Raw genomic sequence first — 72,089 nt, forward strand, 5'->3', positions numbered from 1 at the left:
TAAACCTGAGCTCCTCCTTGCCTGGACTTGTCCCAAGTGCCAGCTGCAACATCCAGCCAGCCAAAGGTGGTTCTGAGGTGAAACACCACAGTTGCCGCCCTTGGTCAAGCAGCAAGGCCCAGATGAGACCAGGCACATTCCATCCGGCAATAGTGGTATTTAACTCCAATAGTAGTCTCCTTGTTGTTCATTATGACCTTATTCTCTTAATACTAAATAAACCTATTTAGCATTTTAACTCCTCCAAGCATCATTTCTTTAACATTACTGTTTGGACTTCCAAGTACCATATCTCATTCTATCTCATGCTTTAAAAAAAAATTAAAAGTTGGAAAGTTAGACTACATTACAGTGTACATTTTACTTTTTCCTATTGATTCTCCTCCTGCTTAACTCCATTTACCTTTATGTCTTAAAAGATTTTCTTACCTACTTCCAGTGCCATTTCAGCTGCAAATGCATTTTTATTGACCTTCTTTGATCAGAGTAAGTCCTCTGGCCTATTCAAGGAGATGTCAACTGAACACTGATTTGATGTCAACTCAATGCTGGTGACTCACTGTGCTAATCAGGTGATTGTCCCATCTATGCTGTAATTCCATTGTTGAAAACTGTGGTTAACCCCTTTAAACCTTCTCCAGAAGGCATCTATCCTATCTATTTGCTATTAGTAAAACTGCTGGCATTGACAGAGCAGTATCAAACTACACTCACAAAAAATTAAAATCAAAACAATGTTTGGGGAAAGAAACCAAAAGGAAACAAAATCTGTTTCAGTGTACAATCCTAGTAGATGTGGCAGTAACAAGATAGCTCAATAACATGTCTTACAGCCATGAGTTCTTAAATGGAAAGTTCTTTTAATTCTTTCTGGTTTTCTTCGTGGAGGTCAGGGAAGAGACAAAGAGATAGTGATAGAATATTAAAGCATAACTGTTCCCAGTGTGTTGGGATACCAGTGAAAGATTTCTTTCCTTGGGTAATGCTCAGGAGAACAGGGGATCCTCAATGCCTAGTGACACGCACCATGCAGTTCAACAGGACAGGTGAAGCCAAGAGCTTCCTGTAGCGTGAACTTGATATGAGACCAAAACATCTTCCTGGGCTGTGCACTGTCTTTATACTCTGTGGGCAGCTGTAACTGCTTGCAAGTACTCTGGGCCAGGACAGATAACAGCACACCAGATGGAAAAGTTAAAGTGGCTGTAGTAAAGCTGAGGTTTGTGACACAGAGGTTTGTGAATTATAAATATACCCACAAGGATTAATATCAGTATAAAGGTAGTAAAATAGTAAAACTAACAACAACATGCAAGTATTTTCTAATACAGCAATGGCACAGTGAAACACAGGTTTGCAAGATTGTATGAGCAATGTGATTACTGAAGGGGGAAATATTAATTCAGTTGCCCAGAAGAGACATCCAGGAAAAAAGTCACCAGAGGAAGGACAAGCTAAACAGAGGGTACTATGTACAGGCATGGCATTCGTCTACAAAGACAATGATTACTAGCAAGACAAAAGAAAACAAGATTAGCACAGAGCCTCTTTCAAGGAAGGGATAATAACCTAAGACCATAAGGCTTCAGCAAGAAAAGCTAGAGAAAGAAAGACAACAAACCCATGTTGGCTCTGGCTTCTCCTGTCCACCAGCTGATCAAGCCAATCATTGTCACTTCCATGAGAGGAGCCACCATATTTTCTAGCCAACAGCCCTAAATATATGCCATTAGTCCCTTCACAGTGCTGCCTCATAACTTGGTCAGGCTATTAGTGTGAAGACTTATTTCTTTGTATGTGCAGTTATGATGATTAATACTGTGTAAGAACTGATCATTATTAAGTGTCAGATTGCTAATGAATTAATTTAGCAAAGATTTTTTTAGATTATAAAACTGAGCTGATTCATCAGTCTTTAACATTCCACCACACTAATCTTTGTAACTGCCTGATTGATATGTATACATAGAGAAATATAAATTCAGTTGCAGTATTATCATGCAATTTACTGAAAACAGAAGAAATCTGTATGTTTAATATTTTGACAAACATCTTCATTCATTAAGGCTGTAATGACACTTTGGTTTCTACTTCTGAAAACAGAATTACAAAGGCAGCTGCTTTTAAAACATATGTGAAATGGTTGAAGACCTATTTGCCTTGTGAGTCCATGCAGTTCCACTAATATTAGCAGAGCAGTAAGATTTAGATCAGTTGGTTTCTGGCATCTGTGTCACTTCCTTATAAATAAGATGTTGGCAAAACATGTATCTTGCAAGACTACCTCTCCGCCTTGAACAGCCATAGGAATATATGGAAGTAAAAGTTAATGCCTCACAGGCCTCTGCAAGACTCACAGTGAAGACTTGCAGCAAAAGGTCATGCCAGTCAGCAGCATTTAATTAAAAAGTAATGGATTATCTGTAAAAGAATGCAGTGTCTTGAGCCTCCTTTTATGAAGAACTTCAATTGCTGTCATTATTTACTATCTCCTGCTTAGTTAAGATTGTGATGAAGAACAGATTGTGCACCCTAAGGGTATATAAACCCATCACTGTCCATTTGGGCAGAGCCCACATCAGCAGAGGCTGTTGTGCTGATGGTATGTGGTCTCTCCTAGAGCAGTAAACTGTTCCTGCTCAGAACTCATCTAAATCAAAATGTCATACTTTTGGGGTGGAAGATCGTGCCATGGCTTGACTCCTACATCCTGCTTGGCTGGAGGCTGGTCCCTGCTGAAAGCCTCTGCTACTCCTGAGAGAGGTGCAATCTCCCAGAAACCTCTGAGATGGGGAGCTGCAGGTCAGACTGGAACTCAGCTGGCAGCCTCCAGTGGGAGCCTCTTGGCATGCCACTGCTCTTGGCCTGGCTGGCACAGTGGGCTGGGCCCAGACATTGTGATGGGGAGCACATTCCCGAGGTTCCTGTCTCCCTGTCTTTAAAGCCCTGGTATGAGTTGGGTTGGAGACACATGTCAGCAAAAGAGAGGAGAGCTGATGCCCAGGCAGAATGAGTCCCCTAATTGAAATGTGTGCAAACAGGAGCCAGATAACTAGGAGAAATTCCAGTATCCCAAAAGGGATTCCAGAATGTTGGATGTGTTCATACCACTCTCTGTCCTGGGTTGACTATATGATGCTTCTATCCCCAATCGTCTCATTCTGTTTATGTTGAATAATAAGTTTTGTACCTTTAAGAGTGTTCCAGAAAGTGAAGGGGGGGAGAGAAGAAGCGAAGTGAGAAGTTTGTTTTCAGACACTGTACTCCACTCCTCCACATTCCTGCTCCTGGATTGTGTTGTCTGTGGATGAACAGACAGTGGGACAGAGCTCTTCTTTTGCTTTTTAGTTAGTGTTAGCTAGCTGAGGCAAAGAAGTTCCCTGGACTGTTTTTTGTCTTTTTCTTTGGACCTCTTGAAACTGCTTTGGACTGAACACCCAGGGGAGCACCGGCAGCTGCAGCTGTGGCCCACCGGGCCGGGCCTGGCCTGCGACAATTCCAGCACCCAAGGGACTGATCAGAGACTGAGTGAGCTGAGCTTCAACCCGGGGTTTTCTCAGTTTGTCATCTTTTTTAGAGTGGTAAGGGGTCTCATTGTTTCATATTGTTTTGGTTTTATTGTTTAATAAACAGGTTTTTTCCACCTTTCTCCAAGGAGGTATTTTTTTTCCCCTCCCGGACCAGTTGGGGGGAGGGGCCAATTGGATCTGGTTTTGCCACTGGAGCTCCTTTGGGGGATTCTTCCCCAAATTTGTTCTAAAACTGGACAAATACATGGATTAAACAATAAAACTAAAACAATATCAAACAATGAGACCCCTTGCCACTCTAAAAAAGATGACAAACTGAGAAAACCCCGGGTTGAAGCTCAGCTCACTCAGTCTCTGATCAGTCCCTTGGGTGCTGGAATTGTCGCAGGCCAGGCCCGGCCCGGTGGGCCACAGCTGCAGCTGCTGGTGCTCCCCTGGGTGTCCAGTCAAGAGCAGTTTCAAGAGGTCCAAAGAAAAAGGAAAAAAAACAGTCCAGGGAACTTCTTTGCCTCAGCTAGCTAAAAACTAACTAAAAAGCAAAAGAAGAGCTCTCTGTCCCACTATCTGTTCATCCACAGACAACACAGTCCAGGAGCAGGAATGTGGAGGAGGAGTGCAGTGTCTGAAAACAAACTGCGCGCTTCTTCTCTCCCCCCCTTCACTCTCTGGAACACTCTTAAAGGTACAAAATTTATTATTCAACATAAACAGAATGAGACAATTGGGGATAGAAGCATCATATAGTCAACCTAGGACACTCTCCTAAACCTTCAGGTACGTAAGGTTCCTATAAAAGGTACAACAGCTTAGGTAAAATAAAGCACTTATGGAGTGCCTTGGCATCCAAACCATGTGAGGTACACCAGTTTCAGTGGGATGTATTTATTCTTTAGTGGATGCCTCCAAAAAGAAAACAAGATCCCAAACCAGAAGTTAGAAATCATCTCAGGGTAAAAAAATAAAAAAGAGCACAGGGGAGTAGGCAGCTGTGTTTACCTTAGATCAAGTCCAGTATGTAGGTGTTGTTGAAGGCAGCACAGCAATCTCTGACCAGCACTCTTGAATGTTCTCACAGGGCTGCTCTTCATCTCTTCATCCCTCAGCCTGTGTTGATACCGGGGGTTGCTCTGACTCAGGCACAGCACCTTGCACTTGATCTTATTCAACTGCATGAGATTCACATGGATCCACCTGTTGAGCTTGTCCATGTCTCTCTGGATGACATTCCAGCCTTCAGGAGTGTCAACAGCACCACCTCATCTTGGATCATCTGCAAATTTGCTGATGATCCCTTCATCTGTGCCAATAATGAAAGCATAAAAAACACTTAGAGACTGTTGTTCTGCTGCCCTGTGATCTCTCCTGTAGCTATAGGAATAAAGTGTTCCTGCTCTCACCTCTTCTAAGTTGTTTCCCTATTATTTCCATGAAAAATACATAAATTGGAAGCAAACAATACTACTAGGGTCAGATTCCTTACTAGTTTCAAATCTCTGAACTTTTATGATAAATTGAATATATAAATCTTTCATACATGTTCTTTTTCATTTTTTATCTTTTTTTCCTCTCTTATTATCTATTTTTCTCTGCCTTTGGAAACAATTTAAAAGCAATCCAACCTAAGGCATTGATGAATAACATGAACTGGTCCTGAGCCATGCATATAGAAAAGAATGAGCTCACTGAAAAAGTTATGTGCAGTATTAAGTATGAATGAAATATAAAGGGAGATCTTCAATCGCATTTTAATGAAAAAATATCCCCACATTGGTTCCACCACTTGGCTTTCTGCATGCCCAAGAATCATTATATTTAAGGATATTCTAAATACAATATGGACAAACTTGAGCATTTTTTGTTCTGCTAAATTGCAAGCTACAGATCCCCATAATCTCCAACACAGTGCTTGTCTCATGTGCAAGTTCCTTGTGCCTAAGGGCTGCAGTAATGTGGTTAAGTGCCAATAACTTTTTCAGGAAGTATATATTTTGACAGAGAAATGAAGGCATGCACTGGTGTGCAGAAAGAAACAAGCTGACCTTACCTTCCAACACCAGTAAGTGAAACTCAAACCATTGAAAATTATATCCCATCTATTCAAATGCTATTTGTAGACAGTGCAGATGTTATAAAGACACACTCAATTTTAAGATCTTTATGAATGGGGTTTTCAGTAGGAAAAGCTGCATAAATTCTCTACTTTCCCACAGGCATTCTAAGTAGTGATGAATCATAAAAAGCAGGATATTATATGTGCAAAATGTTGCTGTAGCAGTCCATGGAACAGTAAATGAGAATTCATACCATTAATCTCCATTGTATTTATTATATTTACTGGTATTCTCAGCTGGATAAAGCATAGTGGTTTTTCCCTACCTGAAGAGGAAACCTCTTTTATTTAAGAAGCAAAAGGAATGAAAGAAGTTCATTGTGTGCTTGCCCTATCTTTAGCTATCTTTACTGAGTGCTTTAACTTTAAAAATAATCTATCAGTAGTATTATGAATTAAATTACTAATAAATGCTTTATTTTTAATATATAATTAAACAAAAAAAATTGTTTTGCTGTAGTAACAGTGTAAATAATGGTTGCTAACTGCAAATTGTACCATTGGCTTTTCTTTCCTTTTATCATGACAGTCTAACTACTGGTTACTGGCAGTAATTAGCCATGTTCAGGGACATTGTTGGTTCCAAAAATTCAGTGTGCTACCAAAATAAGACTCATTTTCCAGTCAGGATTTTTATGTTTCTACATATTGAGATTTTAGCCATAAATAGGATGACAGTATTGAAAACTAAGATTTCTAAGATTAAGTGTCTGCTAGACTTTAATTTTTCCACATGAAAAAATGTGCATTGAAATAAATTGGGTTATTGACTAAGTTTTCAAAAATCAACTCATTATCATTACATTTGTCATTCTGAGCAACCTGCATTCAAGATCACAACCAAATATTGGTACAGCCCTAATTGTGGAGACAGCTCAGTTGCATACAAGCCATTGCTTACAGAGATATCTGTCTTTTTTAGGTGCTATTTTTTATACAACTGTTTTATTGCAAGACATTTTTATAATTAAATAATAAAGCTAAAGACAGCACAAAGGCTTCTACAGAGACTCACTATATTTTGAATGGGCTAGTATATTTTCACACTTAAGCCCTGTCAGTGTTTACAGACTACAGAGTACACCTCAATAGTGATGACAGACTCTGCTTAGCTGCTCTGGCATACAACTAGACATGTGGCTATGACCAAAAATAAAGTAACCAGTGAGCTGCTTCTCATAAATCAGAAAAAAAAAATTTAAATAGTTTTGGTTTTAGCTGTACATTAAAGCTTAATCTGTATTTTGTTCTCTGGCTTTTTAGCCATACATTTCCCACTGACTTTTCCCATCTGTCTTCAAAAGACATGATTTCAACTAGTAAAATCATTGATTTTCAAAAGAAAGTAAGAGACTTATCCTGTTGGCTGTGAGGGTGAAAGGCATTTAGACACTTTGGAAGGTCACACTGATTTTTTCATTGATTTTTTTCACCTCAATAAATACAGTCTGACAAATGCTCACACAGCACTTAGGATTTCAGTTTGAAACAAAAGTGAATGTTAAATAGAGTGTGGGTGTTGTTAAGCCCTGTGCACAACTGAAAACTTTAGCCTTTGACAGCAGTTAAACATAATGCAGTCACACTACACAATTACACAATAAACTAGAGCAATTAATATGCTTATTATTTGTCTTGCTGATATATTTTTATGAGTACTACAATCACTGTGGTTTTTTTTAAAGCAAGATCTTTCATAACCTGAGATAATAATTCTTCCTCCTCAAAATAAGTAACACTTCTTTCAACACTTCCATCTCCAACCTCAAATACATTCCCTTGATCTCTCTTATGTCTGCTATCAATGTCTTTAATGACTGTGGATAGACTTCTTAAAACCCTTGTGTTTTTCCTATGTTCAGCATTTCAAAAAATCAGCTCATAATATGGACATTGTACATGATGTCCCTCCTTCATCTTTGCAGAGACACATGCACCCACCTAAGACATGTCTGTGGATTGGAACATAAACCACTTTTATTTTTATTCCAATCCTTGCTCTACATATATCATGAAGTTTCTTGATTAGCCCCTTAATTGAGAATATGTTACGTTTTTAAAGAAACTCTTGCCATTAATTTAAAATGAAAACAACAGAAAGTGTTAGACCCTAAATATTTTGAAAATGTTCCAATCTTTGTTAATACTGAACTGGAATATGCCTGAGGCACTTAACATCATTAACTTTACTTTCACTGCCTAATTTTACACAGAATGAGAAAAATGCTAAATAACAGTCTGCTTATGGACAATGAGTCACCCAACTGCATGTCTAGGGTGAATGAAAATGACCTTTCACAAAAATTATATTCATCAAACTGGACAAAACACTCATTTAATGAGAAGCAAGGAACATTTAGTAGAGCTCTTCCTGAAACTGACAATTAGAAGGTTTTCTGTTAACTATCATGAATCACTATTGGCTTTTTTCCCCAACTGCTTTAGTTTAAAGCACATACTTAAAGCAAAGCTAAGTTATCAGGTTTCAGCATGTGGGGACACATCTCTACAGAAAGCAAGATCAGACCGTCACCACTGAGTATTGTGTTTGAAGAGAGACTTCACAATCTACTATTTCTCTCTTGGAAGGTACACTCTGGTGTTTGATCCCCTACTAAAACCAGAATGACTGTTTGGAGTTTTGTTTAAAGACATTCTGAAGAAGGCAGAGATGTTTAAATCGCATACAATGTAACCAAATGATCATGAAAGTATGCCTTCAGCCTTCCTCTACAGTCCTCACTGCCTGGATTTAATTATGTAAAGTCTATTTCTACACTCATATTTTTGTTTGTTTCATTAGAGGACTGTTCACTTGAGATGTCAATCTTAACTTGAATAGTCATTGGGTACTTTCTCAGTACAAAATTGCAGATAACTTAATGTAAGTGTAATAAAAAAGATTTTGTTTCTCTCATGACACCATAAAGTTATCACAAACACCTAATAGAGAAGAAAAAAAAGACCATAGTATTTCAATACTGTAAATATATTTTACTAAATTAGTGAAGCCCACGGGCATCAAATCACTGCTTTCACTGGGTTTGTTTCATGTGAAGAGTATTCCCTAAAACCTACAGACTGCTTTAATTATTAAGAGTATATTAAAACCAGCTTTTTCTGGTCTGCAGGTCCATCATCACTACTGCTGATGATCACATCGGGCTCCTGCAATGATTTTCAGATGAAGAAGATACAACTGTAAAACAAACCACAATTTTCTCCATGTTAGCTCCGAGGCATAGACCATTCTTTCTCTCCAAACACAAAGCCTCTTGGTAAGTCAGATAAGCTTCTGAGACTTAAAAAAGTCCTTTTCAGGTATTTTCCACATTTCCCAGAAGACTGAGGTATTTTTCAGTAGATTTCTCTTTCAAAGCCCTCAAAACCAGCTAGAATGTAAAACATTGCTCCAGGAAAAAGCCAGTTAGAAGAAGACTTTTTAAAAACAAATTAAAATTAATACACAACTCAGTTAAAAGACAGCCTTTGCATTCCTAAGAAACTAATTGAGAGAAGATGCATGATAGCTGATAGATCCTACAATCAAGAGTATTTTGAGAATTTTCTAACAATAACATATCTGAACTTCATGGGAACAGAGCTATATTAAGTAAAACTGCACCTACTATGCAGCAAAAACAAGCAGAGCAACAGTCTTTCCCATGCAGATTTATATATATGTAGAGGAGTTTCATCTCTATGTTTATGTGACGAAAGTAAAACATAGGTTGTTAAACAAAGCCAGATTTTGATTTAAACAGTACTTGTGAGATTTACCCAGAGCATAAGAGAACATTGCTTTTAGATCTGTGACATAGGGCCCTGCTGTAAACTGTCAGCGCATGGGAAATCTTATGAAGCAAAACAAAATCAAACATTTTCATTCTAATTCAGAGCAATATTTTTAAAGAAAAAGAAATAAAATAATTCTGACGGGGGATTTTTTATCACATTTCTGAGATATTAAAATGTTTTGTTTCAGTTTAAAAATATAATATTAAATGCATTAACACACCCTGAAATGAAATATTGTCCCTTGCTCCCCCACCAATCTAACATGTCTCTGTAGTTTTGAAGTAACCGTGTTTATTCTTAGAAAAGGAATCTGAGTAATCATGTCTTCTTTGTACATATAGGCTATGGTAAAAGCTCATAAATCCACCCTTAATCAGAAATGCAAATTTGCTCCTTAGCTTTATCCTGTGCAGGAGAGACACCTAAGACATTAAAGCAATTATCCTTTTACTTGATTGAGAAGATCAGTAGCTGAAATATGAGGTTTTGGAGGAAGCAAATAATCTCCCAGATGGGTTCTGAAATCAAGAAGAGATTCCTTTAATTGTACATTTAGTGCAAAGAATTTTAAGGGAGGGGCATTTTTCATAATTACTTAAATTGAGTTACGCAACTGTGCCTAAGCTACAGGCCTCTAAATCATGAAAATACGAGGGAAGGGTTGGAGGAAAGCTTTTACTCTTTCCTGAGCACAAATTTAAAAAAAAATAGATTTTGGCTGCAAGCAGTAGAACTGGGAGTACTATTCCATTGTTTAAAGTTGAACTAATGAATCACAGAAGTGTCTAGTAAATATTTTCAAGCTGAATCTTCTGGTTATTATGCATGCAATTAGAACTTCAGGAAAAAAATCTCTAACATTAGCTGTCATGACATAATCTCCCCTTTTTTGCCTTCCCAATTACTGAGATGCAGTAGATTTGTATAGTTTAAATTAGGTAGATCAGCTATTCTTGATGTTTGCTCTACAGTCAAATTTATACATACATACACACACATTCATATCCTAAAATACAGAAATATGTAGGTGTATATATAGGCAGATTATTCTGGTACTGAATATATATGACTATACACCTTTAGAGTTGCATATTTTCACCCAATGAATTGGACTAATCAACAGTTCCAACTGAACCGATTTCTGATCTGCTGGGCTTAGATATTCCCAATGATATTTCTCCTTGTCAACCGTGCCTAGTTAAAAGATTTCTTTCCCTTTACCTGTCCCTGATCTATTCTTCTGACCTCAGTACTGCAGCTCACTTCCAGTGAAGCTATTTGAAAGTTTGCTTTTGAAAGCTGGACTACTGAAATTGCCCTAGATTAAAAAAAAGGAAGAATAGCCTGTCCCAAAGTGAGTAAAATCAGAAAAAAATACAGGAGGATATAGGCACACACTCAAAAAAGGGATCATTTTCACAAGGGCTTTGTAGGAAACCCAGCTAGAAACAATGTCCCTTTGCCACCCCCCATTTCTACCAATTTCTTTTTATACTATGAGCAAGGAAAAAAAAAAGTAAAAGAGCTTTCTTTCATTATAATCTTCTGGTTTTTTGATTTACCTTTGAAATTTTGGGACATCTCAAGTACTTCTTTGAAAGTAATGATCTGGCAAAAATATATGCTGAACTGTGGAAGATAAACACTGTGATGGTACTCAAAAGATTTCCTGTGAAATAGCTCTGCAATCTACTTCACCTCAACATCAATGAAAATGGTAATTTTCCATCACTACAAACATCTTCTTTCAATTGATGTATGCTGTTCATTTAGAAATCCCAGCTTGATCATGTCAGTGGTTTTTTTGTATCTGAAGGTAAAAAATATAGGAATGCTCATTATTTAACACACACAAAAAAAAATTGCCACCTTTATGTATCAAAATAGCCTCTTTTAAAAATATTGCATCATGGATGCTGTCAAATGCTTTCCTTTCCATCTTAAAAAAAGGCAGAACAGATTCAGACACTAAGACCTCTACCAGGTTTTCAGCAGAGTATTCATTCCCATGTAACTCCACCTTTGATGGTCTCAAGCTCATAAGCGCATATAAATTTATAAAAATTAAACTTATTAACATGTACCAGAATTTATTAGTCTACATTTTCCAAATACTAACATACTGACACAACTACTGACACAATTCCTCCACAAACAGAGCCAGTGAACAGATGTCCATGGCAGCCTGGCTGATATCAGGGTGGCAAAGCAGAGAGGAGCGTCTTTGCTGATTGCCTGACATTTACCAGACTCATTTGGTGCTCAGAGAACCAATGACAGCTCCTCCTGCCCACTTATGTGAGGAAATGCCATGGAAATGCCCACCATATCAGAGCTGGCTCACAAATGGACGTGCCCCAGGAAAAACCTTCATTGCAAAATTCCTCACCATTTGCTATTTCTCAGCAACAATGTACCACCACCCTTATTAGCTTGTTCCTGCCATGAGCAATCATTGGAACATCCAAATATCCACTGCTCAAAAGGAAATGGGCTAACACAGTGCTGGCTGAATGCCCAGAATTGCAGCTAGCCCTTGGCACCCGCTCTGCTCCATACCAACTCCTGCTGGATATGTGCACAATGCCTGTGACAACACGGCACACTCAGTGCCTCCCTCACCCAGAAGCAAAGCGTGCCTCCTGTGACCTGCAGGCTGGTCCCTGGCTGGTGATCCCCCAGGAGGGAGGGTCTGAGATCAGAGAAGGAGATGTGGGTGTTACGGCAGAGCCACCCTCAGCCTGCTGAGGCAAGCAAGCAGTCACTTCTACATTTTATTAGGTTTAGTCTTCAGTCCTCTTCTTTCACACAGCTACCCTTACTCAGGGTTTATAATGACGAGATTTCTATCACTGTAAAACAAGATTTCATGTATAAACAACAGTTCAGCAAATATTTAGTCATTTATTACCACAGCTGTCATATTCACAGTAACTATCTAGATTAGCTACTTTGTCACCAATGACAACTGAATTTCTTGGGAATAATCTTTGGTTCCATACTGATTGGACTGTTCTGCTCCTGACACCAGAAATTTTTCAGATTAATAAGTCAGACTGCATTATCCTTACACAATACAGAGTCTCATGCCACAATTATCTCTGCTGACTTCCGTAGGAGTATTCCTGGTAGAAGTTACTTATTAAGATTATTTGTGTACATATTCAGATTTCAGCATAGTTGTCTCCAGCTTGAATCGCAAAGAGCCCTTGCAGAACCACTAACATGGTAATGCCACACTGTCTCAATCAAATGGGTCATTTCACACACTTTTTTCTCTATAATGTTACAACATTTCATTTACTTAATAGGAAAAATACATATATCTTGCAGCTTTCCCCACTAACTTTTTTTCAAGATGTTACCTTGCCTCACAATTTTTCACTCCTTATAAAATTTTACATTTTAATACTGCTCACATTTTTTAAATTTAAATACTCCTTTGTGCTCATTCTCCCTTCTCATCTGCTTTCCTGAAATCCTCCTCAAGACCCAGTGTGTAATTTCATTAGTTCCTTTTCAGTTTGTCCTATAAATGGTTCAACAAGTTCTTGATGTTTCCTCTGTGTCTTCATTTTTCTCCTGCACTGTTCATTCTTCTATCTCTTCAATATAACTTTCCTCATACTTGGCAATCAATTCAAAACTCTCAGAAGCAATGACAGCTAGAAGTTGATCAAGTATCATGGAAGAATGAACACACTGAATTTGACGATCTCATAATTTTTCCCAAACCCATTGGTGACTAAGTGCTACATAGTGCTAATTCAGATTGACTTTATTGTCATGCTCTTGCAAGGTAGACCTAAGTTCAGTGAAACAATATAATGAGAAAAACACTACGATTGCTTCTAATACAGAGTTTTCACTAGTAAGACATACCATGAAAATGTGTTTAATTACAAATCAAATGTAATTTCCATGATGCTAAAATGCAAGCAGTATTTGAATAGTGATTAGGTGCTGTAATTTTACTAAACAAAATAAAAATGTATTTTCTGTAGAACTGAACAAGTGAGATCTTCAGGCAAACTATTTCCAAATCAGTTAAGATAGAGCTATTTGTTAGAAGCATGAAGAAAAATAAGAAAACTCATCTTTATGGAAACCACAAAAGACATGGGATGCCTAACTGACAAAATGCAGAACTGTTACCTTGCTTTTCATTTGCTTTAGTTAAAACTGCACCAGTTTTTCACAGAAATACCAACAGAACCTACCACCAAGCCTATGGATATGGATATGGATTGTCTCTTATATTCTTGACTGTTAAGCATCAGCATTTCAACTAAATTATGATTCCACCATGAGTGCCCTTCTTCTCTTAACCAGTAATGCTCATCACTATTTTAGTCAAACACATTTAGAAAGAACTCCTACATTGGTTGGCTAAATTTATTAATTTGCTGAAGGGAAAGGCAGAGACTGGGAGAATGTAGAATGACCCCCTCTAGGAGAGGAGCAAGTTCAAGTCTATCTGAGGAACCTGAAGGTTCACATGTCCTTGGAACCAGATGAAAAACATCACTTAGCAAGAAGAAAAACTACAGCTTAATATTAAGGATGTGAAGGTTTTAACTTCCAGAGTAAGACCGGACTACCACAGGTATGAAAGCAATACCGTGTTCCCATGATGGCAAAAAATCTTCACATAGGAATATAAAAGGACTATTTTTCATTAAGGACTGAAATCAGCAACAGAATGAGGAAAACCTATCTGGACTGGATGGGCAGCCATGCACATCAATTTTGTAGCTGAATGCAGATTAAAAGCAAAGGAAAATTAAATACATCAATCTGTATAATTTTAAAAAATATTTTGCATATTTTATTTATTAATTTTTAAAGGTTAATTGTTGCAGTGTGTTATTCATATTCCAATAGTTAATTGAAACTTGACGCCTAGCACAAAAAGAATTACAGGTAACCTGTTATCTGGAAACCCTGATCTCCACTTTTCTGCTGTGACATAGAAAGACTTACCCAGACACTAAGCAATGGCATTCTTTATAGTTCCCAGATTTATGAGGCGTTTAAGGCAAGTGCAGCTCATGTAACTTTGTCACCTAAAATCCACAGGTCTAGATCAATAGTCAGCAACAGGTGCATAGAAAGAAGGGAAAAAATGAGAACAAAAGCAAAAAAATTCCAGGCTGGAGTAGAGTATACCTACAGACATAAAGCCTGAAACACGACTTAATCCCTAGAAAATTAAATCCCACTAAAATGACAATGTGCCCTCTCCAGCATCCTTGGGGGCAAAGGAAACAATTCAGTGGCTCTCCAGGTGGATACATAGAATAAAGAGATACTCATCTATGAAATCTTTTGTCTTGACTCCACCATTGTCTCTGGATGTCCCTCCATCTTTGCTTCAAGTACTAGGGATAACCAGGGGGGATGAGAGGAAGGACAGGCCCACAAAACCCATTTTTCACCATAACCTTCATAAAAATCTGAACAAATAAACATGCACTCCTGCTCCTGGATCCTGAAAAGCTGTAGCATACTGAAAGAGAAGTGGAATCAGAGAGCATAGAGAGTGGGGACAGAATATTTTGATTCTGTACCTTTGTGTGTATTTAGGGTGTGCTCAGAAAAATTGCTGTATAAAAAACTCTATAAAGACTGGAGTCTGTATGTGTATGCATTCACATACACAAACACATGTACTCCCTCCACCATTGTAAAGATATGAAACTGCGGAGCTCTTACGCGCCCTCTAATACCCTCCACTATTTTTCCTCAGATTATTAATATGTACTAATATCAATATGTACCAGTAGGTACTCCCACTCAGCTATGTGACAAAAGTTGCCAAGTTGAGAACATGCAGGTGAAAAGCTGTCTCCTACAGATCTTTAAAAAATGGCATGGTCTCCAAATCTGCAGTGGTACACAGATTCTCTCCATGGCATTTAACCTTTTCTTCAATTTATGAAGGACTACTCAGAAGAAATAATGAGGCAGCTAAGAAGAAATGTTCATTGCTCTGCAACATCTTAGTTAACTGTGTTTAACAAATCTACTGAACCTACCTCACTCTTGCTTTTAATTGCCATGACTCAGCTCAACACAATCGATGTTACACTGAACCACACTATTTCATGTTCCATACTGTTACAACATTCCGTAGATTATTATAAATGCACATCTGACAAATTTTCTAGTGAGCAAGCATCACTGAAGTTTGCAGTTGTCGTAAGTTTGCAACCATACAACCCTCACACATTCAGTTAAATGAGATTCCTAATAAGCTGCATCATGACCCAAATTTCATTTTGCAAAATTTATGCTAGTAGCTATAAAGAAATTTCTTAGTTGGACAGCTGCTATCTAAATTATTAAAATTCCTGCTTTGAAAAACAATGTATTAGTGAAAAAAGTATGAGACTGCATAAATGTACTGTACAATTATGCCATTGAAAACACATAGAATGAAAAGAACAAAGTTTTCATACCTCTCACTAAAAGGGAAAAAATTAGGTAAGTTCATAAAGTGATTGTAGAGACTCAAGATTATGTGTTTGTGATCAAACTTTATCATATGTTAAAGCTACATAGTTTTACATTAGCCCACACGGTTTTACACAGAAAAACTGGCAGCTTTCCTGGTCTCTGTTTTATTTCATTTTATTACAAAGAGAGCATAATGATGGTATTTTGGCTAGGTGTTCCCTTACAGACAGAATTGCACATTTTCACATTCCACATCAGAAGCTCATAAAAACATCTCCTTCCTGAGGCATCAGTACTGATAGTAAGGACTCTATTTATGAATAATGTTAAGAAAACCAGTGCATGGGCTTTGTCAGTCAAAACGCTCAGGGTAACATCTCTCCTACCCTAGAAATCACCTTTTTTTTTCAGTATACCCAGAGTATGTGGAAATCTTTTAAAGTTAAGAGTTGATTCCCTAAATCAACTGAACCTATCTGTGTTGTGAACCTCTTTTCTTAGAAGTTCTAAAGAGCAAAGCAAATTAAAAATTCCCCACAATACAAAATGATGAATGAAAATCATCATACTTTAAAACAGGATTGTTAAAAGGGAATTAATGATAGGAACTATGAAGGGGGAAAAAAAGAAAATATATAAATGAATATAATCAATTAACAGGTAACACCATTAAAAATCACTGTGCAGTAGGTTCTCTGTAGGAAAGTCTGAGAGCCCAGCACTCTCATTCCCACTGAACTGAGGTTTCTGTTATACAGGCAGATCAGCAAATTGCTTCCTTTCTGTCTCAGAGACATTGCATTCAATTTTTCTGTGGTGTAGAAGAGTCTCAGTAAAACACAGCTCCCCACTGTCAAAGCCAAGCACGCTCTTAGAAGGTGAGATAATGAGATGGAATTTCTTTATGCCAAGGACCAAAGCCACATCTTGAATAAGCTCTCTAAGCTTTAAGTTGCTGTGTGAGACTCTTCAGCTGTGCTGTCTTAATAAAACAGGAGCTTGCCTATATTTTACATTGTGTCTAAGGCCTGAGAACTGCTTTGTAAATTGGTACTGAACAAGCTGCTCAAAATAGCTTAACACGTGGGGAAACATAAAGACATCCAATCCTATTTGGCAGTAAGCATGGGTTAATACAATGATATACTCAGTTTCTCTGAGATTACAGCGCTGCTCGGCATACAGAAAGGGAAAAATTTTGGCTTCTGATAAAATTTAATGTATAAAGTAGAGAAATAAAAATCATGTGACTGTAGTTTTAGAGTTGAGTGCATCCACTGCTTCCCTGCATCTGAAAACAGACATCAATTTAGCTTCAAATGTAGTCCTGAATGTAGCTGAAAATAGTCTTTGTGCCAATCCACTCAAAAACAGAGCATTCCATGGCATATCAGAATCTGCTCTAGAGATCTCAAATAGCGTTGTAGTGTGTTGTTAAGTTTCTTGTATCACTCCCCCATTTTATGTATTGTTTCCCCCTGTTCCATGTATATGGTTCTGCCCTCCCCAGTTTTCCCGCCATAGCCCTACTGTCAGTTATGTTGCTATGGTTACCCCTGCCCTTGGTTTTGTCAGTTATCTAAGTTATGTAATTTCTCCTCCCTCATATCTCCATATAAGTAAACTTTTCCCCCCCATGGGCCCAGTCAATCACACCCCACTCCTCCTAGCTTTCGAGAACGTTCTTCTCTCTGGGGGTTGTGGTTGGCTGTGGTCGCGGGGCCCCACCTTTACTTTGTATTTATTGGGTTTCTCTGTATGTCAGTTATGTTAAGTTCCTCCCTTCACCTTTCCCCATTGGCTCACTGTGGATCCCTCCCTTGTACACCCCTTTTCTTTAAAACCTTGCTTTTCCCGCCCCTCGGGGCCATTTGCTGGTTGGTGCCATCCTCTGGTTGGTGCTCCAGTGCCATCAATAAGCCGACCTTCACCCCCAGCAAGTGTGCGACTCCTTCGTCTCGTCCTTTCTGCAGCGAGTCCAGTCCGCAAGCCAGCCCAGCCCGAGGCCTCTAGGTGGCAAGGGGGGCTGGCAGTTTATGCAGCTGGGTGTCGGCCACAGACCCTCTGCTAGCCGGACATCGCCCTAGTGGCCGCATACACTCCGCCACAAAATAGAAAAGTCAAGATGGCACTGTGTGGTAGAGAGAGATAAGGCTCTGGGTGATGAACAAATAAAAAAAAAATTGTAAAAGAAAAGTAAGAATGGCACCTGTGCTACTGCATCAGAGACTCCACCACACACAATTGTGTGCACTTTCTCAGAATGCTTAGGCCAGAAAACAAAACCTTGATAATTTACTGGAGTGGAACAGAAACACTGCTTACAGCCAGCTCCTAAAAGGCACGCAAAAAACTATAAAAAGTTGGTAAATGCTAACCAACCTAAAACCACTAGAGAAACCGCCAGCTGGAGCAGGATTGTCCCTTTCGATGTCCCAGCCAGCAATACAGCACTGCTCGCAGTATTGGGGCACTGTCCTGATTTCAGTAATCCAGGACAGTGCCTAAGGCAACTGCAGCGATAGCCTTGTCGAATGACAAGGCCTGCAGCTACAATCAGCAAAAGAAGAGAGCAGAGTACAGCTGTGGTGAATCCAGGTTCATTGAAGCCCATGGGATCCAACAGCCAAAGACAGATTCAGGGAAGTTGCAACAGCTTATAAGAAGGGAAGGAGACAGGGGAGGAGTCGGTCCTCGGGCAAATAGAATTTCAGAGGGAAGTGAGATACCTAAGTTTGCCTTAGGGAGAGCACCAATGGAGACAACTTGAGGGTGGGGCCCTAGCACCTGAACCAATCACTTGACGCTCTAGCTGGAAGTTTCTAGAGAGAAGTTTTCAGCTGAGTGACGGACAGGGCACAGGGGAGGGATTTGAAATAGGATACCTTAGTTTCCATGACAACTGGGGAGGAATTGGGATAACCGGCAGCACAAGGGAGGGAGGAGAGAACCAGGGCAGAATCATTGCATGAAAGGGGGGACAGAACAGTCCAACTTATACCGACACAACACACAGAAATAGACTTTTAAGATGGTATTTTGTGCCCTACGTCTCACCCAAGGATTCATGTAAGGACTGAGTGGAGACAGAAAACATGTATGGTTTTTTTGGGCTAGACTGCCAGATGCATGTATCTCAGTCCTTATGAGTTTTTTGTTAGGAAAGGAAGAGCTTGCATGCGACTTTGCTGCAACACTGCAATGGTTTTTCCTCTACCATTTTTGTAGAGTCTAGCATTTTTCTTAGCATCGTTTACATGGAAATCTCTAGTGCAACAAGGGCTTCTTGCCCATATGGTCAGCAATGCTCCCATCTGTTCTTTAACCAGATATATTCAGTCTTTTTCTAGCCACTCTTATAGTCTCTTAAGTGGCCAGAGACAGATATTGCAAGATTCTTCATTTTGCCCTGAGCAGCAGCTACTGAGGAAATGGAGAATCATCTACTGAGGGCACAAAAGCTTCTTCAGCTAAAAGCTGAAATAAAACTCTGTCAGGCAGAATTCAAACAAAAGCTTCTCTGGTGCAAAGACAAGGCCAGGAACAACACCGACTGATACCTGAGGCCTCTTTCTTTGTCCCCTATCTACATGTTCTCCAAGCCAAAGACTATTAAAATTTAGCCAAGCACACCTATGCATATCCAGGAGATGAGCAGCTTTTCATGCATGCTCTCCAATTGCTGGTGCCCTATTCAGCGGTGGAATGCAAGACTAATGGTCATAGGGTCAAATTTGACTGTTACACTGGTTTTACAACTGCTTCTTTCACAATAATCAGAGACTTAAAAAGTAAAACAGGCAAAATCTTTTTTGATGAAGGCTCCAAACAGGGAGCCTTCTGGGTGTGCTTGAGATAATAAAAAAACTTACATTTAAATTTCTGAGCATCAGTGGTGGTTTTTAGTGCCTTATTTTAGATTTTATGTGCCTGAGCCCTCCAGTAGATACAGTTGCTCATGTTTATCATTCAGAATAATGCAATATTCAACTCTTGCTAAAATGGTAGTTCTTACATGACTAAAAAAATTAAACCCAAAGAAAACCAAAATCTATAAGATTTCCTTGAAAACTTCTGCTTTTTTGGATGTTATAAACTTTCAAAGTCTTTGGGAAAACATTTCAAGTACACTGCTCTGACTTCAAATTATTTTACAGTATCCACTCTGAAACATTTCTTCCTCACCAGTGCAGTGCAGCAAAACTCCTTCAAAGTGTAAAAGCAAGATTTTTGATAATTTAAAAAAAAAGAAATCCTTCACTTCTAAAGGAAAAGCAAAAATAAAATTCTAAATTATTGGCCATAAAAGCCTCAGCTGGGACTGAGGCTTTCTATAGCTAAGCAGAATGGTTTCACTATCTTCAACACGAAGAAATAATAAATGCCCACAGAGACATAATTTGACCATGGCATAGGAAAACTATTGCAAACTTAATAAGGAAGAAAAAAGCCAGACACAGCTAAGTATTTACTATTAATGAACAAACACAGTTATTTCAGTAGCCCATATAATTTCTGTAGGCAGTCATCATTTTGCAACAACCTCACCTCTGGTTATGCCCTGAGCACTTACATACTAATCAGTATTAGGCTAGGTCAGGCACTTAGAAGTGAGTTTGTCAAAGCACAGCACCTGGATGCTGCTGGCTGACTGTAGCTCATTCCTCTATTAATAAACAATACTGCGCAGGGTGGTTAAAGAGTTGTACTAATCTAGGTGATAAATTGCAAACAACTATGGGAAGCACCTGAGGTCATTGAAAATTCTGCAGCACTTACACAATGGAGATGCTCAGGCTTCTGGCCCTCACAAATTTCCACATGAAATAAATTAACCTTAATGAGCACCACAGCTAATAATCTCAGCAGGGGCTAAGGATTGTTTGTAGAACAGCTCTCCAAAGCTTGCCCTCACTTCAAAGGCATGCCAGTGCATGACACAGTAAAATTTTTCTTCAGTGCAAATCTTTTATCTAAATTTCAATATTTTTATTCATTAAATATTTGTAAGTATATATGGATATAATTCCATTAGCTGTTTTTTGATGGTCCCGTCTTTCCACAGTAATTCTCTCTCTGAAAACATTCTCTTTCTCTGGATTATCCAACCAATTTGCCGTCTTCCCAGATTTATAACACAGTCATTCTCCTATATAGCTATATCGAAATCAGCCCCAGCTTCTAAATGCAATGCCTTTTATCTTCTTTTCTGCTACAACTATTTTCTGACTGCACAAAGACTCTTGGCAGCACAAAGAGCAAACAACTGACCTTGAGAATCATGAAATAATACTGGTTCCAAGTCTTTTTTAAAAAGAGCTTTTTAATCAGATGCTGCTGTTATTCTCTGAATGATACAGGGTTTTATTTTGGAAGTGATGTGGCAGTGAATGCAATTTGGATATTTTACAGAACAATGTTTCAAGGGCACCTACACTTAAACTTCCCACTATTACAAAGCAGATACCAGTTATCACTTTAAAATATACAGGAAAGATCTTTTTGATTTGTGAACATTAAAAATCCAGCTTTAAACCACTTCTTTATGCAACTTTGGAACAGAGGGTTTCTAGATATCATGCAAATACCTTTACTAAGCTGAACACAAAAGGGGATACTGAACATAGTGAGATAGATGGAAAGGGAAGAGTAACAGATTACTGCCTTGGTGAGAAAGTGGCCAAATTAAACTATTCTGAATGGTGTTAGTTTATCATACAAAGACATTTAATTTATTTCATTATTCTCTGTGGGCAGCTATAGCACTGCAAAACCCAGGCACATTCAAGGAGATGAGCACAGTGGACAAAGGACTCCTTCAGAGTGCAATATTTAATGAAACTTAAATTAGGTCTCAAAGGACCAATAGAATGTATATAAAATATAGCACTGACACTGAGTCATTCTGTTCACATGCATGTTTTAAAGTAATTGTCATCAAATTCACAGATGGCCCCAGAAGATTTAAATGCATTTTTAATACAGCACCCATACATATAACTTCTTTAAAAATTCATATTTCATTCTAATTTCTTTACATGATGCGCAGGACAGAAGGGTAAGGAAAACTCTACAGCTAAGACTAAACACTTCCTTAAGGAATAAAAGAAAATAGCTTTGTTTTCACTTCATTGTTAGCAATGAAGTGAAAGGCTACAACATTTTTGCTTCTGTTTGCCTCTGTGAATTTATATATGTCAAAAAAAGTTAAGAGAGTATGCATTAATATTCTAAACACTGCAAAATAATGGGAGGATATTATTACCTAATAATATATTTTATATATTGGTATATTTCTATGTATTTATGTGGTGAAAGAAACAAGCAATACTGAACAAAACACCCAAAGACCAAATATAAACCTGAATTCAACCCATTCTCTAATAAAAAAATTTACCTGTATAAAAATCACTCCCATAACAAACACTAATTCAGTGCAAAACAAAATATTATGCAGAAGTTAATTATAAGTAAAACATTTTAAACAGGAAGAACCCACCTGTATTCACAAATTCGCTGCTATAATAAAATAAAAAAATAAAGAAATATAAAAATTTTTGTTTCCCTTTTTTCAACTAACTGCAACCATGCAAAGAGATAGATACCTAAAACCTAGAATCAAAAACATGAAAAAAACATGATTTTGAAATTCAGAATTTTGAAAACGATCAGTACACAACCAAAATTATTTTGAAGCAAAGAACTGAAATTATAAAACAAAAGGGCAACAAGATGGTATAGTTCTGGGTTATGTTTTTTTTGTGTATTGTATACTAATTTTGTTCTGTAATGCACTCTCTTCCAAATACAGTGAAGCCACATTCACTCAGGCCAAAGGAAGAAAGACTCCACATTGCAAGACACGAAAACCTAGAGACACTACCACAACAACTAAACAACTAAACAAAACAAAACAAAACAAAACAAAAACAAAAAAAAAAAAAAAAGAAAGGACAAACACCTATTCCAGTCCAGATGGTGATAAAGAGAATTAAAGACAAAATTTAGGAGTAAGAAGTGAGGTCTGGACCTTCAAGGTTTGACTTTATTGGACACAAAGCAGAACAGACCTTAACCAAAAGTAGAGTAAGGTCAAAGCTCTTCACTCAACTGCAGTGCCACCTCTCAGACATATAGGTGCTGTAGTGCATCAGGCAATTCCAAACTCCGTGTTTTCCACCGACCATCAACATTAAGGGTTTTGGCTGAATGTGCATGTGATATCAAGCTACTAACTGTCAGAACTCGTTGCACAGACAAACACAGATAGAATGCTTGAACAGTTATAGCCCAAAGGATATCTACTCCTCCTCTAAGTCTCAGTCTATGCAACTTCCTGTGGACAAGGATCACACAAGTGTGTAATGAAGGAATGCTCACAAGCCATAATGTGGGGACACTGTAGTGAAGTGTACTTTTTGTACCATCTCATTAAAGGCCTCTCCTAAATTTGGATTTTATTCTCAAAACCAACTCAAAATAACCAGATGAGGTCAATGGTTAAATTGAATTTTTGCAGCTTGACTGAGTCAAAGGATTATTTATTGCAGTCTATGAGGAAATATTCCAAATCTTTTCTCTGGCTTTTGACATTAATTTGAATTCTACTGAGATACTTTTCTCCCTCTGTAGTCTGCAGGTTTGTTTTATAATTTATCTGTCAAGATACAGATATAAATGTAAAAAATCCTTTATGCAGACTTACAGAGAACTTAGTACCCTTGTCTAAAAAGTCTATTTAACGCAAGTTGTCACAGTAGTTTAGTTAAAAAGAATTGCATATCCTATGAGGGCGGTCCAGGATCTCTCCTCTTTTGCACACACCAACACGGGCAACTTTTGAAAAAGATGCCTGACGTAGTCACACATTTCTAGCATTTTATCTTGAGTTCTGTCTTCTCCTATTTTGACGGATTCTTTTCATCTTTTGGGTATTCACACTTTACTGGAAACTGCAATTAGAGCAAGACGATCCTGATGATATTGTAGATACAGTAGTTCTTGTGCATTTAGCTGGTATTTTTGAGAATTCTTAAGTTTATAAAACAAACACCATAACCAGACATCACCACCCACACTTTTTCATCAAGGAGATATTGACTGCACCGTGCCAAATTGTTTTTTCATTTTGAGAACACACTTGAAACTGCAGATCCACATACTTAACAAGTAGTAGTGGCATTTATGATTAGAGGGTTATGCTGACATTATATGAAGTAATGGCTCTTTTCCGTAGTTACATACTCAAAGATACTTACAAAAAATTATGGAATTTCACCTTCTTACATTAGTTTCAACTTGAACTGAAACAGACCTTGGCTTTTAAAGTTTTAAGAAACCAATCTGAAACCCGAAGGCATAATCCAGCCTTTAAATGACATGAAAAATAAGGGAACACTACAAAACCAAGCTCTGCCTCAGTTCCATTAAAAGGTTTCTTTCAACCGGCAAATTTTCTAGCAAAATTAATTTTCTAGCAAAATTAATTTTCTAGCAAATTTTTTTAGGTCTGAACAACTAATTTCCTTCTAAACAGCAGAAAATTAAGAAGGTACAGTAATAAAAAAATCCAATTCTTTGGACTTTGGGAAGGCATAGTGCAATGACCTGAAGGCGCTTTACCTACAGCTTCAGAAAGTCCCTGTTAAAAATGCACACTTCAAACAATCATTTGGTGTATCGTAAGTTTATTTAGTAGCTGCAGTTTTGTGTGAAAATGTGAAATTCAAATCAGTATTCATGTGAGGGTGAATGAAGGCCATCATTACAAATACAAAGAGTGTTGTGCAGTAAGTGTCCAAGGCAATTCGTAGTTCAAATGATCACCAACTTTTACTGGAGCACTGACAAAAGCTTTCAAGCTTGCTCCACTCCTCTTCCTAACACACACTAACTACTAAGAACTAGTCAGTCTCCACGGCTCTTGAAGCCTACATGATGGTCGCTAACTCAAGAGAAAAAAGGTGATCCACAGCTCCAGAGGAGGCACAGTTCAATGCTGTGGGATGACACGAGATCAAGTGCGCTGTCCATCGCGGTTTTCTCATCAACAGCCGCTTTGAGAGATTCCTCTCGTGTTCCAAGCCTCAGCTTCCCACATGAACCCGGGTATACATCTAGGGAAAAGATTAACAAACCAGAACGCCTCCTCCACCCTTTCAGTGGGAAGGGCCCGGTTCGATGGAGGGAGCCGAGGGCAGCCCCGGCGCCGCACGGGGGTCACAGCTAAGAGCAGCGGCCGGGATCCGCCCCTACCCCGCGGCGGCGGGGAGGGCCCGCGGCACCAGCCGGCGCCGCCCCCTCCACCGGGGCCGCCTACACGGCGGGCACCAGGCTCTTCTTATCCAGCGGCTGCTCGTCCTCCTCGAGCAGCAGCTCTTCCAGCTCCCCTTCCTCGGCTCCCGAAGCCTCGAGCCCGCCGGCGGCCCGGCAGCGTCGCAGATGCCGCAAGGCCCGGCGGTGCTTCTCCTGCAGCCGCCCCAGCTCGGCGCGCAGGGCCTCCGCCTCCTCGCCCGGGTCGGCGGGGGGCTTGTCGGGGCCGGGCCCCCGCAGGGCCTGTCGGAAGAGCCAGCGGTTCTCGCGGCGCAGGCGGCGATTCTCCAGCCGCAGCCGCGCGTTCTCCTGGCGCAGCCGCGCGTTGTGCCACTCGCGCTCCTCCCGCTGCCGCAGCGCCTCGCTGTGGCTGGCCGCCAAGTCCGCGTACCGCTCCGCCAGCTGCTGCGGCGAGCCCCGCGACTCGCCCCGCCAGCCCTGCTGCCCGCCGCCCGCCCCGGCCTCCTCCGCGGCCCCGCCGCTCCCGGCGGCGGCACCGAGCACCGCCCGCCCCCCCCGCGCCGCGCCGCTGCCCCAGCGCCCGCCCACCGCGCGCATGCGCCTCATCCGTGCCGCGCCCGCCGCCGCCCGCCCGCAGCCGCCGCGAGCCGAGGGAGGGCTCCCGGTGCATGCAAATCGGGGCGGGGCCTGAGCCCGCGGGGCGGGGCCTGAGCCCGCGGGGCCGGGCGGGGCGGGGCGGCCCCACGGTGCGCCCCTGCAGTGAGCGCGGGCGGCCGGCAGGGGGCGCGGGGGCGCCCGGGCCCGGAAGCGCCGTCGGGCCGGCCCGGAGCGGCCCTCAGGCCCCGTCCGCCGCCGGGCCGCTGCTATCGGCACGCCGGGCCCGACAGAGCCGCGTCCAGCCTGGCCTTGAACCCCGCCAGGGCTGGAGCAGCCACAGCTTCTCCAAGCAACATGTGCCAGTGCCTGTCAGTAAAGGTCTAAATGATGACCATTTATTTAAAACACTTAGAAAAGAAATAGCAAGGCACTGCAGAACATAAACAATCTTAGTTTTACTGTACTTTTGTTGTGACTGCTAATCAACAGAAATGAACAATTATTTCCTGTACTAAGCCATTTTCCAAGAAGAGATTGACTAGGGCGTTTCAGAAGTTCTGCATGATATGTGACTGAACCAGTTTTGCATTGAAGGAAACATGTTAATACCTGTTTATGACTCAGTACTTAATGTTGTTGCTTTGTAAATTTATGAATTTACCCACTCATAAAACTTCAGTTTGAGCTATAAGCTGAACCCAAAGTAGCACTGAAACTCTCCCATGTGTGTGGAAGGCTTTGCACTCCAGTAAAAGAGTGGAGAGGGTAACAAAGAACTTGAGCTTTTGATGACCAGTAAATTAAATTACAGTCATCATTAATAGCACCTTCGCTTTGATCCAAATTCCTCAAGTCTTTCAGAGAATGTTGTATCATGGGTCTTAATTTGTTTATTCATCTTTGTTAGTTTTTTCATGTGCCTTTATTTTATGCTGGAAAATACATGCATATATACTTGCATAAGGATTGATAGTCTATATTCTTAGAAAAATTAGGTAGCATATCAGAAGACTATTTACTGAGTTTTAGATTCCTTTGACAACGTTTAAACACTAATTTGATGTTTTTAGGTTAAAGACTGACAGAAAGTCATTTGGATTGGGGAAAGATGATAAATGAACATAGAAAAACTTTCATCGTGAGATAGGCTCACACTAGAAAGCTTGAAGGGGGAAAGTGCAAATGGAGAAGTAACCAGAAAAGTTGTACAGTTTTCAGTGATTTTTTTTTTCTCACTGAATGCCTGTGAAGAACAAAATATTTTAAACAGCAATACAGTAATGGTATTATTTCACTCCTTTTGATTAAAGCTCTGTGTTTACTTAATGGTGTTAGGTCTCTGTAGATAAGAGAAAGTGACAGTACTCGTGGACTGTCAGCTGGCATTAATTTTGAATGCTGTCCAACCTGCACAGGAAAATTACTCAAGAAAAACACCTCAAAAGGAAAATAAAAACTCTTTGTGCCTGTCACTCCCTTACCGCTGAATCCATACTTTTGAAGTGAATTCAGTCAGCGCTGCTGCTTGTGTAAATATTGAGGATAACATTCTCTTTTGGCTTTAGTGGAAGATATACCAATAGGCCCAAACTGAGTTTAAATTTTTTTGGTGCATTTTTTTTCCTCTCAAGTTACGAATGGTTTGGGTTGGGAAGGATCTTTAGAGGTCATCTAGTCTAAATCCTTGCAATATGAAGGGGCGAGTTCTTCCATTTTAGCCCTGCCTAACCTAACCTTGAATGATCCCAGGTGTGAGGTGCGGCAGGGCGTATGTGGCCAAAGTCCGGCTAGCTGAAGAATAACGGTCGACGCCTCAGCTGCATCGAAGGCCAGCCCCCCTTGGCGTCTTGGCCTTGGGCTGGGCTGGATCGCGGACAGGGCTCGCAGCGCTGAAGAGACGAGACAAAGGAGCGACCACTTGCTGGCGGTGACGGTCAGTTTATTGATGGTCTGGGAGCACCAACCGAGGGAAGGCACCAACCAGCAAATGGCAAAAAACAGAGGGAGGAACAAGGTTTTAAAGGTAGGGGGTGGATAAGGGAGGGACGCCCAGCCAACCAATAGGGAAAGGAACAGGGAAGTGCATAACATAATCGACATACAGCAGTATCCAATAAATACAAAGTGAAGGAGGAGCCCCGGGACCACAGCCAACCACAACCCCTACAGAGAAGAAGGTTCTCAAAGACTAGGAGGAGCGGGGGGTGATTGACTGGGCCCAGGGAAGAGGAAAAGTTTACTTATAAGGAAAATTATGGGAGGGGAAATTATATAACTTACTTAACTGACAAAGCCAGGGGGAAGGGGTAACCATGGAAACGTAACTGACAAGAGGGCAGTGGTGGGAAAACTGGGGAGGGCAGAACCATTTTACATAGAACAAGGGGGAACAATACTTAAAATGGGGGAACAAAATGAGAAACCTAAGAATACACTACAACAGTGAGGCATCTACCAGCTCTCCAGGTAACCTGTTTCAGTGTGTCACTACTATTGCTGTAAAAAATTTCTTTCCTGTACATAGTCTGAATCTACCCTCTTAAAATCAATTACCCTTTTGTCCTGTTACTATAGACCCTACTAAGAAGTTTGTCCCCATCTTTCTTTAAGCCCTCATGAAGTACTGGAAGTCCAAAATAAAGTCTCTCTGGAGTCTTCTTTTCCAGGCTGAACAACTTCACTTCTCTCAGCCTTTCCTTGCTGGAGATGTGATTCAGCTCTCTGATCATTGTTGTGGCCCTCCTCTGGGTCTGCACCAAAAGAACCATATTTGTCTTGCGCTGAGGACCCCAGAGCTGGATGCAGTACTTGAGGTGGGGTCTCACCAGAGTAGAGTAGAGGGGCAGAATCACCTACCTTGGCCTACTGGCCACATTTCTTTTGAAACAGCCCAGGGTATGTTTGGCTTTCTGGGCTGCAGGAACACACTGCTGGCTGATGTCCAGTTTTCCACTCACCACTTGCGCGAGGGCGTACGTGGCCCTAAGTCCAGCTAGCTTGAAGGCGGAGAGACGGCCGACGCCCCTACGCATCTGAAGCCAGCCCCCCTTGGCGTCGTGGCCTCGGGCTGGGCTGGATCACGGACTTGGATTACTTGCACTTGATGAGACGAAATAAGGGAGCGACCACTCACTGGGGGTTAATGTCGGTTTATTGAAGGACGCTGTTACCAGCAATGGCAACCAACAGGTGGAAAAGACCCCAGCAAATGGCCAGGAACAAGGGGAGAGGCAAGGTTTTAAAGGGAACGGGTGGAGAAGGGAGGGAAGCTCAGCTAGCCAATGGGAAAACATATAGGGAGGAGTATAACATAACTGACATACAAATATATCCAATAAACACAAAGTAAAGGAGGGGCCCCGGGACCACAGCCAACCACAACCCCCAGAGAGAAGAAGGTTCTCGAAAGCTGGGAGGAGTGGGGGTGATTGACTGGGCCCAGGGAGGAGGAAAAACTTACTTATAAGGTGGGATAGGGGAGGGGAAGTTACATAACCTAAGAGATTGACAACCGAGGGGGAAGGGGTTACCATAGCAACCCAACTGTAAAAAGCTCTGTGGCGGGAAAACTGGAGGGGGAAGAACCATTTTACAAAGAACAGGGGGGAACAATACATAAAATGGGGGAGCAAAACAAGAAATTTAAAAACACACTGCAACATCTCCTCGTTTCTTAACAAATAAAATTAAAGGAACAGGAAGTCCATAGAACTTAAAATTCAGGGTCTCGCGGCTGGTCCGGCCAGGCCTCGCCTTTCTTGAGCTGGGATCCGTCCGCCCATGGATGGTCGAAAGGCGGTGTGGATGCCCCCTCCTCATCCGCAGCTTCTTCGGCCTCCGAGGAGGGGTCCTCCAGCTCGATGGACCCATCAGACGGGACTGCAGAATGGTTGACGTTTGGCGAGGCTGCCCTGGCTATCAGTCTCTGAACCAAACCGTGAACTAACATAATGAAAACTAAAAGTATTATTAAACTCAAAACAACTTTAAAAACAGATTCTATAATGGAACTGGCCCACCCACTAAGGCCCCAACCCTTAAAAATGTCCCCCAGCCAGTCAGAGGTCTCTTCCTTGACCTGATGGATGAGGTCTTGTAGTCTTTTAATGGAATGTCTGGCGTCCTCGGCTCGAGAGGACAGGTTCAGGCAGCAGAGGCCCTCAAACTCCTCACAGTGGTGGTGGTGAAGCAGCAATAGAAAATCTATTGCTGCTCTGTTTTGGAGCGTCGCCTTCCTTGTAATTTCCTCATCTGTGAGGAGGTTGTATGGCGCGGCTGAAGTAAGATTGGCTTGTTTAGCCACCCAACACTCTAGGCAGCCCAATTCACCTAGAGACTTCGCCACTGATACCCAAGGCAATAGAATGGTAAAGGCGACAGATTTTGAATGTGACCAATGAGTAATTTCATCATCACAATCCTCTGTGAGATCTTTGAGATCTCTTTTAGCTCTGCCCAATTCAGATGTGATGTTGGTTTTCTTCAAATTGATAATTTGGGTCATGTTGGGGGTAAACAGCGTCAGCCGGCCGAAGGTGCACGGCCCTCCGACCAGACCAGAGGGGATGCCTGCCCACGCTCGGTCGCCACAAATCAAAAACGTTCCCCTAGGAAGGGCGTAAGGGGTCCGTCCAGTAGTGGTGGGGCCACCGATCTTTAACACAGCCTGACACCACTGGCTGGCTTGGTATTCTAGTTTTGATTGTTGGACCACCTCACTGCCCCTCTCAATGAGGATTATAGTATAGTCAAACTGAAAACAAATAGATGAGTTGGCGGAACCAAGGAGATGTAATTCTGTGGGCTCGGAGGATGCAGGATCCAGCCTGACCACTCCGTCTCTCCAGGCATTGGAGGAGACAAAACTCAGGAGGATAGTGAGGCTCCTGGCCAAAATAGGGGAAAGGGCAGACTGGAAGGCAGAGGGGAACTCGCCTGGAGAGAAAGGGATCCCCACAAGGCAAGACGACATCGGGTCCTCTGCTGCGCCGGTGTCAAGGCATATACTGTCCTGTCCTAGTGATTGAGCCAAGGCACGCCAGACGTTGACCTTCGGCTGGGGGATGACCCACGGCTCCGATGGTGGCAGGAGGAGTCTGCAGGTCGTCATTATCAATAGCAGCAGCCAAGGGTTGGGAGCCAGTGATGTCAAAGCGGGGGCCATAGGGGAGATGAAACTGAAACAAAAGAAAACCGTAAAAGTATAAAGAATTCATAAAAATGGCTCTTCCCCAAACAGCCACTTCAAAAGAAAAGTACGAGGAGAAGGAGCTGGATCTGGAGAGGAATGGGATGAAATGTGACCCAGTAGGTCTAGGGGTGGAGGAGAAGAGGGAGGAGAGGGCTCTTCAACCACGGAAAGGAGACCTGGAGAAAAAGGTGGTGCCCAATAGAAAGGCCTTCTCCGCCGCCACCAACACGCCTGCCGGACCTGTGGTATAGCCTCCTGCTTTGTCCTCTGCTTCGGGACGAAGGGCCTGACCCACTTAGATGGAACCCCCCGGGGGCCTGAGGGAGTGGACACACAAGCGTATCCCCTCCCCCAGGTCACCAGGTCAAAAGGGCCCTCCGTCCACCAGGTCTCCGGATCCTTTACAAGAACCGGGGGCCTGACTTTAGGCTGCAGCTGCTGGTGGCTGCCGAAGTGCCAGACCACTGGAGGATTTTGACTATCAAAGGAACAATTTAGAAAGTTAAGCGTGTACAAAGCCCTTGACAGCCGGACGTGGGGGGTCTCCACCTTCATCGCCGGCTGTTGGCAGGACAGGATCTTCTTGAGGCTCTGGTGGGCCCTTTCCACCATGGCCTGACTTGTCGGGGAATAGGGGATGCCGGTCTTATGAACTATTCCCCATTGCTGCAGGAAGCTCTGCAGCTCCTTGGAAGTATACACAGGGCCGTTGTCTGTTTTTAGGGCCCTAGGGATGCCCAAGACAGCGAATGCCTGAAGCAGGTACCTCTGGACATCCACTGCTTTTTCTCCTGTGTGGGCAGAAGCATAGATAGCCCCGGAGAAGGTATCTACTGAGACATGGAGGTAACACAATCGACCAAAAGATGGGATATGTGTCACGTCCATTTGCCACACCTCGCAGCTCGCCAGACCTCGGGGATTAGCCCCCGAGGCCACGGTGGGAATCTGCTCTTGTTGGCACTGGGGACATGTGGCCACTATCGCCTTGGCCTGATCCTGCGTAAGATTGAACTGCCGAACCAGGACAGGCGTATTCTGGTGAAAAAGTTGGTGGCTGATCTTAGCCCGGCCGAACACATCTGGGAGAGGGCCCTGCGTCACGGCAGCCGCGGCCAGAGAATCGGCACGACGGTTGCCTTCCGCAATAAACCCGGGCAGATCAGTATGTGATCTCACATGCATAACATAAAAAGGGTGCTCGCGGTGGGAGACCAATTCGACGAGCCTATTAAGTAGATCAAACAATCTTTTGTTGGAAACCTCCTGAAGAACTGCTGATTCAGCTCGAGCCACTACACCTGCGACATACGCAGAATCTGTAACCAAATTAAAAGGTCCCGGGAATCTCTGGAATGCCCTGACGACTGCGTCCAACTCAGCAACTTGTGGAGAACCCTCCACAACAGCAACGTCGGTCTCCCACTGCTGAGTCTGAGGATCCTTCCAAGTCATTACTGACTTGTGGGATGCTTCAGATGCATCTGTGAAAACTGTCATGGCATCCAGTGGCTCCCTACTTTGAACCCTTTTCAGAGACAATTTGAACTCCGAATTAAATAATTTGTGGGCCGGCCGATCTACTGCGATGCGCCCAGTGTAGCTATCTAGTGCAAACTGAAGATATTCATTCGTTTGCAGCAGTTCCTCAAAGGTCCTTAATTTCAGTTGGCCCGATTCCAATTTAATCAGAATATGTATACATGTGAAATCACACCCTGCCAGCTCCCTGATCCTCAATCTTGCTTTGAGGATCCATTCGGCTACCAACTCCTGTGACTGTGTTATCCTTTTGGACCGATGATGGCTGAGGAACACCCACTCTATAATTAAGAGGGGGTCACCCAGGCCTTGGTCCTTTAAACTATCGTCCCATTGGTGTATTATGCCATGGAGGTGTGGCAACTTTCCCAGTACAATAAATTTGAAGGGCAGGCCCGGATGACAGCGGTGGGCCTGCCTGGCCGAAATAGCTTTTTGTATCTTCTCCAAGGCTACCTGTGCCTCTGGGGTGAGAGCCCTAGGGGAACTCAGCCCCTCTCCCCCTCTCAACAAATTGAAAAGGGGGGCCAGGTCCTTGGTTGAAATGCCCAGCCAGGGTCTCACCCAATTTAAAGACCCACACAGTTGATGGACATCCGCTAGGGTCTGGACTTTCGTCCTAATAGCCAATTTTTGCGGAACAATGGTCGGCTTTGTGATTTCGAGGCCCAGGTATTTCCAAGGTGGCATCTGCTGAATCTTGTCCTGCTGGAGCTTGAACCTTGCAGCAACCAACGCATTGGTTGTCAGGTCAAGCGCATGGGCAAGCAGACTGTGGTCGGGTGCACGCACGAGGATGTCGTCCATGTAATGGTTGATAATGACGGCATCCCCGAGGGCTGTACGTATGGGTGACAGCAGCGAAGCCACGTGCCATTGGCAGATCACAGGGCTGTTCTTCATGCCCTGAGGAAGGACCCGCCAATGATAGCGCTTGGCTGGGGACTCACGGTTAATGGATGGAACCGTGAACGCAAAGCGCGGGGCATCGTCCGGGTGAAGGGGAATTTGGAAAAAACAGTCTTTTATATCTATTACGGCCAGATTCCAGTTTTGGGGGAGTATTGCTGGGGAGGGCATCCCTGGCTGAAGAGGACCCATGTCAATTATTAACTCATTAATTTGTCTGAGGTCGGTCAGGAGCCGCCACTTATCCTTATTAGGCTTCTTGATAACAAACACTGGGGAGTTCCAAGGTGACATGGTCTCCACCAGGTTGCCTTGTAGTAGCTGCTCCTGAACGAGCCCGTTGAGCGCCTTCAATTTTTGCTTATTAAGTGGCCACTGCAGGACCTGTACTGGTTTGTCTGACAGCCAATTCAGCTTCCAGGTCTGGCGCTCCTCAGTGGCCACCGCACGAAAAACCTGGGGAGCCTTTGGTAGGTCAATTCTGGCTCCCCACTGGGCTAAAAGGTCTCTTCCCCAGAGAGGCTCAGTGTAATCTAACACGAACGGGCATATAGAAGCCAATTGCCCGTCGGGCCCCTTAATTTGTACAACGCTCCTCAATTGGTTCGCCAATTGAAGGCCCCCAACACCCGAGATCGTGCCTGCAGCGCTTTGCAAGCCCCAATGTGACGGCCACTCCCGAGAGGGAATGATCGTCACATCTGCCCCCATGTCCAGTAGACCCCTTACAATCTTTTTGTCCCCGCCCAACGAAAGTTGGCACGTCAGGCGGGGTTTCTCCCTCCCTACCAACTGCGCCCAGGCCACCGTTGGAGGCGATGACTTCTCCTCGGGTCCTTTCCAGTGATCTTCACCAGGAACTGGGATGGTCTGGGCAATGACCTGTCCCTTAGGGAGGAAGAGTGGGGGTCAGACACAGTACAGCCCTACCGCGAAATGGTCCCGGTTGGTAGTTACCAAACCCGGGACGATGTAGATGTCTCGCGGCGTGTGCTTAGTGTCCCCGACGACAGTCCACCTGCAACGTCCTAGTTTCCTCCAGCGACCCGGATGTTGCAGGTCGACAGACACCAGCTGAATATCACTATTTGGGAGATGAATGTCCCTAGTGAGCTGCAGCCCGTAGGGGGAAGCAGAGGACCTGGTGTTAAGTGCAGGTGTGGGCTGAATACCACAGGTAAAAGATGTCACATCTGATAAATAGGTCAAGTCCGGTGAGGCGTGCGACGGCTCTCCCTTTTCTCCTCCCTCCCCGCCGGATGTTGAAAGGCCCGCCGCACTTCTGTCAGCGCGCAGGGAGGGGCTGCGCTCAGGGCCTAGTTTTTTGAGCCCTGACTTTCTTCCTTCTCCCGTTTCCTCCTATACTCGAGGTAATCGAGTCGCATAGGGCATTGGGGCATCCAGTGCCCTATTTTGCCACATAGGTGGCAGGGGTGGGTGACCGCTGATCTTCTGCCGGACCCTGGTGTTGACGGTCCGGCGACGGGGGCAGCTTCAGCTTCATAAAAATCAGGCTCCGGGTATTCGGCAAAGGCTACTGATGCTCTTCTTGGGCGCGATGGTAAAGGAACCCTACTAACAACGGCCTCTATCATCGCCTCCACCGTGGGCCGGGGACTCCGAGGGAGAGTTTTGATGGCCTTCCTACACTCAGAGTTGGCGTTGTTGTACGCCATCCTTCTGAGCATGCTCTCCCTCTCACTGTCCCCGGACACCTGTGCCTCCACGTAGCGGTAGAGGCGTTTGATAAAGGCCATGTAGGGCTCCTGCGCCCCTTGCCAAATTTCATCATCTTCCCACTGAGATGTCGCAACAGCCAGCTTATAGAAGGCCCGCTCAGCCGCCCTGTCGGCCTCTACTAGCTGTTGTGGGAAGAGTGCCTTTGCCTGAGCTGCCCCATTTGCCCACTGCCTCTCGCCCGCCAGATGGTCTTCGGAAATCACCAGACCATCCGTGTCATGAGATGTTGAAGGACTCCCCCAAAGAACTGGGAGAACCTCCAAGATCTCCCTCCTCCATTCTGCCACCCAGACCCTAAACTCCATGGGTCCAGTGAGGCTGGAGAAGAGGACCCTCAGGTCCGCGGGCACCAGATCTCCCTGTGCAAGGGCATTACGGAGGAGCCCCCGGAAGTACTCAGACTCCCGGGAGTACTCCTTCTGCGCCTTGCACAGTTCCTTGATCCGGGCCTGTGCAAACGGCACCCATTGGGCCTGGGAGCTCCCCTCTCCATTCAGGTGGTAAGTAACCGGAGCGGCTTCCAATATAGGCGCCTGCCCCGGCTTCCGGTCATTCACCCCCCCCGCCGGAACACAAAGCGTGGGAACCGGAATAGGAGGAGGTTGAGGCGGGGTCTGGCAAAGAGGCAGGACGAGGGCGTGGGCGCGGCACACCACCCCACTCCGCTTCCTGGGTGGAGTTCGGAGGCAGAGCAACATATGAGGGAGGAGCAGGGGAGGAGTCAATAGGGGGTGGAACCACAGGTGGGGCAAAAGGAGGAGTCTTGGGAGGAGCCGAGGGCGGAGAAATGGGTGGGAAAGAGGGAGGAACCAAGAGTGGGGCAGCTGGAACCGCAGGAGGGGCAACAGGAGGAGGGGTTGGGTCAGGGGGAAAGAAGGGGTTGTCACTGGACCGGAAAGGGTTGGGGGAAGGAGAAGGAGCCCTGGCGGGTACGACCGCGTGGTTGCCGCCATTTTGGGCTCCCTGGGAGCCATTTTGAGAACCATCAATAAACCGTACAACCTTAGGAGGCGTAACTGGGGACATGGGGACTGGGACAGAGAGTGAGGAAAGAGAAGGAGCCTGGCCAGGGCTCCTCGAAGGGGGAGGCCAAGCAGGTCAAGGGGAAGCAGGGGCAGGATGGACCCCCTGCCTCTTGTCAGCCTTTAAAATCCCCCTCGAGGGCTCCTGCCTGCGGGAAGAGGGTAAGGGTTGAGGGGTAGGGGCAATCAAACTGGGAGAACGCGGGGACAAACAAGAACTAGAAGGGGCCTTTTTTCAGCTCCCCTGACGGACGGAGTGTGGCATGCACTCTGCCCGCCCAATAAGCCACGGTGGCCAACTTAGTTTCCCCGGAGTTAACGGCCTCGTCTAATTTGGCCACAACGGCTGCCCAAAACCGTGGCTGCTTTGCAAGTTCCGGGGAAACTTCGGGGAACTTAGAAAAGACCCACTTAACCAAAAACTTCAGCTCCTGCTTGGGGGCCTGATAACCACCCTGGAGCAGAGAGCCCTTAACAACATAATAGACTCCCTTTTGGGATTTTCCCATGCCTGCACCCATGGCGCCTTCTGTGGCAGGAACTGCTGCGAACAGAAGGGGGAAAATCCACCGATGGAAACAACCACCCAGCCAGAAATAACGCAAACTAAAACACCGAGCCGTACACCGCCAGCCCCTGCTCCCTCCCCTGTCCCCAAGTCTGGGGGTTCAGGCGGAAGGAAAGAGGGAAGTTGGGAGGTGAGTCTGGGCCCCAAGTCTGGGGAAACCGGCCCTCACAGGGAAGGAAAAACAAAAAATGCAAGGGAGTGAGGACTGCACCCAAGTCGGGTGAGCAGCCCTTAAGGGAAAAGGGTAAGGAGTAGGTCCCCAGAGCGGGGCATATACTCTAAGGAAAAATTTAAAAAGGCAGGGGGGAAGCCCGGAGAGTCCCCAGGTCGGGACCTGGACTTACCAATCCGACGATGGCAGCAACGCAAACTGGAAGGTGGCCTTCGTCCCTGGAGTCTTCCTCCTGGGGTGCTGAGGCTGTGACTCCAATCCCCGGGGAGCGCTACCCCTATAACGGGGCCTGCTACTACCCAAGGTAGTGTAGCGTCCAAAGGAAAATTGTAAATCCAATTCCGCGGGGTCCGGTCAGCGGTCAGTTGTCCACTTTTCAGGCCCCATGTTGGGCGCCACACTGCACGAGGGCGTACGTGGCCCTAAGTCCAGCTAGCTTGAAGGCGGAGAGACGGCCGACGCCCCTACGCATCTGAAGCCAGCCCCCCTTGGCGTCGTGGCCTCGGGCTGGGCTGGATCGCGGACTTGGATTACTTGCGCTCAATGAGACGAAATAAGGGAGCGACCACTCACTGGGGGTTAACGTTGGTTTATTGAAGGACGCTGTTACCAGCAATGGCAACCAACAGGTGGAAAAGACCCCAGCAAATGGCCAGGAACAAGGGGAGAGGCAAGGTTTTAAAGGGAAGGGGTGGAGAAGGGAGGGAAGCCCAGCTAGCCAATGGGAAAACATATAGGGAGGAGTATAACATAACTGACATACAAATATATCCAATAAACACAAAGTTAAGGAGGGGCCCCGGGACCACAGCCAACCACAACCCCCAGAGAGAAGAAGGTTCTCGAAAGCTGGGAGGAGTGGGGGTGATTGACTGGGCCCAGGGAGGAGGAAAAACTTACTTATAAGGTGGGATAGGGGAGGGGAAGTTACATAACCTAAGAGATTGACAACCGAGGGGGAAGGGGTTACCATAGCAACCCAACTGTAAAAAGCTCTGTGGCGGGAAAACTGGAGGGGGAAGAACCATTTTACAAAGAACAGGGGGGAACAATACATAAAATGGGGGAGCAAAACAAGAAATTTAAAAACACACTACAACAACCAGTATCACCAAGTGCTTCTTGACAGGACTGCTCTTAATCCCTTCATTCCCTGGCCTGTACTGAGAGTTGTTCTGACCCAGGGGCAGGACCTTTCACTTGGCCTTGTTGAACCTAATGACACGTTTAACATGAGGAGTGAACCTATGACTCCTTTAGCTTATGCAGCTCCCCCTGGATGGCATCCGAATACCATCCCTTGTGTGTGTCAAACACACTCCTCAGCTCTTGGTGTCATCTCTAAATTTGAGCGTATACTCAATCCCACTGTCCATGTCAGTAATGAAGACATCAGACAATACTGACACCAATACAGACCCCTGAGGGACACCACTCATCATCATGGGTTTCCATCCAGACACTGAGCTGTTGAACACTACTCTGAATTCAGCCATCCAGGCAATTCTTTACTCACCAGATAGTCCACTTAAAATCCTCCCTCCAGCTTAGAGAAACAGATGATGTAGGGGAATGTGTCAAAGGCTTTACAGAAGTCCAAATAAATGACGTCTGTGGCCCTTCCCTTGTCCCCTGATGGAATCACTTCATCACAGAAAGGCCACTGGTCAAGCAGGACTTGCCCTTGGTGCAACCATGCTGGCTTCCTGTTACATTTTAATAGCTGAGTAGTTCCCAGGTTCATCTTTTTTATGAACGGCAGCTCCCTGAAATGCCATCCCAGCCTCTGAAAAATAGGACAAAAAGTAAGGAAATATCCAACCGAACCTCTCTCCCACTTCATACATTACCCTGAAGTGTGTGTAAATATACTTCATACAGGTTTTCCTGAAATGAGGTAGATAATTTTGCTCTGATACAACTAGTTCAATATGGCTTTCAGGCTTGAACTTGATTCAAAGTTGAAACACTGAAAAGCCCTCAGGATTATGACGTAGATGTTTTGTGTAGTCCTGAAGATAAAGGAATTGCTGTGTACGTGTGAAGCAGTGTCATTCAAGGGAGAACAACCAACAAATTGAAAAATGCAATATAAGAAGCATTAGCTTTTAAACTGAGTTTGTAAGTGCCTTCAAAATGGCCCAGTTCAGTGATGTCACCTTTTCAGTTGCAAGGCCCAATTGAGTTCATTTAATGTGTTTATTTAGTTGTCAATATTTGTCAGAATCGAAGTTTCTAGCTGACAGCTCTAAACCTTCCAAGCGGAAGTAAGGATTAACTAGTAAATACTAGTGGCTCTGCCTGAGGGACAGTCTGGAAGACCATTACTGGGAAAGAATATCAAGTTTCATTAGGTTGTATCTTGAGTCAAGATTTCTCTGATTGCATGTAAAAGGTTAGCATGACTTGCATCACTGATTACATTTCAGTGGACACAACAGAGCAAATTATTCAAAAAGAGATACAATCAGGGAAAAGAACAGTGCAGATAAGAGAATAATATAACAGGAGAATCATCAGTTGAGGTTTATCTTGAGACTTTATGTTGGTTGTCCACTGTGTGGCTGTGTGGCCAGCTCTTGGTCCATCCCCTCCAGGACAAGCCCCCACAGAGAAAGAGTGAAAGAGACAATGTAATAGTTAATACACAATAAACACTAAACATACAATACCAAGTGCTTATTTTGACATAGGAGGGAGTTTCAATGTGGGGTGAGAAACTTAGGCATCTTTGCTTACTCTCTAGCCCATGGATCATCTATAAAAATAAAGCATGGGCTTCTATCAGGAATAAGATTTGCCATCGCTAGAGAAAAAATGAAACATGGAGTGTATTAGTAGTGTGCTGACAGTCATGGGAAAACGCAGGACCATCTGGGGGTCCTTTTAGGTTGAGGGAAGAAATATTGGAGAAAGGATCTGTGGTCTCATGTATCAAGATAAAAGGAGCATTTCCTTTTCAAGTATGGGAAATTTGGAAAACTGTCCTCTTCCAGGTTATTTTACCTCCCAAGTTGAGTTTGCAGTGGAAGTCAAGTAAACTTCAATTTAAAGAAAAAAAATTCTTTTTAGAGACAATAAGACAGCTCAGACAGTGCTGTTGTACTGAGGGAGAATATATAACAACATAGTAGATGTAGTTCTCATAGCTTTGTTGCTGCTTTTCATTCATAAATTATTTAGGCAATTGAAAAAAAAAATTAGTTAGCACTGCTAAAATAATTCTGTTGATAGATCTTATAATGTCATCTGTGACACCTTTTAAATTTTTTCCTGAGTAGAAGACACAGCGTATTTATTCTCAGCAGTCTTCACATTGAATTCAAGAACAAAGAGAGGGTCTTTATTCTTATCCCTGTTCACCAATGCTATAGGAATGCTACAGGAGTGCTACAAAAGGCAAAAGCAGTAGGATTGTACTTAAAGTACTGTCAGCCTAGAGTAAATGGGATCGCAAGTACTCTCTGTAACTAGGGATTGTGTTCAGAAGAGTATTGGGAAGAGGAGGAGGGTCTGGAAGCTAATTTACTTGCATTTTTGCCAGTCTGCTTTATGCATTGTATTTAAGGTGTCATATTTCCTCCACTATTGTTAGTGTTGAGAACAGGATGTATTAGAAGTTGCCTTTTCATTCTTGAAAGGAGTGATGTTTTTGGGAATTTTGCAAGCTTTCTGAGAATGGGAGCTCCTTGGGAAGGAGTTTATTACTTAACTATGTTACTGGATTGCTGATCTTTGCCTAGTAAATACCTGTGGTCTGGTGTGCTTCTTTCTTGCACTTTTCTTTAATCCTTATTAGTTTCATATTTTGTAAAAGACATTCTGAGTTTCTGTTGCTTTTACTGTTAACAGGATTTTCAGAACCATGCTTGAAAATAGTTTACTATCACAAAGTATATTTGGCACCAGCAGTTCTTGTTGATGCTTGCCAGCAAAAATATGATTTTATTGAAATAATTACTAAGGAAATAATAGGTAATATTGATGGTAATGGAACAGATCATCTTGAGTGCCATCACACAACAACTAGAGGATGGCCAGGGTATTGGACTCAGCTAGCATGGGTTCAGGAGGGGTGGGTTGTGCTGGACCAACCTGATCTCCTTTTATGACCAGCTGGTCCACTTGGTGGATACAGGAAAGACTGTGGATGTTGTTTACCTGGCCTTCAGCAAAGCCTTTGACACTGTCTCCCACAGCACACTCCTGGAAAAGCTGGCAGCCCGTGGCTTGGACAAGCACATCTTCACTGGGTTAAGAACTGTCTAGATAGCCAGGCCTAGAAAGTGGTGGTGAACAGTGCTGCATCCAGCTGATGGCTGCTCACCAGTGGTGTTTCCCACGGATCTGTGTTGGGCCCGGTCATGATCTGGATGATGGGATCGAGTCCACCATCAGTAAATTTGCAGATGACACCAAGATGGGAGCATGTGTCAATCTCTTGTAGGGTAGGAGGGCACTGCAAAGGGACCTGGAACAGTTGGATAGACGGGCAGAGTCCAATAAGATGAAGTTTCATAAGTCCAAATGCCAAGTCTTGCATTTTGGCCACAATAACCCTCTGCAGCGCTACAGGCTGGGGACGGTGTGGCTGGACAGTGCCCAGGCAGAAAGGGACCTGGGGGTTCTGCTCGACAGCCGGCTGGACATGAGCCAGCAGTGTGCCCTGGGGGCCAAGAAGGCCAAGGGCCTCCTGGCCTGTATCAGGAACAGTGTGGCCAGCAGGAAAAGGGAGGTCATTTTTCCCCTGTACTCAGCACTGGTGAAGCCACACCCTGAGTGCTGTGTCCAGGTTGGGGCCCCTCAGTTTGGGAAGGACGTTGAGTCACTTGAGCGTGTCCAGAGGAGAGCAACAAGGCTGGTGAGGGGCTTGGAACAGAAACCCTACAAGGAAAGGCTAAGAGAGCTGGCCTTGTTTACCCTGGAAAAAAGGAGTCTCAGGGGTGACCTTATCACTCTCTATAACTTCCTGAAAGGTGGTTGTAGCCAGGTCGGGGTCAGTCTCTTTTCCCAGGCAGCAACTTACAGAACAAGAGGCCACAGTCTTTGGCTGCATCAAAGGAGTTTAGGTTAGATGTTAGAAGAAAATTCTACACTTCAAGAATGATAGGACAGTGGAACCATCTGGCCAGAGAGATGGTGGAGTCACTGTCCCTGGACATGTTTTAAAAAAGGACTGGACATGGCAGTCATTGCCATGGTTTAGTTGGTGAGGAGGTCTTAGGTCATAGGTTGGACTTGATTGTTGTGGCCTTTTCTGGGGTTCAGGCTGTCGCCAGCAGGTTGCACAGGTCCTACATAGTGCATTCCTGTTCAGGACAGACTGTCCGACCTCCCAAGCAGTTCTGAGCCGCAGGCAGCCTTAGCAAGCTTAAGTGATATCAGCTCTTCAGTGATTATCAGCTCATTGTGATTTCAGCTCTTCAGCTTGCTAGGTGCTTAGGCAGGCAGATGCAGAGGGAGAGAGAACAAGCGCTGTGTGGGGTTCTACAGGAGCACCTTTATTGATTCTGCAAGGGTTGATTCCATTGATTCTATTGAACCTGCAAGGGTTCTCAGGGACAGCTCTTCTGCCTGAGCTGGGTAAAAGCAGCTCTTTATATAGGGTACAGGAGTCTCAGAAATGGTCCAATAGCAAGGGTTAAAGGAAAGTCACATATAGTCTTACTGAGAGATAAGCAAAGGTCTAAAGGCAGAAGAGGGGCTTCTAGCCCAGTCACCATAACTTGGTATTTCCTATCTTAGGCTTCTGACTGCCAGGGAAGTCTTGCAGACTCTGGGCCTGCTACACTTGATGATCTCAAAAGGTCTTTTCCAGCCTAGTTCATTCTGTGATTCTGTGATTTTGTGATTCTGTAACACAGCAATATTTTAGAGTAATAGAATAATTTTATTTGGAAGGAATCTTAAAGATCATCTAGTTTCAACACCCCTGCTGTGAGCAGAAACAGCTTCCACCAGATGACCAACCTGGTATTGTACACTTCCAGGAATGAGGCATCCAGAGCTTCTCTGGTTCAAGTTCCAGTACCTCACCATCCCCATAGTAAAAAATTTATTTCTAATATCTAATATAAACCTAGTCTCGTATGATGTTGTGTCTGGTCTCCAGGAGAAAGCTCTTTCCGGCTGGCTCGCTTTCTCTACCAGAACCACACTACTGAGTGGCTGCTCCCTGACAAGTCACCAAACAACACAGGTAGTGGTGCAGCCAGGGGCTGATCCCAACAGCAGACTGTGGTGCCGAGGGTTGAGGTAAAGAAATGAGAAGGGTTCTTTGTGTGAGTCTCCAAGAGGGTTTATTCTCAGAAGGGATTCAGGAACAGAGAAGAAATGTGCTGTGCAACAACTTATAAAGGGGGGACATCTTAGGGGAGGATACAGTGCAACAACCAATCAAGGAGAGTCAAAAGAGGAGTACAGGGCAGACATAACTTATAACCAGTGGAGGGGTGTGAAGGGAGGAAAATACTACAACCAATGGGACTATAGGGATTACATGAATGTCATAGAGAGTTCTGGAAAGAGAAGCCGAGTTTACATTAACTAACAGGGGAGAAGGACAGTGTCTTGACAATGAAAGGCAGGGAAAGATTGGGAATAAGGGATGGGTGCCTAGACTGACAGACACAGAAATGGGACGAGACAATGGTGGTCCAAACCAACTACATGGGGGTGGGTAGGATCGAACCATTGAGAACATGTTGAATAAAACACAACAACAGCTGAAAAAAAATACTACACCACCACACTCTTACTGTAAAAAGCCATTCCTCCTTGTTCTCTTATTATAAATTCTTGCAAGAAGTCCCTCTCCAGCTCTCTTGCAGGCTCCCTTTGGGTGCTGGGAGTCTGCTATAAGGTCTACTCAGAGCCTTCTCCATGCTGAACAACCTCAACTCACTCAGCCTGTCTTCATATAGAGGCGCTTCTGCTCTCTGATGATATCCATGGCCCTCCTCTGCACTTGCTCCAACAGATCCATGTGCTTTCTATGTTGGAGGCCTGAGAATTGGACATATTACTGCAGGTGAGAACTCAAAGAGCAGAGTAGAGGGGCAGAATCACCTCCTCTGATCTTCAGGCTACGCTGCTTTTGATGCAGCCCAGGATACGGTTGGCTTTCTGTGCTGGGAGTGCACACAGTCCAGTGATATTGAGGTTCTCATTCACCCACACCCTCAAGTCCTTCTCCACAAGGCTGCTTTCAGCCCCTTCTCTTCCAAGCCTGTGTTTGTCTTTGGGATTGCCCCAACCAAAATGTAGGGACCTTACACTTGGCCTCGTTGAACTTAATTCAACATTTTTTGCACAGGCCTACTTCTCAAGCCTGCAAAGTGCCCTGGAAGTGTTAAATAAAACTTGTAGATGTGACACTTGAAGACATGGTTTAGTGGCAAATGTAATGCTAGTGCAGGTTTGATGGTTGGACTTGATGTGATATTAAAGGTCTTTTCCAACCTTAATGATTCTGTGATTCTGTGATTTATTGTCTTGGTATGGACAACAATATTAAAAGCCATAAAACACCAACATCATTCTTTGCCAGCCTTATTAACACTATAGGTGTGTCACCTTAAGAAAAACTGAATATAAATAAAGCTCAACTTACTTGTTTGAGTTAGTATTTACATAGCTGTGGGAAAGGAACATTTCCTCAAAACGCTGTGGAGTAGAATAAGGAAAATGAGTTCAAAGCTACATGTATGTTAGAGAAGAGAATGTGCATTAAGGATTACAGGTTGGGTTATACTGTAAGAACTTCAGCATGCAATGAAGTCCCCCTCAACTTGGCTTTCTGACAAAGCCTTATAACTTAAAATAAAGACAATGACTAGTCTCAGAAATACAGACAAGACTCGTACTTTTCAAGAAGATGTCTTAACACGATGATCGCTTGGAGATGCCCTCCAGCTAGCCCTTCTTCTGGACGGCACCAAGAGTAGCCGCTACCTATCCACCCAAAAGCCGATCTGGGTAGCAGTGTGAGCAGGGCTGCTTGGCACCCTGAAGCAGCAAAGGCTGCTCTCTGCAGCTTTTGGTTCCAAACCATATCTAGGATTCAAGGCAAAGGAACGAGAGGGGACATTTGCATGAGTTCCCAAGAGGTTTAATCCTGAGAGGAGTCAGAGTCAAACAACTGAGAATTCAGACTAGCAACAACTTATATATGAGGGAGGGTAAAAGGGGAGGACACAGACTCCAGCCAGTTGTAGGAAATCTGGGGGGTCAAGGTGTGTCCCGTAAAAGTCAAGTCCTGTAAGTTTTTAAAATATGGTGAGCTCCTCCCATAGTCCTTTGCTCAGCTCTTTAATCTCAGTATATGGGATCTGCTCCACTGCACGTCGCCATTCCGGGTTAAAAGGACCACCCGGTCAAGGTCCCTTGCCAACTCCAGGTCCCTGTCTCTAACGGCCTCCTCCCTGATCCGCACCCAGCTCCTACCCTGCTTGGTGTTATGGTGGGGAGTGCTGCAGACCTCATCCTCCTCGGAGGATGAGACCGCACAGGTTAGAGTGTGGGGTCTCCAGCTGACTGGTGGAGCCCGATGACTGGGGTCCCGGCAGGCCAAGATGGCCGGCTTCCGGTCAGGCCTACTTCCAGTTCCAATGTCATGGGAACCCGAAGGGGCAGGAGATGGAGGGGCGTGGCCTGATGGGAGGCCAGACTTGCGCACCGGGGCGTGGCCTTTCTGGGGACTGGCACCAGCCATGGAAGACCCACAGGGGGAGGAGTGAAAGGGACAGAAGGGGCAGAACTCGACATGCATGATGTCGATGCATGGGAGAGGACGGGACCCAACATGGGGGCAGAGCTTAACGCGGTGGGAGGCGCCGGTGGAAGGGCAGGAGGACTATCGAGAGGAGAAGGGGTGCCATTTTGCGAGCTAGGATGGTCAGCCATGTAGTTGGCACCATCTTGAGTGCCTGTCTTACAGCTACACAAACTTGGGTTTGAACTGGTGATAAGGGTCTTGGGATCAGGAGGGCGGGTAAGGTCCAGACTGGGGTGGCCAATCCCAGGCCAGGAAGAGGACTGAGTGGGACAGGAGGCAGCAGGGAGCAGGTGGCAGCCCTGTGCCCGTGAGCAGGATCTGTGTCCTGCCCCACTCATAGAGGAAGAGGGTTTAGGATTGGGTGGGGAGGAACATGGGGAAGGAGAGTTGGGTGGCCCAAATTTCCCCTTTTCTCTCACCTACTTAAGAACAGGATTGAACAAAACATTACATTTCCTCACTTTATAATTCCCTTTAACTTGTTCTAAATAAATACATTTCCCAGCCTTTCCCCAGAAAGGAACAGAAAAGGCATTTTCCTGAGTGATCTCAAGGAAGTGCTTGAACAAAAACTTGACAAAAACTTTGACCTCCCTCTTTGAAAAATAAACATTCCCCAACACAAGCATCAACTGCACTTGGATATAAAACTTCTTCTGGCCAAGGGAAAGGCGTCCCCCCATTGCCCCAAATGCTTTTCCCCAATGAGGTAAAATGAAAAACTAAATAAATGAGCCTGAGGGGGGTGCCGTCCCTAGCACCCAAGTCACTCACTGACTACGAAGACTCAGGCAAAAAGAAAATGCCTTGTGGGGCTGGTCAGCTCCTGCCGGTCCTTCTGGTTTGTCGAAGCTGCCCCTGGAGCAGCAAGCAGGTCTTCACAGGTGAAGTCCAGACAGCTGTCAGCAGGCCAGGCAGAGCAGTCCTTACATAATTAAGGTGCAGCTCTCCCTGAAGCTGGCTCCAAATGGTGCTTGATTTCCAGGTGGGACAGCTCACAGACTCACTGCGCCTAGGAGCTGCTCTCGAGAATCTGGACAAGGCAGGATCTGGATCTGCCCAGGTCCCTGTTTGGGTACCAGCTGCAGGGAAGGTGTCCCTGTGGGCAGGTGCTGTGGAGAGCAGTTCCCTCAAGGTCTGAGAGACCAGCTCCCCCAGCCCACCTTGCTCTCAGGCCCAGATGATATAATGTGCACACAACCAGTGGAAGAAGGAGGGCTCTTGACACAATGGCAGATCCAACAGAGTTTACTGGAGGCAAATGAGAGGGTCCAGGTTGGGTGAGGGTGAGGAGAGGGACAGGAACAAGCAAAAGCACAACCATTGTTAAAGTGGCAGAGCCCAGAGTAAGGGCAGGGCCAGGGTTTGTACTTGTACTCTGACCGCTCATACCTACCAGGGGAAGGTAGGAGGAGTCAGAGTACAAGTTGTCCAATGGGAAAGGGAGTCAGGGGAGGAGTTGAGGTGGGGTGACATGGGGTACTCCAATTAGAGAGTGGAACGAGGGTGGTCCTTCGAGGGGAACCCAACAGGGGAAAAGAAAGTGGAGAACTTTCTAGAACAGGGGAGTGAACCATAGTTGAGTAAGTCAGAGGGCAGTATCCTCCTAGGGTATCTCCGCCCCATCTTCCCTGTGGATCTCTTCCACATTTAGAAATATCCAGAATCAGAATTTTAAAATCAATATTTCTAATCTAGGTATCCTCTTCAGCTTCCTCTGAGCTGACAGAAGTTATATGTGAAGCACACATTCTGTCATTTTATTTGTTCAGAATACTCAGTAATTTAGAAACAAAACTTTTGCCTAGTACAGAGATTTAAAGGGTGGAAAAGTTTTATAACAGCCAGAGTTTATATAGCATCTTTTTTAGATAGTTGCTGCATGGTTGTGAAATTTCATCTCTAATACTGGTCTTCCCTCTCTACTTTACAGACTAGCATAGAAGTACAGAACAAAAATTATCTCAAAGAAAAATAAATTTATGAAAATGAGCATTCATTGTGTAAATAATTATTATCTGGTTTGTGTAGTGGTGCATTTTTATGTTTAATAGACTGTTCTGTATCCCCCTGTTTCCCAGAGTTGATAGCTTGTCCCTGAAGTTGTAACCTCTCCCCTGAGCTGTCAATCCGGTCCTAACCGCACCCCTTATTCTTAAACATTCCTGCTTCCATGTCCCCTTAGTTGCCAATTGTCTCCTGTACCTACATATTATTCCAGCCTGTTCCCTTCCAATCTCTTTGTACCACCCCTGGCTTAGACCTCCCCTTTAGAATTCCCCTATTCCTCCATTGGACAATGTGACCCATTCTCCTCCCCTCATCTCCCTCATTGGTTAACCTTTTGTAAGAACCCGCTTTTACTCTTCCCCAGGATGCCCCTCATTGGTTAGAGTTTTGTACCCTCCCCTTGAACCTTCCATGTTTAAAAGTCACTACACACCCCTGATGCTCACTCTTGTTCCTTGGTTCTCCATCCCTTCACCCTTGGAATAAACCTTTTCCTGGAACCCAGACTAAGAGTCTCCTCCTCATCCTTGCCTCCACACTCTGCTCCTGTTTCACCTGACTGCTGTAGAGCTTTGGGGATCACCCTGCTTCTGGGGTGTGTCCCACTCTTGGCATACTGCCATGGGGTGACACAGCTTGCTATGCAACTTTTGCACCATCTCAACTGGCGCCCAGCGTGTGGCCTACCACTGAGGACCCCACGTATGGTTTCTTTGGAACCTGGAAGTTCTGGCCATCAGCTGCCTCCAGGCGTTGCAGACCGGTTTTGGTCCAGTAGCACTCCCAGAGGAGGAAGAGGCAGTCCTCCTGCAGCCAGAGGATCTCTTCCGTGTGGAGGACCTTCCCTGCAGCTGTTGTCCAGAGGACCAAGGGAGGGCAAGTATCATGCAGGCTGGACTGAGGGTGCTCACTGTTATAAATAAAATAAAATTAAAATTTTTGGAGATGGAATGTACACACCTGGTTCCAGCCATGCAGGGGTAGTTGGGGCATCCTCCTAGCCTGGCGTTCCGAAGTGCATTATGCCAGCTGAAGGAGGCTGTTTGGCTCATTATAAGCTGGAGTCAGAGTTGGGAGGTAGAACATACCACAGGGAATAAATTGATTTCTTTTATGAGATACTTAAGTTGCATAGTTTTTACTTTTGAGCCCTGGATGTAATGTGTATAATTGCTTTTGTAAGTATTAATTATTTTGCATATAATGGTTATTAGTTAACTGTTTTCAACTTTGTTGATTGTGTGTGAAGGTTGGAGCACTGGTACAGCGAGGTTCTGGGGTGAGGTAGTGACCAAGAGTCCCCAGACCCCTTCCCGGACAGGGAGGGTGAACTTAGAGCAGTTAGAGAGAGAGCATTTTTGTGTAGAGTACTGTTAGTTTGAAGATAGAAGTTTTAAATTTATAAGCTGCTTATTTTTTAAGTTTGAGTTCAAGACTACTTGAACACATTTAGTTAGTACTAATTGTTTTTCGGGAGTATTAAGTGAAAGTTTCATTCTTTGCTTTCAGAGAGTGGTGCCATCAGCTCTGCGGTGCCATTTTGTGTGTGAGACAGTGATGGGCTCAAAAGAGCCATTCTGTGACTGGGCCAGTGCCCTCCCCAAAGGGGGGACTGGTAACTCAAAAATCAGTGATTGGCATAGAAAAAGGGGTGGGCCAGGAAGGCCTAAGATTGATAAATGGCCTTGCTAGCCATTTTGTTAGTTATGCTTAAGTTCATGATTCTCGTCAATTATTTATAAGTACAATTTATTTGTTTGTGTGATTTGATTGTAGTTGGAATCTTGTGGTCAATTATAGTCTCTATTGTCTTTGTCTCTACCGATTGTTTGTTTTATTGGATTATTTCAGTTACGAGACTTCCAATTTGGTGTTTTGGATTATTACTAGTTATGTTTAGTGACCATTTTTTTGTAATCTATTCAGATAATTTTGTTTAATCATTTCTGTTAAATTCATTTGATATCCTAATAGTTTTTATTTGTATCATCTTATTTTAAATCTACCTGAAGCATTAAATTTAAATTTGTTCTATTTCAAGTTACTTTAAATTGTTATCTTAATTGCCTCTTTATCCGCAGTTCAATTAGACAAAATTTATTAAATATATTTGTTTTATTCCAATTATTTAATTTCAACTGTTCTATTTAAATTTGAACTGGATTACAATTGTTATTTCAATTGTTTTATTTCAGTTCTACCAATTATTTAATTGTTTTATTGGATTCCAATTGTCTTATTTCAATTACCTTATCTCAAATTTAAACATGTTTCAATTGCTTTATTTAATTCTTTTATTTAATTTTTATCTCATTTGCCTTGTGTTTTAGTTAGATTTCAATTTTTCTGTTGGATTCAATTACTTTATTTAGAACATCGTATTCTGCTTTGATTGCTTATTTCCAATTGTTTTATTGAATTTCAATTGTTTATTCCAGTTGTTTCTATTGTAATCACATAATTTTAATTTCTTTTATTGGTTAATTTTAATGAATTTAATTTGGATTGTTTTATTTAAGTTCAGTTTTTTGACTCCAATAATTTTATTTCAATTGTCTTAATTCCAGTTGTCTTATTGGATTTCAATTTTTTTTTATTCCAATTGCCTAATTTTATTTGTTTTATTTGGTCTCAATTGCTTTATTTTGGATTGTTGTGTTCCACTTCAATTGCTTTATTCACATTTTGGATAGAATTCATTTTTACCAATCAAAATTTCAATTGCTGTATTAGATTATTTTGTCAGGAGTAATTTCAATTGTCCTGTTTAGTTCCAGTTGTGGTATTAAGTTTCAGGTTGTAGCTCGTTTCCCAGAATATCTCCCACAAATCTAGTTGTCTAAATTTTAACTAATTTTTGTCTAATAGTCCTATCTATTGGTGGCTCATTAGAACTGTTGGTAGTGTGGGTTTTTTTTATAAGTGTAGGTCCTTTCTTTAGCTCATTTGTTCAAGTTATTGGTTGTTAGATTAGTTGGTTGTCCAGTTAATTTAAAAATATGGGGTAGTGTACTAGCAGAAACTCCCATAGAAGAAAGGCTAAGAAGGGTTAGCTGAAAGAAATCCCACCCCGTAGCCCCTTGGGACAAATGACTGAAAAATGGGAAGGTAATGAGAATTTAAAGGATTTATATAAAATCAGAATGATACAGTATTGTGTCAGGATATGGCCAAAGGAAGTTCTTCAGGAAGGGCCAGTCTACTGGCCTTGGTATGGTTCAAAAGACAGATGGTTGTGTTTAGCTTTAAACAAATGTGAATTTGAGGAAAAGTGTAAATGAGGACAAAAGTAAGTATGCAATCTGTTAGTAAGAAAGTAATACCCTGAAGGAAAAGGCTAAAGTGTATAAAGTATCAAAGGACATTAAAGATACAAAGGAAGAGCCCACAAAGAAGTGGGACCCTTTAGATTATCTTCCAAGCTCTTCCCCTCCCACTCCTCCAACACCTCCACCTATCCAACCCACCCCTTCAACCTCTCAAACTCCTCCTCATATTCCCTCCCCACCATCAATAGAAAGTACCTTAACAGCCTCTAGACAGGCAGCCATAACCCCTAGCTGCAGCATTAATATTTCACCTCACCCTCCAAACCTCCTAATCTCAGTTGCAAATCAACCTTCTCCCAATAATGCTGTCTTAACACCTCCAAGGCACATAAGGGAAACACAAATTGACAAGAAAGAGGGATCACTAATGAGTAGTGAGGGCCTGATTAGTGTACAAGGAAACAAAATTCAAGGTTCTAACTGTGATGAAGCCAAAACAGCTAGTCCAATATCCCACCATTACAACACTAGATTTAAAACAAAATAGTGTTGCTCAGGAGGAGAAAGGGCAGAAAGACTATTTCCCCTAAGGGAAATCCTCATGGGAGGAGCCCAGTGGGGAATAGGGTTGGTGAATGCCCCATTAACAGCTTCAAAGGTAAGGAATTTTAAGACAGAAATAAAGACTTTGGTAGAAGATCCCCTTGCAATCTCAAACCAGTTAGATCAATTCCTAGGTCCTAAATTTATACCTGAGAATAATTAAATTAAATAATGGGAATTTTGGTTTCTCCGGAATAAATACAGCTTATACAAATTGCAGGAATAAAAATGTGTGAGAAAGAAAATAGAACAGGTAACCTGGAGGATGTTTCCCGAGGGGATGTTAAAATGCCATTAACACCACCAAATTGGAACCCGAATGATGACATAGGGCGGAAAAACATGAGGGAGTATAGGTCTCTGATCATAAAAGGAATCAGGGAAGCAGTTCCGAGAGTGAATAATGTAAAGCTGCCATTTGATAGCAGTCAGGAAAAGGACAAGGTCCCAAGCGCCTGGTTAGCTTAATTAAACTCCAGTTTACTCCAGTGTGGACCCAGATAGCCAGGAGGGACAAGTGCTCATCAGAGTGCATTTTGTGACAAGGGCTTGGGATGATATCAAGAGAAAATTAGAAAAGATCAAAGACTTTATATGAGTTACTAAAGGAAGCACAAAAGGTGTATCTAAGGAGGGAGGAGGAAAAGGCTAAATTGACGGCCAAGATCATGATAACAGTAGCAAAGGATAGCAGAAGAAAACCCAGGAGGAGACAGAAAAGTATAAGAGGGAGAGAAAACCTGACCAAAAAGGAAGTTTTTAAAAAGGGGAGTGTTTTTACTGTAATGAGAGGGGCCATTTTAAGAAAGATTGTAAGCAGTTCATGAAAGACAAGAAATTATACAGAGAGACAAATATAGGAGTTGGAGAAGAAGACAAGAGGTGTCAGGAGCTCTATCTTCTGAGGGCAGTAAAAGATTTTAAAGCAGAGCCCTTGATAAATTTATAAACAGGCCCTCAGAGAGAAGAATTTGAGTTTCTAGTAGATATAGGAGCTGATATATTGTGTGTTTTTAAGATGCTGGAAGGGAGTGAACTTAATGGAACAACATGTAAAGTAAGAGAGGCAAACAATATTCCATTCAAAGTACCTGTAATTAAACAAGTAATAGTGAGGGGAAATTCTAGAGAAGGATGTGTTGACTAACTGTTTATGCCTAAGTTGAAGTGTAACCTACTTGGCCAGGATTTACAAATAAAGTTGAGGATAGGGGTAGTTTCAAAAGAAGGGAAGATAGTAGCAACAATTACATTAAATACAGAAGAGGAGAAAGAAATAATTTACCAGGTATGGGCAGAAGGTGGTGGTCAGCAATAAAGATAAAAATGAAACCCAGAATGTGGGAATCCACAAAATTAGAGGATTTTGGGAAAGCTGCAAAAGGCAGGCCCCAGAGAAAGCAGAACTGTGATTAGAGCTAAGCAGCAGCCATGAGATAGGTCAGCAGAAAAATTATTTAAACTGTAGAAAAGCAAGGACAAATAGAACAATGATCTGTGTATTAACACTTGTCTAGAATAACTCTCTAAGCTACAGAAAAGTCTATCTAGCAAGATATTAGGAAGGTTAAAGCTTAATAATGGAGCTCTGTGCGTTGTGTTTTGAGGCTTACAAGTAGGTATTGTATTTGAAATAAGCAAGCATTGTTTTAACCAAAGGTCCGTGTGCTTATGGTGATTGGATAGAACTACTGTCAATATGCTTTTGCTTTGTGTGATTGGTCAAGAAACTTATAAAGTAAGTTGTAACATTAAATTCTTGGTCTGCTGCCTGGGATGTGAGCTGCTGGCATCTTCCCATTGTCATAACCATGTAATGAGACTGATGCTGAAAAATAAAACAGCTCAAGGCACGTTCTACAGCAGTCCTGTCCCATTTGTGATCTGTACATAGCCCCCTGCTGGCATCACTGTAACTACAGCCATCTGAGTCTGTCAATATCCCATCTCAGCAGAAGGAAAACAAGGGTTAACTCCCATAATAAAAGAATTGATTCAAGATAGGATACTAGAGCCATGTACATCATCCCATAATACACCAATCTTACCAGTCAAGAAACCAGACGGTACCTACCAATTGGTACAGGATCTAAGAGAAGTCAATAAGCAAACTGTAGCTAGATATCCGGTAGTGTCCAACCCTTACACCTTGTTAAATAAAGGACCACTGGAACATTTGTGGTTTAGTGTGATAGATCTCAAAGATGCATCCTGGGTGTGCCCACTAGCAGAGGAGATGGGGGTGGTTCACCTTTGAATGGTATGATGAGAACACAGGGAGAAAACAGCCATATTAATGGACTCAATTGCCCCAAGGTTTCACCGAATCACCACATTTGTTTGGACAGGTATTGGGAGGGTTATTAAAGCAATTTGAACCAAAACAGAATACCCAGATTTTACAATACGTTGATGATTTAATTTCAGGGGAGCAAAAGGAACCAGTACAGGAAACTTTTAAATTTTCTGGGAAAAAAGGGGGTTAAAAGTGTCAAAAAGAAAGCTCCAACTCGTGGAACAGGAAGTGAAATATTTAGGATATTTAATTGGGAAAGATTATAAGAAATTAGCAATGAGTAGAATTGAGGAAATCCTATCCCTGCACTCCCCAAGGACAAAACGAGATATAAGATAATTATTGGGTTTGGCAGGGTACTGTAAATCCTGGACTGATGGGCACGCCAAGTTAGTGAAATTTCTATACAATAAATTGGTTGACACCAGGACTTTAGAATGGGTTGAAGAAGATGAGAAGAAATTAATAGAGCTACAGGAAAGACTGATAAAGGCTCTAGTTGTAAATTTGCCTCATTGAGAAAGACCCTTTCAACTGTTTGTAAATGTAGATGAAGGAATTGCTTATGGCGTATTAGGGCAGAAGTGGTGCAGAGAGAGGAAGCCAATTGCCTACATATTGAAATTACTAGACCCTGTGGGCCCACCTGCCTACAATCAGTGGCCGCTACTGTGACTCTGATTGAAGAAAGCTATAAACTGATTTTTGGATTAGGGCAAGAATAAGGTACATACCCCCCATTATATAAAATTAATATTTGTGGTGGCCTATAGCTGGCCTGTAGGCCTCAAAGTATAAATAATTATAAAATTATAATGGAAAAATGTGAGCAGTTATGTAATTACCTTACTTATATAATTCGACCAGTAAGAGCAGGCCCAGACCATTGGAGACTAAGGTTTCTATTGGCTGTCTGACCAGGAAGTAACAGGCTCAGCCAATGAGGATTAACCTCATGGGCTCCTAAGGTATATAAGGAAGCAATATCTGAATAATGTGAACTGTTGCTGTGTGAGCTCAGTGTGTCTTGTCACTGCTTTGTCTCCAAAACTGTGACAACTGGTCAACCCTGATGTGATTGCAACAGCTGCCACCATTAGAGCAGGGAGACAGACAGAGGAACCAGAAGTTGCCCACAGCCTTTGAGCTGCAAAGAACGGCATATAGAGCTGTGATTGTTCTAGACCCCCCTTTATATTTTTTTTCCTTTTTCTTTTTGTAAGTGGAAGACACCACCAACATGGGAGCATCGGCTTCAACACCAGAGGACTCCCTCCTGAAGGTATGGACTCCCATTTTAAAGAAAAGATTTGAAAAATATGAGGAACAGGCTTTATTAGCCCTCATAACTTGGTGTAAGGGCCACAGACTGAATGTATCAGAAGGGGCTGTCCTAGATTTAAAAGCTTGGGAGTGGGCTAGCCGACATGTCCTTACAGCTGCCTCCACAGGAGATGATTCTGCCATTTATGTTATCAAACCATGGAGACTCACAATGAACATGATAAAAATGTTGCAGAGCAAATGGGTGGTGAGAACGGCAGAGGAATCACAATTGGCACTGTCCATCAAGGCACATGGCAAAAGCAGGGCTTGTTACCCTTGCTATGATAAGGACGTTTGCACTGTGAGGGACTTTTCCCTGAGTCCCTTTTCCTCAGTTATTAAACCCCTAGTTCAAGTTAATACCCCCAAAGGGACTTTCCAAGCCCTCCCTGAAACTTTCCCTAACTCGCAAAATGGGCCCCAAGAGGCACAAGATGGCGGCAGCCACATGGCTTGGCCCCTTCTGTGTCCTTCTTCTTCCCAGAATCCCTCTCTCCCTGTTCTTCCCTACTCCTTCCTGTCCCTTGATCTGCTCCCCCTGCTCTGGTACTTCTCCTTCCTTTTCTCTGGCCCTGTCTCCTGTTCCCATGACATCACTCCCAATTATCACCTCCCCTCCTAGCTATGGTCCCACCCCTTTGCCCTCCTCTTCCTTCTCAGACAGCTCCTCCCATCTTCCAACTTGCAGTTCCCACACTCCTCCATCCAGTTGTCACGACATTGGAGCTGGAAGTGATGGACCTGCAAGCCAGAAACGGGGACAGAAGGCCATTCCCCTTGTTGCACCTGTTACATATAGTCAAGTTAGAGGGGTCCCCAGTTGGCAGCCATTCGGTTACCAACATAAGAGCTTTGCAAGGCTCAGAAGAAGTTGGTGGGAAAAAGTGAATATTTTAAAGGGGTTTTAAAGGTCACCTTTTCCTCAAATGTATTAGTCCTCAACAATCTAATTTGTTGAGGACTAATCTAAGATCTATTTTCACGCCTTCTTACCCCAGCACAGTACATGCGCTGGAAAAGGACATGGAAAAGTCTTCTGAGAGAGCTCCTTCCTGAGCTCTTACAAAGCCCTGATGGCACCACTGACACCAATAACAGCATTTCAATGGATCACCTATGAGACGAGGGAGAATGAGCACAGGCCCACAAAACAAAGTGAAAAAATTCCATGGCCTGTCTTAGATCATATTAAAGAAGCTACTGAGAAGACATTTGTAATGATGCCAACAAAAGATACTAAACAGAATTCTAACCACATTAAACAAGCTCCAAATAAGTCTTTCATAGATTTTGTAGACAGGCTTCGGGTACAGGTGGAGAGGCAGGTTGACAGATGTAGGTCCAAGTGATGAAGGATGTGGCCTAAGCTAACACTAATGAAGCTTTCAAGAAAGTAATTCTGACCCTGCTGTTCAAGTCACCAACAACTCTCGACATGATGATAGAAGTATACACAAAAAAAGCCACTGTTCCAGAGCCTGAAGGGAAAAGAGAAGACATCACTAAGACAGCTGCAGCTGCCATGAAACCACCTGGACCACCATGCTGCTGGGTCTGTAGCAAGGAGGGTCAAATTACTATAGGCTGCCCAAACGGTGACTTCAGCAAAGTAAATTAATAAACTTTCAGGCAGGAAAGGGACAACCTCAAAAAACTAAAAGGGAAGCAAAGGCCTGCCTCTCGTGGGCATATAAATGAGACAGGTCAGAACGGGGGCAAGGAGGGAGTGTGGAGGCCACAAAACCCCTTTTTATTAACAATCATAAAAACACAGATATTTAAGACACAACACTGGCACATAGTGGCAATTGACCCACAGAACAAGGACCCCTTCACCAGACTAGACTGTAAGTACATGATGACTGGGGACAAAAAGCACACACTCTCAGAGATTGAGATCTCTCTGGCAATTATAACATCAGTGCTAGAGGGTCTCATTCTCATGCTGCATTGTGTCCACCTACCTTTTTTCATCCCAAAGGGCTAAGTCATCGCCCAGGCCATACCTCTGCCAAACCATCTACTACCAGTTGTGTGTCTATTGGGCAGAGGTAGTGGGCTAGAATAAACTGATGATAGGGTGTGGGCTTAATCGGGGTGCGGATTACCTCCACTTTGATGGACAGCTGGACACAGTGGCACATGTGACAGTCATCCCCACCACCAGATGGCTGTCACCCTGGGAGCTGCAATGTGTTGAAGGGCCAGGGCAATTTGGTACTCCCAATCTAGGGCATTGGAGGTACACATTTAGCTAAACAATGTAAGAACGTCATAAAAATTGAGGGGCTGGATGGGCAATTAGCAAGTTTATGTCCATTCATGTTAGATTTTAAGGTTTCCTTGTGGGGAAGGGATTTCATATCTCAATGGGGAATGAAGATTAAAATCCAAAAACACCCCAGGATTTTTTGGAGCGGTCACTGATGAATGCCTCACCCAGAAGCTAAATTGATCACGCCATATGGGTAGATCAGTAGCTGCTGAACAAACAGAAATTGAAGGCGCTCAATGAGCTTGTTGAGGAGCAACTAGCAAAAGGAAATGTTGTACCAACTACAAACCCTTGGAATTCTCCAGTGCTTGTCAAGGAAGCCGAAGAGGGACAAGTGACAGCTCCTCCACAACCTCAGAGAAAGAAATGAAGTCATTGAGGACATGGGGTCACTTCAACCAGTGATGCTTTCCCCTTCGATGCTCCCCTGAAACCTTCTGGTCCTTGTCCGGATGGTTGACCAGTTGTTTTCCCCCAAGAATTGGCTCTGCCAACTTTACAGAGAGAGACTGCTCTGATCTCGTTGTCCAGAAAAGGAACTTTTATGAAGCAAAAACAACAAACAAGATGATGTGCAGTGCAGAGAGTAAACCAGAAAAAAGCCTCGGTCTAGGGTCTAGCAGGGGTATTTATACATTTATCTATGAGGAGGGGTCAAGTCAGGATCTGAGGGAAGGATCCAATACAAAGGAACAATTACAAATATTACAATTTTTGCAGCAAAAGGTAACCAATGGTAACAAGGATAACTCAGAACTTTCTTGTAACAATCTGCATAACTGAACAACAGGATCATGGATGGGAGTTCCTGCTCACCCTAACTGAAGAGGATTTTCCCACAACATTAAGCCGAGATAGTCTTCTTTTAAACCCCAGCATCTCCTCCCAGAACTGGAATCTAGCCATTAGTGATCTTAAACATTGTTTTTTCCGAATTCCCCTTGACCCTGCTGATGCTCCATGGTTTGCCTTCTCAGTTCCTTCCAGCAACTGAGAAGCCCCAGTGAGGTGGTACCACTGGTGAGTACTGCCATAAGGCATGAAGAACAGCCTTAGTATCTGTCAGTGGTACGTTGCTTCCCCAGTGTGTGCTAAAGTGGGGGAAACCATCATCCTTCACTATATAGATGATGTGCTTGTGTGCGCCCTCAGTACCGATGTACTTACTCACGCGCTCGAGTGAAAAGTTCAACAGATGCCCCCTTGGAGGTATCTGGGACTAGTAATTAGCAAGCCGACCATTGTTCCACAAAAATTGGCTATAATGGACAATCCAAAGACCTTAGTGTATCTTCACCAGCTATGTGGATCTTTGAACTGGGCAAGACCCTGGCTAGATATTAGCACCGAAGACCTAGCCCCCCTTTTCAATTTATTGAAAGGGGGAGAGGAGCTGAGTTCTCCTAGGGTTCTGACCCCAGAGACAAGACTACCTCTAGAGAATGCACAAGAGGCAAGGACCACCAAACAAACCCATCATTGCCTGCCTGGACTTGCCATTCCATTTCATTGTACTAGCAAAGTTGCCACACACCTCCACAGCCTTATATTTCAGTGGGACAAGGGCCAGAGGGATCCACCCACTTAGAGGGGGCGTTCCTCAGCCACCAACAGTCCACAAGTATAACAAAGCCACCAGAACTAATAGCTTACTTGATCAGGAGGGCCAGGGCCAGAATGTGTGAACTGGTAGGGTGTGACTTTGCATGCATCCATCTGCCTTGTCATCAGGTAAGTTAACAAAGAAGGCTTTAGAGCAGTTGCTCAGGGCGAACAAGATTCTCCAGTTTGCTTTAGACAGCTACCCTGGACAAATTTCAATTCACAGTCCTGCACACGAATTATTTAATTAAGCATTCAAATTATTCCAAAAGAAAAACAGAGTAGGAATCCTCTCAGGTCTGCTCTAACAGTGTTGACATATGTGCTTGGAGCATCCCACAAGTCAGTAATGACTTGGAGGGATCCTGAAACTCAGCAGTGAGAGACAGATGTGGAGGTAATTGAGGGCTCCCCTCAAATAGCTGAGTTGGCCACAATTGTCAGAGCTTTTGAGAGGTTCTCCGAACTGTTTTATTTGGTTATTGATCTAGCATACTTGGCAGAGGTAGTTTCTAGAGCAGAGATTGCTCTACTGAAGGAGGTCTGGAACCCTAACTTCTTCAGGTTGCTCTCAAGACTAGTCCATCTTGTCTCCCACTGAGAGCAACTCTTCTACATAATGGGTATAAGGTCACACACTGACCTGCCAAGCTTCATTGCAGAGGGAAATAGAAAAGCAGATGCCCCAGCCACTCCAGCTGAGATGGCTATCCTACCTGACATCTTTATGCAAGCAAAGATGAGCCATCAGCAGTTCCGTCGAAATGTGCCTGACCTGGTACGCCAATTCCACCTGAGGTGAGACCAGGCCATTGTGGCTACATGTCCCATCTGCCAGATGCACTCAGTACCAACTATCAGTGCAGGTGTTAACCCAAGGGGCCTGAACAGCTGTAAGCTGCGGCAAATGGATGTGAACACACATTGCACAGTTTGGTAGGCTGATGTCCATGTGTCAGTGGACACTGTCTCTAGAGCCGTTTATGCCTCTGCCCACACAGGGGAGAAAGCCACTGATGCCTAAAAACACCTGGTACAGGCCTTCTCCGTGCTGGAGATCCCTAAGGAGATCAAAACAGACAGTGGTTCTGCATATGCCTCCAAGGCCTTCACCAGTGTACCAGTGGGGAGTAAAACATAGAACAGGCATCCCTTACTCCCCCGCAGGTCAAGCCATGATTGAGCAGACCCATCAATCACTTAGAAGAGTCCTGGGGCAGCAGCAGTGCAACAGTCAATGCATCTCAGATCAAGCCCTGCAAAGCATTGTTTACCATCAAGTTTTTTAAATTGCTCATTTGAACAACTAAACCCACCAGTTGTCCGACTGTCATTTCCATAGCAGTAAACAAATGGAGTTAGAAGAACGCCCAGTCTTGGCGAAGACTCCAGAGACAGCTAGGGTCAAGGGTCTGTATAAATTGGTCAGCCATGGATACACCTGTGTATCCACACCGTCTAAATTAAAATGGGTCCTTCAAAAGTGGGTCAAGCCCCATCTTCCAAAAGATGTCACCATAGCCTCCTCCACAGGTGCCGGCATCAAGGAATTGGAGAACCCGATCCCTTTGTCAACTCGCCCCCATATGTTCCTTTTTGTAGTATCACACTCGATGTCTTTCAGTAATGTTTTTTTATGTTTAGATGGCCCTTTAGAAAGACACCATTCTGTTTCCCAGTATGCTATAGAACATCATCTTGTGCATGGATTATCCCTCAACCACAGAATAACATATGGATCAACCTGGCCCAGGCACTAAAGGAAGACTATGTGTTCCTGTTGATGGAAGCCGTGAAAAACCCCATGTCAAAAGCCACCTTACAGAACCGTGCTGCCATTGACTTCCTTGTCCTTGCACACGGCCACAGGTATGAGGACTTTGAGGGACTCTGTTGAGTCCCTCAAAGAGCCGGACTGTCCATGCTTCCATCAGCAAGATGCAAGAACTTATAGGAAACATCAAGCAGGAAACAGAGGACTAGCTGAGCAACATATTTAAGGGTCAGGATGGCTGATTTCAATTGCAAAAACTGTTCTATTGATCCTTTTAGTTATATTCCTTATTTCTGTGGCAAAAAAAAAGACACAGTTTCGGGGATTTGAACAAAAATAAGGTGTTTGTTTAAAAGTGGAAAAACAAAGGGGAGGAAGGGATCAAAGGAGAAGGAAAAGATGAAAAAAAATAAAGTCCCAGGCCCAAGGATTGAAGAAACCTCTATCCAAACTGGTTATTTGGCCCCAAGACAAGAACCTGACAGCGCTGCAGTGAAAGCAGTTAGTCTGCCCTCAAATCTGTAAAAATTCTCTAAGAGATATCGACCAAAGTCTGCAGTGTCAGGTCCCTGCTGCAGCTAACTCATAGTCAAAGGAACAGTAAAAAACAGCAAAAGACAGCTCTACAGGTCAGGTTGCCCCTTTTATATTCTCGGTCCCTCAGTCTATACTTGCAGTTCCACCCCCATAGTCTCTGGTGATTGGTGCTAGTAGATGATGAGGTAAGATCTTTACAATAATGTGCTGTCACTGGGGTGGGATGATATCATCTCTGAGGTTTTTGGCGGGAAGGTCTTTCATTAGTATGCACAGTTGCTATGGTATCAAGTTAAAGTTCCCTGGAGTGGGTTAGAAATCCTCTGTGAAGTGCTGCATGCTGTTGGTGAGAGGAAACTGCACCAGGACCTTTGAAAGTGTGATACTTAAAAGAGATTATTAAACTTACAAACAATGTAATTAGGTTAAGAACAAAGGATTGTAAAAATAGTATCGTTCTTATTTTGTTAACTATTTTAACAGGGTTATCAAATGTTCAATTGGAATGTACTGAATAACTAGTATAACTTTATAATGATTTTATAATATTTACCTTATTAACTTCAACATCTTTAATTGATCAAACTAGTAACTTTAAATGGTTATAAATGCAAAAGCTAATTAACGGTTACAAATGTCAAACAGTTACTAATGCAAAAGCTAATTAAGGGGTTTTAAAAAAGACATTTCAATAGCCTCTTCCATTTTAAAATTTATATTCATGTAAAGTATACGAAGTACCACATCTCCCATAGCAGAAGTTAACTGAGTTAAAATTCAAGTTGAACAACTCTAGGAAGAAGTATAACCCAGAGAAGAAAGAGCTCTTTAATATCTCACAGCCCTTTCTTTTAAACAAGAAAAAGGGAGATGGTGCAGTGCATTTCTGTGTTTAATAGACTTTTCTGTATCTGTCTGTTTCCCAGAGATGATAGTTTAAGGAGGGGAGCAGGTACTCCAAAATGAGTTACCACACTCTTAGTTTTAACCAATCTCTTTCCATTAGGAAAAACAGACAAATAAAAGTAGGTTAAAAAAACCAGTTTAATTAAAAACAAAAAAACAAAAAAGAAACAACCAACGAAAACCTGAAGCAGCAAAAGGCAAGAAAAAAATAACACCATTAATCACTAGTTACAAAGCTGCCTAAATTTCATAGACTCACTGTGGGAGGGAAAAAATGGAAGAGAACCCTTGTCCCACAGTGGTACCCTCCATGGGGAACTGTGTGCCTTGGAAGAGAGGGAGGAAATGGCAGACAAAGCCCACTTGGTCCAGTCTTCCCACTGGAACTAACAAAACAGGCAGGAGCTTAGAGAGCAGTAGCGGTGACAGACGAGAATTTCTGGTATTGTCTGGGGAAGTCTGGCCCTGCAGTCAGCCTCCAGTTCACTGGGTGCCGGTGCAGTTGTTCCTGAGTCATTGGTGAGCTGTGGGGAAGAACCAGTCTCCCCCAAAACTGAAAATGGCACCCCCTGGCCCTTACAGGTACTTGGTCCTGTGCTGTCCCCAGATGTAGAGAAATTCACTCTGAAACAGATTTTGATTATGAAATTCAGCTTTGTGTGTTGCTACTGTTGCCTCTTGGGAGACCTTCCCCAAGCAGCCCCCGAGGGGAAAAAAAAGCAACAAAAGAAAGCAAAAGGGAAGCCTCCACTTGCACTGCTTCAGCACTCTGCAGGCAAGAATGAAAGGGAAAGAGCAAGAGCCAGAAGGCAAGAGAGGATTTCATGAGCAACCCTGACTTTCAAAAGGACATAGCAATCCCCTGGCCCCATGGTTCCATCTGCAGCCACAGGGTCTTGAAGGGCCAGTAACAATTTGGGGCATAGACAGATATGGAATACAGTTACATTTTGTGTTATCCACGACACTTCACAATTGATTTCCAGAAGGTATCTCTTGATAATGGCAAGCAATGCCTTTAAGAAGAGACTGACTGACTATTGTAGTCTCTTTAAGCAGAAAAGACTAGATTTTCTATTTTCCACAGAACAGGCTGACAGTTCAACCCCATCTCATTTCAAACAGTTCAGAAATGATTAAGCATATCAATATCATAACAAGCTTAACTATATTGGCTACCAGCTCTTGAGATGTCATTATTCGGTTTCTGCATTGGCAGGTAATTCACCTACTGAAATTAGGAGAAATAAAATACCTTGAGCTAAATTTAAAAGAAAAATTACACCATGGAACCAAAAGTTAAAAGAGCAATTTCAAAGATGTAACCAAAGATTGTACTAGTTTCCACTGAGTTCTAGTAGGCATGGCGTATCTGAATTTTTTTGTCTTTGAACATCAAAATTGTCTATGCGTCATGTGAGCAAAACAGGGTAGCTCTGCGTCCCGTGATCTTACACAGGGCATTTGTCCATTAAATTAGCTTTCTGTTTATAAAGTCTAATCCACCTGCCTTAAAAATTTATAAAGGTTGCTTTAAATCTGCCAGAGTTTCTCGCATTACAGTAGTAGAAATTTCACTGTGGGCACATGTATGCTTGATTTCTTTATTAACAGCAGTGTTCAATACAGTAACACAAAGCTAGGAAGCAGCTATTGAAGCAAACTCTCTAAAACCTCTTGAAGACTGCTCTACAAAAGAAGGGTAAATCCTACACTATGTAGCTTTTATTTCCAAAATGAGTTAAGAAAAAGTCCAAAACATCAGTATTTATCATATACTGTGTGAACTTCATGCTATGAAACTGACACCTATAGCTGTTACCATGATTTCATTTTGTGGAGAGCTTGCCATGGCATTTCCGGTTTTGTTTTGTTTTGGTTTTTTTTCTTGATGTTTCAAGTGTCACGGTTTGACGCTGGCACAATGCCAATGCCCCCATGAAAATACGTTCTCCCTGGTGTCTACTGTGAGATGGGACCTGGAATAGAGCAAAGCAGGCTCCAGCTTAGGAAAAGGGAAAAAAAGCCTTTATTAACTTACAATATATAAAAGAAACACACAGAACTGAGGATGAAAACCTTCCAAACATTCCTCCTCCCCCCAACCAAGTTCCCAATGCATCACAGTAAGACAAAACCTTGGACTCTCAATTCAGTTGCCACCCCTCAGATCACCAACTCTCGGTCCATCACCACCCTTCAGACAATCAATTCTCAGTTCATCAAGAGGAGAGGAGTCCTTCTTGTGCCATAGGCTTTCCCAGGAAACACCGTTGAAACCTCGTGTGTTTCCATGTCACTTGTGGCACTGCCCAGAGAACATCTGCCATCGTGACCTCTTCCTTCCATGCCCAGTGCTCTCACCACTGCACATGGACCAGAAAACTGCTTCTAGGGTTTTCCTTTTAAGGGTGCTTTGTCCCGTTCCAAAAAGAGCACAGTCTCACCTTTGGGACACCTGTCCCCCCCAGATTTCACCCCCTGGGGCCAAGGGGTCTCAACACTGAACCCTCTTGGCTCTGAGCCATTGCCTCCCCCTAAATGCAGTCTCTGTGTCACAGGAAACATGGTTCTGCTCATGGCTGTACAAGAAAAGTCCAGCCAAAGGCCACTCCATCATTTTCTGCCACCTAGAATTCTTCTCAACTTCTCTCGGACATCTTTCACTTGCACAAACTTGCATCACACTTGCCCATTTCCTGCTATTTATCCCTATCTCTCTTCTCATTCAGGAGGAGGATCAGCATTTGTAAGGTTTCCATCATACAAGAAAAGGGTTAAAAATCTCAGTCTCTGCCTGTCCAGAACTCCCACCCACGGCTGCCTTGCCGGGCACCTTCTCGCGGCATCCCTCCCCTTCTCCTTCTCGGCCGGCCCTGCTATCAAATTTCAAGGTGGCCCAGGCACAGACACCGGCTCTCACTCTCTCTCTCTCTCTCTCTCCCCCCTGGTGAGGGGGTGGCTGCCCGATGCCTCCTGGAGCTCCTCCGCCCTTCCATCCTCTGGGCCCAGGCCTACCTCACCCGGCCGCATGGCTTCCCCCCCGGCCCAGCCGCAGCAGCCGGGCCGGGCAGAGCGCTGAACCTTTCCCTGACCGGAACCACGAGAAAGTTTTCCTGGAAGTTCTCTGCTTTTAACCCCCGTGTTCTCAGAGGCATATCCTTGTCCCCAGTGGCCACACCAGGTGCCAATATTCAAATCTGAGCGCTCATTGGTTTGTCCGCAGCATCCCAAAAAACACTTCCTCTCAAACCATGACATGTATATAGCAGATATCAGAATTTCAGTCTTAACCTGAATTTAGACTTATTGAATGAAAAATATTTTAGTGCTGGTTTTCTATTTAATTCAAAATTGCTAAGGCATTGCCTTTTCCATTCACCTTAACAAAAATTAACTCCACTCTCTTTCCATTTATTACTATACAGTAAACAATAGGAACACCAGTGATAGCTTTCAACTGGTATTAATAAAAATATTTACATTCATTTCTTCTTTTAGTGGAATTCAGTGGTTAAAAGTGCAGGTTTTTTATGTCAAGGCAAATATTCTTAGATTCTCAGCTGTTTTCTTATGGACAGTTTCTACAAGTACATGTTTTGCAGAGCAAAATTATCCCTTCTAGAGAGTGGTCTTTCAAAATGAGCTAGTAGTTTGTGTCCTCTTGGTTCCATACCCTCATTTTCTTTATTCCATATTCCGAGCACCACCACCAAATGGACACATTATTCAGACTAGAAAGAATGAGAGAAATGTCAGAAATTTCTCATCTATCCAATATATGGCTTTTTAACTCTAGTGGGCTTAGGTCTGTAGAAAGCTTTTGGTCCATTTTTTACTTTTTAAGTGATGCAAATAGACCAGTCCTTATGAGTATCATGATAGCATAGTAGCTTCAGTCCACACACTAGCTGTTCGTTCACAAATGTTAAATATGTGTACTGAAGCCTAGAATGTTGTATACATACTGATATATATAGCTAAATGGTAATCATGTTTTATCTGTTCGTAGACAACACTGTTTTTAAACATGCCAAACTCCCGGGAATGCACCACTGAGTGGCCCCTCCATGCCTGGTCACTGACTGGCATGGCCAGCGGTGCAGCCGGGGGCAGATCCCGACTGCGGATGGATGGTTAGTGGCATTGAGGATTGAGACAAACGAATGAGAGAACTCTCGTGTGTGACTCTCCAAGAGGGTTTATTCTCAGAAGGGGGTCACACCCTTCAGTCCTTGTACAGCAAATAAAGGGAGGCAGTCTCTTTATCCTCCTTCAGAGCGGAGGATACAGTGCATTAACCAATCAAGGGGAGTCAGGGGAGGGGTTTGGGGCGGGGATACATAACCTTACAACCAATGAGGGGTATGAGGGGAGGAGAACACTCTCCCAGAACCAATGGGAGCTCAGGGATCACACAAATGACATGGGGGATTGCAAATTCACCGGGTCATTCTCTCATTCTTAAAGCCTTTTTGGGGTATTTGTCTTAGCTGATTTGATGACTGGAAATTCTATCTTAAATTCCTATGATGTGTCCAGCAGTGGAAAATAAATAGTTTATTTACTTCTTTCATCAGTAGGAACAAGGTGCAGAAGTAAGGGCTCTTTACCATAAACCTTTCAGGAAATGCTTCTACTGTTACACCAAAATGTAAATGACTTTGAAAACATACTGGTTTTCCTCAAGGATTTTGAGGTCTGTCTGAATTTGTTAATAGAGAGTTTTTTTCTAGGATACCTGGTATATATCTGAAAGTTGGGAAGATCTTGATCAAGATTACTTAAAATATTCTTGGCATGTATTGAATTGTATGCTTGTTTTGACAGAATGAGCAGTTATAATTGAAAACTGGATTTCAAATCAATTAAAAATATTTTAAATTATTTCTCACAATATTGCATGTTTTCAATGAATTCTTAACTCAATTTATGTATAGGTATGGATTCTAATTTGTAAAGATTAAGAATTTTTGTATTAACCCAGTGCTTGATGATGTGAAACAGTTCTGCTTAACAGGAAACACTTAAGAGCCCTACAGAAAAGATTCTTCTTTTATTTCTATTTTTATTCTAATTTTAAGAGTGATGGAGTGGTGGTACTCAGTCTGTATCATTTTGAATCTGTTTTATTTTTGTCCAGTAAGTTATTCCCAGTTTGGTGACATACTAGAAGTAATGTGAAATTTTTAATTATACTCTTGGATGTATTAAGCAAGAAGAGCCATAGTTTGTGTATAAGAAAAACTCAGATGATTGGGTTGCTGTGACTAAAAGATGTCACCAGGAAACCAGAAGCCAGACAGATGCAAGCAGAAAAACACTGACTTGCAGAGAAGACATTTTTTATGCTGGGATCAACAGAGCTTCATGGACAGTTAATAAAGCCTCAAAGGACTCTGTAAGTCAGGTCTGTCTTACTACATCATTTTTTATACTGAAAATCCAAGTTTCTTGTCCAAACTGGCAAAATGGGGAAGGGCCACAGGAGCAGTAGCACACCAAAGTCCTGTATTGCCAGACATCCCTAAACCCAGTCAGGATCTTGACTTATGTATTAGGCTAATTGCAAGTATGCTGATTTTAAATACTGCGTGTACTATTTTTTGAGGGATTTGCTGCCTGGTTTATGCATGAGGAAACAAAAAGTCAGTAAAAGGGTTACTTCATGTAAATAGGTATGTGAGACGGGGAGAGGACTAAATCCTGAGGTGCTGGCCTTAGTTTAATTAGTATGTTTGTCTGGTTGTTGCTAGTGTCTTTTGAAAGTTGCTCAGTGAAAATAAAGATGCAGTAGTCTTCCTTTTCTAAATAAAAAACTATATCAACATAATGAAAACATTTTTTCTGCTTCTCTGTAGAAGCATCAAGAGTATAAACAGTCACATCTTTCCCTGGTGTGCTCTCTCTCTTGCTCACTCTCTCTCTCTCCCCACTGCTTTCCATGTACTTTGACATGAGCACCATGTCAAAGACCATTCTAATAATATGTACCAAAAAACTCCACACCAATTGTATCCCTGAATGTAATAAAGTTTGGATCACATTTCACTACATAGAATTGTAGTGAATTTGCAAACACAAAAACCAGTTTGAATGACATGTTGAAGTTTTGTCTCAAAGCAAGAAATGTTATTGATGTGATAATCTAAAGATATGTCAAACATGGGAAATTTTGTGGGAGGAGGAAATACATGTTTTATTGATCTTATTTATATAAAGGAGAAAATGATGAGATTTGTCAGAAGTAAATGGCTTTTTTAGTCATATGCAATAGAAGATCAACAGTAAAGTTGCAGACCAAACACAGTGGAATAATTCACAATTCACTCACAGTCTTTAATGGAAGAAAGAGGTAATAGATGCAAGAGAAAATTGTTCTGTAAAGTTAAACAATAAAAACCTGTTCCATGTGCAATGTAATTCAGAAAATTGCACAAATATATGGTTTACGTTAAAGTTAGATTTTCACTTGTGGAACACGTAAGTGTGGCATATGGGCAAAGCCTTATAAAATAAGGGCCTTGTTATCCTTGCAAAATCATGCTACTAAAAAGGCCTGCTACTTTGGCTAAGTGGAAGAGGACTGTGGGAGAGTAACTCAGCTGGAACAGGGATGGAGAGACGTGAGAGGCATGCTGTGTGGCTGCCACATGATGGCATTGTGATGCGTGGTGGTTGGTGGATGCTGGTTCTTGGCTTCTTTTTTCTGCCTCTGTCGAGGTCAGGATTAAAGGCACTTGAGACAGTATTTCACATTCAGACTTAGATGTTTATTTTTTTCTTATCTATGTTACAGTCTCACCGGCAGTGAGTTCTGAAGTATTTCATTCACAAGGTGCAAAATGGCTAACTATCTTTCGTTGCAAGGTGTTTTAAGGTTAAGCTATCCAATTAAGAAATGACACCTAAATTAATTTCACTTTCAACCCAATAACTAATCACTCAGAGTCTGCAATACGGACCTTCTGTCCAGTTATAAATTACCATCCAAATCCATGAAGAGGAATGTGGGGGGATACAATATAAGGTAGTATAGAAAGTAATCTTACCCCCTAAAGAGCTGCAGCTGAGCCAGTTATTAAGGATTAAGAGCAGGCCTGATGTTAACAGGCCGCAGCTGTAGCCAATCATAAGAGTGTTATAAAAGAGTGGATTGGTTGTTTGAGGGGAACTGGAGTCAGTTGGCTACAGTGAGGACAGGGAAGAGTCAGTGCCTAGAGGAGCTGCCTACAGGAAACATCCAGGAGGTACGAAACTCTAGCAGTATGGAACCCTTGCAATGTGATGACGATAGAACTCTTGCACTGTAATGACAGCGGAAGAAGAAGGACCAGCCTCCACCCTAAAACCTCAATCTTGCTTCCTATCTATATTACTATATTCCAAAACCTTTAAGTTTAGAATAACCTCCCAGTGCTATCAATCAATTTTGGAAGCCTTCTCCACAGCCTCAGGTCAAATGCAGTGCTCTCCTGGCAGTCAGAGTCTTTCAGCACAGAAAATCTAAAATTCTCAGCCTCCAGGACTCCAACAGCTTGACTTGGTCTTGTTGTGCCTTAAAGCTATACAATGATAACTGGTGAACTGTTTAAAAAAGGCCTGTTGTTTGCAATAAAGCATCTCTCCTTTGCACTGCCTGGGGACTCTGCGTCGCTCAGCATCATTACACATAAGCATTTGATTGCCTAAATATGTCTTTTTAAGTTACAATTTTAAAGTTGTGGAAAGTCTGAACCAGAAATGAGAGCTTTATTAAGAACTTCCTTTAGTTTCTGTATTCAAAAACTGAGGGGGTAGAAGAAGTGAATTTTTTGGCCTTTCATGTATTCTTATACCTAAAACATTAGATATAGCACATGTTAAAAATACTAATTTAAAAAAATCCTTTAAATAAGCAGCTCATAGAAGATGGTTACTCATATAGTGTCCTGATGCTTGTACTTGTATTACAAAAGAGTAGGAGAGGTGTGAAAGGAAATAGTGACTCATCAGATTGGTAGGGTCCAAGATAATGATAATGAAATAAAATCTCTGCTAGCCACGCTTTCTGTTGTACTTAAATGAATCACTAGTCTATTTTTAAATTGGTGTGTACTGTTCCTGACACTGAAGAGTACATGGTAACAAGGAAAAGTTAAAAGAAACTTACAAAAAAATACTCTTCTTTCCAGAATAATCTGCAGTAACACAGTATTTTAATTTGGACCATGTAGTTCATAGCAGAAAACAAATAGGACAACAGCAATACCTGATTCAATGACAAAAGAAATCAAAGGAGAATCTTTGATATGTTCTTTAATAAAAACACAGGCTCTCAATATTGCTGTCATAAGGATATGATAAAAGAAAAAGCAAAACTATACAAAAAATCTAGCGTTCCTTATCCTTAATTAAACTACTGAAAAGAGTCAATTCTTATACTGGAAAGGATGACTGTTTCTGTCAAGAAGCAACCTTTGACTTCAGAAAGCATATTGTGGAAACCATGTCAAAGTGAGTTATTTAAAAGTGATGACAGACCATCAGGAGATGCTTTTCTCTCCTTTGACTATTGGAAAAGCCTCTAGACAATTTTGTCTTGTAGGACTGTTAAATTTTGAGATGACTGAAATTCGGAGTGATTAATTTGTTTGTTTATTCATCATATATGCAAAGAATGTCTGATGTCTGTGGTGAGCTGACAGGAATGATCAGCTAGGTGGAATGAAATTAAAAGTTTGTATATTACCATGCTGTAATATTAACACAAGCTTCCATTGATTAAGGCACTCTTTCTTGAAGTGAAACCTAGAAGAAATAATTGTGGGTTTTTGGGTTTTTTTGTGCTGAAGCTTTGTTCCTGTGTCAGTCTCAGCAAAATGAATCAAGCCATGGGTTTGTAAGATAAATCTAATTTCTGCTTTTTTATTTTTATCTTTTTTCAATCTCCATATGCCAGGAGCCATTTTCTGCTTTCCCATTTTCACTATCAATAGTAGACATTAAAAGGATCTGCAGGTAAATAACAGTAATACATATACACGAGGAAATTACTTATGAAAAAGAGACGTATGGCCATGCTAGAACATGATCAGACAGATTGTGATGTAGTCCTAATTCGACAGGAAGCTCAAAGCACAGTGGGAAGCAGTTGATAACCAAAACAACAGTTGTCAGACTTGCTGTACCAAAATTGGCAGATTGTGAGCTGTTCTGTCACTGTCATTGTTTGCTTAGCAGGTAAGTTCTATTTCTATTCCTTCACTGAGCTGGAAAGACACTCAGAACAGGATAAATTTTTTCTCCATTTTTAACCAAAAACTGTATTTTTATTCTTACCTCAGGGACCAAAATTATGGCAGAAGTAAGGGGAGGAAAGGAAGGGAAGGAAGACATACAGATGACATCCTTCCTGAATGAAAATAAATCTCATGAGATTGTCTTACCTAGGGTAACTAAACAGGTTACAGAAGATGGGGGTAGCAGGAACCAAATTAGAAACTCCCTGTGGGAGAAGAAGGTGCAATTACTTTCCATTTCTGCAAAGAAAAATGCTGTTATGTAGATGAGGGACAGCCCCTGTTGCTGTGACCCACTGTTGGTTAAAAAATACTGGGCTTCAACAGGGCTGTCATGAGCACAGACAGGGTAGTGACGTTCAAGGCTCTAGGGGACACAATGCAATGTAGGTGTTTTGTTTGTTTGGGGGACAGGCATAATATGTGTGCGTGGTGTATACACTATATATAGCTGTCATTTAGAAATGAGACTAGAATGCTGTTCTTATAATTCTTCCAGAATATACAAAGCTTCTGAATGGGG

At 43.0% G+C, this 72,089-nt stretch overlaps 1 protein-coding gene across 1 annotated transcript; it reads right to left on the reverse strand.

Annotated features, from left to right (window-relative positions):
• Positions 1 to 25,134: 25,134 nt before the first annotated feature.
• On the reverse strand, positions 25,135 to 25,776 carry TUSC1 (tumor suppressor candidate 1). The gene has a single exon (XM_054288474.1). It carries the CDS (start codon positions 25,774 to 25,776, stop codon positions 25,213 to 25,215), a length of 564 nt encoding a protein of 187 aa, XP_054144449.1. The 3' UTR covers positions 25,135 to 25,212.
• Between the last annotated feature and the right edge of the window lie 46,313 nt (positions 25,777 to 72,089).

Source organism: Melozone crissalis, unplaced genomic scaffold (genome assembly GCF_028551555.1).
Source record: "Melozone crissalis strain CALT ecotype California unplaced genomic scaffold, PUWL_Pcris_2 ptg000005l_1, whole genome shotgun sequence".
Classification (NCBI taxonomy): Eukaryota; Metazoa; Chordata; class Aves; order Passeriformes; family Passerellidae; genus Melozone; species Melozone crissalis.

Excerpts from the sequence above, each read along its gene's own strand:
- TUSC1 (XM_054288474.1), bottom strand. The coding sequence starts at position 25,776 with ATGAGGCGCATGCGCGCGGTGGGCGGGCGCTGGGGCAGCGGCGCGGCG.